Here is a 72,089-nt window from a genome sequence, read left to right as displayed (position 1 = left end):
GACACTAAATTACTCATATCCTAAATACTCAGAATATCAAACCAGACGAGCCCCAGGGGCTGCGATCTGGACCGGGTTTATACTGCGCTCTGGGCTGTGCGCTAAATGCGTTCTTCCTAGAACTGCGTGTGTGTGTGTGTGTTCTTTGGTGTGATAGTCTGAGTAATCTGGATGAACACGTGATTGCAGATTGAAGTACCAGATAAAGTTTCCATCAGCACAAAAGAAAATGAAAGAAGAAAAACAGCAACATTGCACACACGCACACACACACGCACACACACACACACCTGTGAGAGAGTGATACATATCTGAGCTGTGGAACAGTGGAATCGTGTTCTCTCAAATTAATTTGGAATGGTGTCTGTGATCAAAACTAATAACCATATAAGAAGTTCCAGGTCTTAACAATTTCTCTGTATGAAGTGAATGGGATTTAGGATGGAGAGTATATCAGTAAATGTGTGTGTGTGTGTATGTGTGTTTCAGGTCTGGCATGTCATTATGGAGAAGCATCAGCAGGATCAAAATAAGAATGATGCTTTGCCAGGGCACAACAAGCAGGTCAGAATCTCTCTCTCTCTAACACACATACACACACACACACACACACACACACACACACACCTCTTTGCACTCTATGTTGGGTCTGTGAGGGTGTAATATTTTAAGGTGCATCCCTACCCTTGCGGTGCCATTCATCACTATTAATGTTAAATTAACACTGTGTTAGATCTTAACTTTTAACACTCACCATGTTCAGCTAACACTAACAGTGTTAAATTAACACCAGCAATTTGATGTGTGGAGAGAACATTAAAGATTAATGAAGGAGGAACTACCTCCTGATAAACCTTATTTTATATATATATATATATACACACATTTTTTAAGTAATATTAACAGTTATTTATTGTATTACAGTTATTTAATATCCTGATATATACAGTTATAACAAGCATCGACACCTAATGAGAACCTGAGGCAGATGTTTTTCTGGTTTTCGTGGGCGTTCATTCTTTCTTGTTTTATATCAGTGTTACTGCAGCGCCATGTCCAACTTCCGCATTGAGAAGATCATCGGCCGCGGGCAGTTCAGCGAAGTTTACCGAGCTACGTACCTCCCGGAGAACCAGCAGGTGGCGCTGAAGAAAGTACAGCTAATCTCTATTACATATACAGACACACACAAACACTCACACACACTTTAATATGTGTGGTAGGCCACAAAACAGATTAAGGTTTGATTCCCAGCTTGGTCAGGAACACCCTGCTACAATAAGAGTCCCCTGTGTGAGGATCCTAACATTCCGTTAACCCCTGCAGGACTGTGCAAAAATCTAAAGCACCTAAGATTATTGTTATTATTATTATTATTGTTGTTGTTGTTATTATTTATAATAAATTATTGCCTCAATAAACATGAAGCTTGTATGAAAGTATAATTACAATAAAAAACAAAAACACAGAGTAAAGGTCCTTTTTTCTAAAAAGTAGTAGCCGTGTTGTGAGCAAGTGTAAAGAACAAAGTGTGTTTCCAGATGTTCTCCTGATCGTATGGGTTTGTTAAAACAGCACTTAATTTAACATAATGAAGTATTTATTAACACTTAAAACTAGGGCTTGGATGATAACCTTAAATAATACTGGACTGTCACGAGGAGAGACACTCTTACTGCTCAGACGAACCTCTTTTTTAAACCTCAGGTGCATGAACTTTGCACAGTGCTGTAAGATGTTTTAAACTGTACATCACTGTGGATAAAAAAAACAAAAAAAAATCTGTTAAATACTATTAATGTTGTGTTTCAGATTTTTAAAATGAGGGATGCTAAGTCACGTCAGGACTGCATTAAAGAGATCGACTTGCTGAAGGTTAGTGATGTGTGTAAACACCGATCTGTGACTGGAATGTGTGTGCTACTGTGAATGTGTGTGTAACATTGTCTTTTTTCGTTCTGCAGCAGCTAAACCATCCTAATGTGATCAAGTACCTGGACTCCTTTATCGAGGATAATGAGCTGAACATTGTGCTGGAGTTAGCTGACGCTGGAGTCCTGTCACATATGATAAAGGTGTGTGTGTGTGTGTGTGTGTGTGTGTAAATGTATGTGTAATTGAACAGTAATGTTCATGTCCCTCATGCATTATTAATCAAAGCTGCGTCACATATTATAATATTCATCAGTTTCATTCTTGGTGTGTCTCTACGACTGAATCCCTCTCATCGTCGCGTGTGTAAATCTGAGACTAACTGTTTGAACAGTTCTGGAGATTACAAGTTGACTGAACAACGTAATGAACAACTGAACACCCAGTCGGTAAACGTTAAGGGAGGTTTCCCAGACAGGGATTAAGCCTGGTCCTAGACTCTATTCTCCTTTCGGTGTAAACCAAATCACAATTCAAAACGCTGAGGTGTCCGGCACTAGGCTTAATCCCTGAAAGAGCGGCTATGCTTCAGTTATTGTAAAGGGGTGTCTGCAAACATTTGGACACACTGTGTCAAACAGTTGCATTTCATGGGGTCTGAACTGTGTGTGTGTGTGTGTGTGTGTGTGTGTGCAGCATTTTAAGAAAAAGCAGAGGCTAATTCCAGAGAGAACGATATGGAAGTATTTTGTGCAACTTTGCAGTGCAGTGGAGCACATGCATTCTCGCAATGTCATGCACAGAGGTACACACACACAGCAGTACTGAAACCAATACATGCCCTTCATGCATTTGAGTAATTAGTAATATGTGTGTGTGTGTGTTTTTTTTTTTTTGTTTTTTTTAGATATAAAGTCAGCTAATGTGTTCATTACTGCAACAGGAGTGGTCAAACTGGGAGATCTGGGTTTGACACGTTTCTATAGCTGTCTAGGTAACCACCCACACACCCACACACCACACACACACACAGAGTTAAGAACAGAGGGGAGCAGTCTTCCACAGTGATGTGACAGACTGAGCCCTAGGTGAAGGGCAAGTTTGGTTAAAGCCTGATATTTATTCATTTAAATCTATAAAAATATATATTTATAAACTGTATTTTAGATTTCCTCATGACCTTCTTTTATTAAATCACGCTTTGATTGTGTTTGCAGCCATTTTGTGAGTCAAATATCTAATCACACAGGAAATCAAGAAAAAGCCAATCATTTTACGTCACTTATGACTCGACACAAACACGCACCGCCGGAGCTCACTCATCACTGTAAATGTGTTACAGCAACACGCAGAAACTGTCTTTTTTTTGTTTTCATAAAACAACAATTTACCACAATCCCAGATATGACAATCCACTATGTTGTTCCAAAAACATGTAAACACAGCACACACCTTTAAAACGATGGTTCTGCAGTGTATGTGTTACCCGTGTGAAGATATTACTATGCCTAAGCTTAAGAAATGCTTGTCTGAGACTTTTGTGAAACTCTCTCGCTCTCTCTCTCTCGCAGAGGAAAACCCCTATTACATACCTCCTGAGAGAATCCATGAAAACGTCTACAACTTCAAATCAGACATCTGGTCTCTGGGCTGTCTGTTGTATGAGGTAAACACACACACACACACACAAACATTCAGGAGGTCTGGAACTGAAGTTGCATGATTAGTTCCAGATAAAAACACCACTCCAGCTCATCCCGAAGCTATTGGACGTCGTTCCATTTCTCCACAGGATGCATTCCCACTGCTGCTCAGCCCACAGTTGGGGTCTTTACACCTGTCTGGCAGACTCTTGGTATTGGGCTGCTCCAGAGCATCAACTTTTCATGTCGTTTTTCTTTAGAGATTCCGAATGGGTGAACACTCTGGGATGAATGCAGTCACTATACTATGTCTAAGCCCTTTGGGATAGAGAGTGTGTTAATGAATCCTCTAGGTAAATTTAAATATGGGCAGTTTATGCAAATGGTACTTCTACATAATATTTGAGCTGGTCACATATTACATCCACTACTCAGCAATTGTTTTATTTTTTTATATATATATATTTTTAATAGTGGTGTAAATTATTGCCCAAAACCTTGTCTAGTGCTTTGTTCGTCATCTAGACACATGTGCCTTTTTTACTGCTACATGCGTATGGAATATGTAAGGCACAGGATGGAGGAGTTTGGAAAAACAATGATTGCAAATGTCTGAATGGCAGTGTATTTTATGTGTGTGTGTGTGTGTGTATGTCAGATGGCAGCACTGCAGAGCCCTTTCTACAGTGATAATATGAACCTGCTGTCCCTCTGTAAGAAGATTGAACAGTGCGACTACCATCCTTTACCTCCAGAAAATTTCTCAGAGAAGGTACACACACAGAGTAAACACTACTACATACCCATTTGTTTGACCACCTCAGTGATTTGATTATGGCAAACATCTATTTCTCTCTCCTCATGAAGAGTTGTCTAAACATTTTACTGTGGTAAAATTGAATGTGGAAAGTACAAAGAGAAATGAGAATTCAAAATGACTTTAACTGAACGTGATTCGTGTGTGTGTGTGTGTGTTGCAGCTAAGGAATTTGGTCTGCATGTGCATCATCCCAGATCCAGGGGCGCGTCCAGACATTGTTTTTGTTCTTCAGTTCTCCAAAGAATGCAGCTGTGAAAACATGACCAGCACCTGAAAAACATATGTGTGATGGGAAAATGCAGATTAACATCAATGAGTAATGGTTAATGATAACTAATGATTTATATTAATGACACAATATATTCAGGGAAGTAATTGTATTGATTAATCTTGATTAAATCTTACTAGATTATGTAGGCCTTAGTGTGCAGCTTAGTGTGCTTGTGACCTGAAGGAACTTATTACATTGTGTTACTGTGACCCAGGAGATAGTGGAGACTGTGGGAAGAAGAAAATGTTGAAAAGAGCAATTCTGAGATTAGAAGGGAGACTAGATAGAGTGGAGAAGGGAGTCAACAAACTGAAGGACACCCCTCCCCTGCAACCATTTCTCCTGACTAGGTTCCACCAATAAGGGAATATTTGGGTTAATGAAACAAGACATGATGTAATAAGACACACATGATGGTGTACGTAACTGGGGTCATATATATACTGCATGATTTTGTTCAATAAAGGAGAGAGATTGGAGAGAATGCTTGACTCTGTGTCTTTGTTTCTCTGCTTTCTCCTCGGGCCTGAGAATCGGTCCTCCTTCCTGGTTGCACTTAGAATATTGCCATAACAATCTGGGGGCTCGTTGTCCGGGATATCTCGTGTGTCTGGTGTCTTCCAAGCAGGGAAAAAAGGCGGATTGAACGAGCAAGTCCAGCCATCCACCAGAAGCCTCCAGAGTGGGGAGGTGGCTCCGTTTCGGGTCCACCGGCACCGCTGATATTGAACTTGGCACGGGACACCAAGAGGGAACACCGATTGAACTGCGGTAAGGTGTTGATGATTCTATGTTTCCAGAGCTGACGAGTTTCTAGGGCAGGACATTCTATTGAGTAAGGTGCCTTTAGAAAGAGTCCGCTAGAGAAAAACACAGGTGACGTCAGGTTTGTTTCTATGGGAGAAACAAGAGCAGTTTCTATGAGAGAAACGGAGAGTAGTTTCTAAGGGAGAAACAAAAAAGAGTTTTATCAACCTGGGGTTGGTATGATAAAACAAAAAAAAAAGAAAAAGGTTTTTTTATCAACTTGGGATTTTTGTTTAAATACCAGTATGGGGTGTTGTTACAGCAAAACAGCACGGACGCAGATTCTTGAAAAGAATTAGGTTAAAAAGGGGTTAACAATTATGTTGAGTAATGAGTAAGAGAAAAAAATTATTACAGAATTCAGAAAAACTACCAGAGCCGTTTGTAGCAGACTGGCGAGCACTACAGGTGTGGAAGGGTGAGTCAGAAAAAGAATTCAGACACAGAACAAAAATTAGAAGAGAAAAAAAAAACAATGAATATAAAGGAAAAAAAAAACTGATGCATGTCTTATATTTGCTCTACTTCTCCATGTGCTCCTGCTTCTGCTCTAGCTCCGAACCGGCTTCCTCCGAATGCGCCTCCTGAGTATAGCCACCATCCGAAGATTGACTGGGACCTGGACGTGTGTCCTCAACTGATTTCACCTGCACCATCTCCACCACCACCTGCACCTCTTTCCATTGTAGCGCAGTTGACAGCACCACCAGTGCTACTGACGCAGCTGCAGCAGCCGACGCTGACCACACAGCCACAACAACAGTTAAGAACGAAGAGACAACACAGTTTCTTCGACCACATTTCCAAAGATGACTGCAACAGACTTAAAAAGGAAAGAAACCACACCGTTGAGCATGAAGCTCCGTTCCCGTGATGAAGTTCTACATTAACAAGTCTACATGGACTTTGGGGAGTGCTGGCAGTTTGAATGGGAGACTTGCGTGCTCATGTGGAAACGCATTGCTTATGTGGAGAACTTTGCTACATACGCAGAAAAGACTTTGAACAGCAAGAAGAAGGACGAGTGTAAACGGGCAGAGGCTCAGCTGGCTCTGTGGAAACAAGTACCTGGTAGAGACACACGAAGGGGTTTCGCCATGGTTGAGGACAAAGACTCAGGTTGTTTCTCCTGTGGACTGCATGACCACTTCATAAGTGACTGAACCTGACAACAATGGAGGCAGCAGACTGAGGGCCTGATGAAAATGTTTTGATAAAGGAATTTGATGGGTTTTAAGTAAAAAGCTAAAGCTTGTGTATCTCTATTGGGGAAAATTGTCACTCCGTGGCTCAGATCATTCTCTCACCCTCACAAAAGCAATTGTTTAAACCGTTTATTCAAAAGAGAAGTATATTTTTGCATTCTGAGCCTCATATATCACTGTCTAAATTCCTTGAGGATGGGCGGAGAGATCTGGGTCCATGGCAGTGCAAGTGCACCTCCATGAATGATTGGCGGGATCATGGAGGAGGTGTGAAAAAAAAGAAAAAAAAAAAAAAAAAGGTGAAAATTCTGAAGTGTTCCGCATCTAATACACAGCTGTGGTTTCTGTTTTCTCAATAGACATGAACACACGCACACAAACCAGAGCTGTGTATGGGTTTCGGTTCTTCCTGAGGATCTGGCTGCAGTCCCAGACTGCTTATATGCAAAGAGCAAATATAAAGTTGGGGATGATGATATGTGCCCAACCTGTAGTAGTTAATCTTAACAGGGACTATCAACTGAAATAGCCACTCAAGCGCGTCGCTATTGAGGACATCACATCAGTGTTCAATTCGCTCGTCGCTGCTGGTGTGCTTGTTCTCCGCCCTAAATCAGCGGTTCATACCCTAATTTATTTGGTGAAGAATAATAAATTTTAGTGCTTCAGGGGAATCTGGAGAGTGGAGATTTGTGTAAGACCTGCAGGCAGTAAATTCTGAGATTAATCCTGAGATTCATCCACCCAGATGTTCCAAATCATCTTATCCCAGGTACCTGTTAAATTTGTTAACAGCACTTTTTTTTTTCTTGTGATTAATTTAGTGAATGCGTTCTTCAGCATACCGGAGAACCCAGAAATCCAGTACTGGTTGGCATTTTTATTTAAGGGTAAATTGTGGACATGGACCTGATTGCCTCAGGGTTATATAGAATCACTGATCATTTTTAATGCAGCACTTAAAGCTGATTTGAGGATTTCTTTTTCCAGGAGACAGTGCACGTCTTCAGTACGTAGATTATTTGTTGGTGTTTTTGTCTGATGCTGAAGCATGTCATGAAGATAATGTTGCATTGTTGTGTTCTCATAGGGTTATAAGTGCACAGGTGCATCTTTCTCCAGCGAAACTGGCAATCCTAGCTGCTAGAGATGTCATGGTGTTAAAAAAATTTGATGTTGCTGGTTCAACATGAGGTGTTAATGATTTTTGTTAGAACAGGATACATGTCATTTGTCAGCCACATGCTGGTTTGGCTGTTGTGTCTCTGCATGAGTGTTTGTGTTGTGGCAGGTTGCCAGTGTCACTCTCAGCTCATGCAGCTGAATCGGTGACTCTAACAGAGGCCTGTAAACGGGCTGAGGGTAAGAGTGCAAATATTTGGCATATTCCTGTGTTCATGATTTTGGAATGATATGGTCATAAAGGAATGTTCTGACATCCACAGGGAAACACATTGCACATCACACATTAGTGGCAGCACTATTAAACGCAATCCTTTTGCCCAAAAGCTGTTGCTGTGATTAAATGCCAGGCTCACACAAAAGACACTTCAGAAGTGGCACGAGGGAATGCTTTTGCAGATGCAGCAGAAAAAAAAAAGCAGCTGGAAATGACCCAATGTTTTTTCTCTTTTTCACAAATCCTGTGTTCCGGAACCCCAACCTCTCACACACAGAACTAACATCGCAGGCCTCAGAGGCAGAGCGTTCTGCTTGGCGCAAAGCAGGCTGTGTATTCAAAGACGGAATGTGGCAAGCTTTAGATGGTAGGCCTTGCCTACCTACCCTCTGCTTATTTTCCCTATTTTGCAAAATTGTCCCATGGGAAAGATCATGCATCCAAAGGGGCTATGGTATCTGCAGTACAACAAATCTGGTACACAAAAGGGTTCACTATTTTTGCACAAATGTCTCATATGCGCCCAGCACAATGCAGCTCGAGGCATTAAAATAACACCAAGGGCACATCCTCCACCCATTGAGCCATTTGAACATTTGCAAATGGATTTCATTGAACTCAACCAGTGCAAGGGGAAAAGGTATCGTCTGGTGGTAGTGGACATGTTTTCCAAGTGGGTTGGAAACAAGACGCTCAGGCAGTGGCCAAAGACTTGATTCAGCACATTATTCCTCGTTGGGGTATTCCTCGATGCATTGGGAGTGACAATGGACCAGCTTTCATCAGCACAGCACTCACTCAGCTAGAGGAGAAATTGGGCATTGCTGTGAAATAACACTGTTCATATCATCCACAGAGTGCAGGAGCAGTTGAGAGAGAAAAAGCAAGCTTCAGAAATGTTGTGTGGAAACAGGGCTCAATTGGGTGCAGGCGTTACCACTAGTTTTGATGTATATACGTATGCAAAACAGAACCAGAACTGGTCTAACACCTTTTGAAATTTTGTTTGGCAGGCCACCAAAATGGGGTTTGGATCCACCAGGCCACGTGGACGACGTGGGACTCTTGGAAGACCACATGTTGTCCTATTGTAAGAAATTACTAACAATCTTAAGCTCTGTTCACTCACAGGTGGCAGCAGCTTCGCCTAAACAGTTGGAGGGGAAGTTACACTCCTTGAAACAGGAGACTGGGTGGTGAACAGCGGGGTTTGGGTCCATTCCAAGTACTGCTGACTACGGAAACTGCAGTGAAGGTCGAGGGACGCGCACCTTGGATCCACGTGACGTACCTCCATTCAAAACATCTTAAGCTCTGTTGACCACACAGGAGCACTTTGTAGTTCTACACGTATAGACTGCAGACTCTGTTGTTCTGCATGCATCGTTTTCTGCCTTTAACTTTTTCCACCAATTACTGCTGTGTCTGATCCCCTCGTACCAGTACAACACACACTAACACACCACCACCACATCAGTGTCATTGCAGCGCTGAGAATGAACCAACACCCTAAATCATACCTGCTCTGTGGGGGTCCTGTTCATTGGAGAACAGAGTGAAGTGGGGCAAAGAATTATACAGAGCAACAGATAGACTACAAACAAATATATCAGGGTAAAAACCAGCAAACAAACCTACAGGAACCTGCAGAAAGACAGTAACCAGATCCAACAGATGCACTGGGTCTGCAAGTGACTCAGAACAACCCCACGTGGGGTTAATAACTCTCTGTAAAATAGCTTGACTCTCTGACCCTGAAGGGCTCAACCCTGAACTGGAGCTTTTTCTTGCTGCTCAATTATGTCCCAACCTTAGTAAAAAAAGTCAGTAAAATTTTATTTATAGAGCACATTTAAAACAAAGGTGCTTCTAATCCACAGTTCCACAGCTGCCAAATGGTAGAAGGCCAGATGGTAAAAGTGTGTTTTAAGCTTGGATTTAAAAACAGTCACAGATGGCACGTTTCTTACATCACTTGGAAGACCATTCCAAAGTCTTGGTGCAGCAACAGTAAATGCACGGTCCCCTTTATGTTTCAGACGAGACCTAGGAACAGTCAGGTATGATTGGGCTGAAGACCTTAAAGCTCTTGAGGGCACATACAGGTAAAGCCTATCCACAATATATGCTGGTGCAAGTCCATTTAAGACTTTAAAAACCATCAATGCCATTTTATACTGGATTCTATAATGCACTGGGAGCCAATGTAGGGAAGCTAAGATTGGAGTGATGTGCTCTCTTTTTTTGGAACCAGTTAACAATCTGGCTGCACTATTTTGAACTAACTGTAAGCGCAAGAGATGCTTCACTAATTCCAAAATACAGTGCATTACAGTAATCCAGTCTAAAAGCATGAATGACTTTTTCAAGATCTGAAGTATTAAGAAATTAATTGTTCTTAACTGGAAAAAGCTGCTCTTCACTACTGCATTTACTTGCTTTTCAAATTTGAAATCAGAATAAAAAATGACCCCAAGGTTTTTAACCCGTGTTTTCAGGAAAGGTTTTAAGGGGCCTAGGCTTTCCTTTAGACTATTTGTTAATGAAGGGGACCCAAACAGAATAACCTCTGTTTTACTGTCATTTAATTGAAGAAAGCTTTGACTCATCCAATTTTTAATATCCATGAGGCACTCATTGAGTCTACCTAAAGCGTGATGATTCCCGGGATTCAAAGGTAAGTACAGTTGTAAATCATCTGCATAACAATGAAATGAAACACCATGCTTACAAATAATTTGACCAAGGGGAAGCATGTATAGTGAAAAAAGAACAGGGCCTAGAATTGATCCTTGTGGAAACCCAGATATCATAGTAGAGGAGGCCAAGAAATATTTGCCAATATTAACTGAAAAAGTTCCTTTGTTTAATTTATGACATAAACTAGTTAAGAGCCACGCTCTCGATTCCAACACAGTATTTCAGGCGCTCGATGAGTAAATCATGGTCGGCAGTATCAAATGCGGCACTCAAATCCAGCAAAACCAGGACTGAACAATCCCCAGAATCAGCATTATGTAAAAAGTCATTAGTAACGTTTAAAAGAGCAGACTCAGTGCTATGAAATGCCCTAAAGCCAGACTGAAAAATCTCATAGATATTATGGCTGTCGATGAAAGACTTTTGTTGAGTTAAAACAACTTTTTCCAAAACTTTAGCCAGAAATGATCATTTTGATATGGGCCGGTAATTACTCCAAACCCCTGTATCCATATTATGCTTCTTTAAAAGAGGCTGAACAACAGCATGTTTAAAACAAGCAGAGACTGTGCCAGTGGCTAAACTTGCATTTATAATTAATAAAACATCAGGGCCAATTGTATCAAAGATTTCCCTAAAAAAACAAGATGGAAGAACATCAACAGCAGAGCTAGAGCACTTCATGTGAGAAACAATGTCAGCCAGCTGAGACAAGGAAATTGGGTCAGATTTCTCCAATGTTGGAATACCCAGCTTATGGGCAACAGGTCTGAGCACAGAGGTTGAAATATTAGGTCTAATGTTTTCAACCTTGGCCAGAAAGAAATCTAGAAACGCCTCAGTTTTTTGAAGATGCTTCAGGACCAATACACGGAACAGGATTAAGTACTGAATTTATTGTATTAAAAAGAATTTTAGGCCTATGTTGGTTTTTTTAAATAACTTCTGAAAAATATTTTGCTTTAGCAGATCTCATAAGTTCTTGAAATCTGAACAAAGTTGATTTAAGAATCTCAAATGATACTAGAAGCCTATCCTTCTTCCATTTGCGCTCAGCTTTCCTGCATTCTTTCCTAGCTGTCCTAACAGAATCATTCAACCAGGGTCTAGTTTTAAAACCTGGATGAGTCACTCTAAAAGGGGCAACCAAATCCAGCACTGCTGTACAGGAAGATTGAAAAGAAGCAGTTGGATGCTCAATGTCCAACTGAGAAGCAGTGGAAGAGAAAGAGTTTTTATACATAACTGCGAACTGAGTAGCTGTAGTATGGTCAAACTTTCTGATAACATGTTCTGGGGCTTTGTTAGACAGAGATTGTAAAGCAAGCAGTGATTTGAACATAACAGGCATATGACCAGACATCATCATTACTGCTGATAAAAGTTCTGAAAAATTTTTAATAAAGTCTTTATTAGCTCTAGGTGGTCTGTAAATTAAAATGATAAGCAGTGAGATCGTATCTTCAACTTTAAAAATAAGCAACTCAAAACTAGAAAAGGCTTCAGTAGCGAGTGCAGTGCATTTAAACCCATTTTTAAACACGACTGCAAGCCCTCCCCCTCATCCGGTCATCCGCAGAGAGTTTAGGAAGCTACAGACTGGAGGGCACAGATCTGAGAACAAACTCAGTTCATCAGCTCGCAGCCATGTCTCAACTAAAAAAGAAAGTCCAGTTTTTGAGACGTAAAAACGTCATTTAAAACGAAGGACTTATTTGAGATTGATCTTACGTTAATCAAGGCCATATTCAGTGTTGAAGCACATTTAACTGCCCCAGGTGTGTATCGAAGAATGAGTAGGCTCTCTCAGGATCACAGGGTGATTGGGGGGCTCAGATTTTAAAACCGGGTAAATAGGCACCAGGTAAGCATGGTTTCGTGTGCGAAGGAAATGGCGCATCTTTACTCTCACTCCGGCTCGCTTTCCGCGCTTTCTCTGGCGCTTCATTCTCTGCACATTGCAGCAGGACAAGCGACGGATGCATGGTAAAATCACATTGGAAAACCGCGGATGAAAAAACCGGTCTTATGAACAAATTTGACCATAGCAGATCGAATGGTGGGTTTCACGATCATATTGAAACTGATTCGCTGGTACAGTAGGAAGTTGGTGGAAAAGGAGGCACACAAACAAAATCTTGGAATGAGCTTGACCTTGGGATATCTCTCGACAGATGATATGTTTTGTTGATTTTCGCAGTAAAAATAAGTTAAAAAAAAAACATTATTTACAGGGAAGAAAACTGCAAATTTCCTACAAATTTAGGTTCAAATACAGAATATGGATTATATTAATTATGTTTAGTAAGCCTTATTAGATAAGCATTGGGAATGTAGTCTGACAAGGTGTAGAAAGGTTTCGGTTGGTGCAGTGTGCCTGATGTAACTTAATATTTGGTGGGTGCAGTGTGACAAATCTTATTGTAAAAAGAATGTAGAAGAAATGTCATACATTTTTTTACTGTATCTGTGTTGTGTCTACAATCAAATTCACCCCAGGAAACAAGCAGCTTCAGGGTAATAAGATTTTCATCTACATCAAGGTGTGTGTGGATCACTGACCATCATTATATCGTCCAGCAGAATTAAATCTGGCAAAACAGCTTCTTGTGACAGCGCCGTCTGTAAAAGTTATATTAATATTGTGGCGAGCACCAGAAGAAGAGACTTCTTTAACTTTTCTGCTGGTTTCCTGTGCCCACCTGGTGGTGTACCACAGAAACTGCACCTTTATTAACACAAGCCAGAGCCTCAAGTATGTCTCGCTGCAGCCTGTAGGAATGCGGAGTTGGATGTCCAACTCCGCCAACATCCAGCCACGCCTTCTAATACTGAGTAGCACAGTAGTGTGGCACTTAAACGCAGACATATTTAGCGACACTGAGTAGCACATTAAATACGCATATAACGTCTTTTATTCATTATTATACTGTTCAGGTCCTTTTTTGTTTTTCCGCTGAGGGTATCTGTTAAAAAGATTACTTGATTTATACCTGATTTGATTCAACTTTTGTCATTGTTGTCAATGCTTGGCAGACTATTATTATGAATGGTAGGGTGAACGGAGGATAACGTTCAGGATTCATTAAAATATTGTTCTCCATTCAGTTAATATCTTGTCCCAAAAATCGTTAATCTTGTTATTCATAATGGTTATCCTCAGCCACAACGAGTGGTAATGTTATGCCAACTATGACATGATGGATTGTTATGTAGTGTATGTAGTGCACAGCTGACTGCTAAACAATAATAAAATCCAGTGCTATTAAGTGTACAGTGCCTTGAAAAAATAAGCGTCCCTGCGTGGTCATGAACATCTTCTTATTTTAAGAACACACAGATTTCCATAGGTGATGCTATTTGTCTGCATAAAATTTATTAGAAGCTTATACAATTTTCATATGTATTTAAACGTCTGTGTTTTGAGGTTCAGACAAATAAGTATTCACAAATATTAGAGGTACCACTTCTTTCATAATGACTAATAAGACTAAAGAGATAATGATGCTAATGACAATATTCCAAATGTCCAAGTGAAGAAAATGCTGCAATAAAATATATAATACATGTTCAGATGTCCAGTTGTGCAGGATTAGTTTCAATAAGAAGAAAGAGAAGCACATTACACAACTTAGCACTCCATTCACAACTCCCTATATTCGCGGTTGCTTGAAATATAGTCAAATAGAATATCCTTATTGGCATGTAGAACTCTAAAATGTGGTTAAGTCACGGGTGTGCAGTCTGTATTAAAGACAAGGAAAAACCGGCACAGTAGTTTTATTTTTTTTTTATTTTCAAGCCTTTACAACATTCTATATATATATATATACACACACACACACACACACACACTCACCCCACACAAACATTGGCTCACTCACACACCCAAATCTTCATAAACTTGTTGGCAGAATGGGCTGCAGAACCCAGGATGCATGCTCTCGCTCTAATACCCCACAAGTTCCCTACGTCTCCCATGCCCAAAGTAGCCTGTGGACAACAAATAATAAACAGAAGCATACTTTTAATATGTTCTCTTATTTTACTTCCTTATCTTGTCTGTCTTTTGATGTTCTTTGTACTCTGTATCGTAATGCATGCATAATGCTTTGAGTCGTTGAAAAATGCAGTATAATTAAAATATTTATTATATTATTATTATCATTATTATTATTATCAAAGCCAGCAACATTGCTTTTGACTGCAAAATTCCAACTAAATCTTCTGATCATAAAACATTTATTTGTCAACTTTTTTGCAACCACTGGCAAAAGAAACAATTCTCAAAATTCATATGCAGTACACAAACCTGGTAAGCAGTCTTTATATGTCTCTCTACAGTACAGGGAGCACTCCAGTCGATACATTGTGCAAAACTGTTGTTTGTATTCTGTGCTGTAGAGTTTCCAAGTCACAACAGCTGTATGTGTCAAATTTGAGAATTAATAGAGATTACAACCTCTTCTTATAAGGAAAACAAACATCTTAAAATAAAGTGTACTGGAACACAATAATGCACTTTATTCTTACTGTCAAGCCACTGAAAATGTGCTTGGGCCTGGAATATCTTCCAACAGTGTCCCGGAAGAGGCGACACCCCAGTGAGAGCTTTAAAAAAGCTTGGTCACCCACTTCCAGGACAACCTCTAATAGAATCTACTCCTGGACCATAAGGGGCATCTGTTAAAGACATTATAGAAGAATGCAGATATGGTTTTACAGATTATTAAAATTTAGTGAAACAAAAAAGCTAAATATAAATTAACCACATGACCTACATTGCAATTAATTTTTTTAAAACAAACCACAGTTTTCTCATTTGTGAAGGTTATTGCACATTAAGCAAAATGAAAGTAGAAATGCCCAGTTCAGCTTCAAAAACAGACACATAAATACCTGGTCAATGGAGATGTTAAACATTCTTTACTGTTAACAGAAAGTAGTTGAAATCCAGACTGAAATTAGTATAAATACTATTTAACAATGGACCATGTCATCTAATTTGAGCTTATCAGATGCTATAAATAACTGCTTTTAAGTCACACTAGTTACACACTGACATGTGCCCTTATAAATTAAAATAAGCCATCAGACCTTGCTTGAACGCTCCTCAGTCTTTCCCTTCTTGTGCTTACTGGCCTTTCCTTTTACATTAGAGCTCACCATTCTAAAATACAGTTGGAATTTAAATTATGTAAGATTATTGAAAATTAGGTTTATCAGCTACATTTACAAACATGAAGTTGTTTGCAATATACCAATCAAACAAAAACAATTTAAATAACTCAATACAACGACTTTAACAAGTGCTCTCTCCAAAATGCAAAACATCACAGTACAATGTACAATGTGTCTGAAGAGAAAGCTGCATGTATGTGTAAATATTTTTGTTTGAGTAACAGATGTATATACCCTGCAGGTGACATGCTCCCTAAAAGTAACCGGCACCACCACCTACGGAGCTGTGGGATGTCACTCTAACAGACAAATGACAAAGTTTAGAATGCAGTTTAAAGCCTTACTGGAAATGTATCCTCAAAAAGTCATAATCTGAAGTAATCACCTGACTGAAGTCAAAAGGCCAACCAAGGGCCATGTAGTGTGCATACTGAAACATACCATAGATACAGCTGAGAACATTGAACATTGAAGGGTCAAAAGTGGCCTGAACGTGGGCTGGATGCTGAAAAAAATAAAACAATAAAACATAAAAGGAGATTACAATTTATCTGTGATATGAATGTTCATAGTAACTACATTTGTAAGCTTTTCTTTAAGTCAAAAGTCTTGTTACTTACACGGAGGCAATGTTATCAGCAAGTTTTTTCTGTGTGTAATTAAGTAACTGTGTGTTACTTATTTGGCTAGACAGACGGCTGGCTAAATCAACGACATACAACACGCGGGCCGCAGTTGAATATTCGTGTATTTATCTACGAACCTACTAGTATATACTGAAATAACGTGTTCGTGTGTCTAGCAAAAACACTGACAACAACGTGCTTTGTAATTATACTTACAAACTAAATGTTTTTTACTCACCGACATAACGTGCGTTCTTTTTACGTTAAAAAATTCTGTTTGAGAGTTTTTAGTTCGAATTCACGAGGGTAGGGAACGATTTCGGACACTACCTTAAGATAGTGTACTATATAATGACTAGAGCACGATTTGGGACACAAAAGTCACTGGGCACGGGCGTGGTTTCTGACGTGGGGAGAGGGCGGGGTTGACGTCCAACTTCGCCTTCCTACAGGATGCAGCGAGAGGCTTCTCCAGCACACAACATAGGAAAATAACCCAAAGTCATTAATTGCCATACCCATCTCGGTCATGGTGGCCACCCAAAATAACAATGCATAGCTGACATCACAACCCAGAAACAACTATAACAGCAAAACAACATCACTGATTAAATGAAACCATTAATAACTAGAACATCTAAGAATGAACAAAAACAGTCCCATGAGTCTCTGCACCAGTGGCACCTCCCATTGGCTGCCACAATATGTTTACTACTGTTTTTAAAAACCTGTCTGTCCATACCTTTAAGTCACATTAATTATGTCTCAATGGTGTGTAAACCAAGAAAAAGAGGGCTATAGTCCTCATGATCACGGTGCTGATGATGTTCCTGGTGTGTTTCACTCCCAGTAACATCATGCTTATTGTGCATTACTCTCTCTTGGCTGCTAACATTCCCAACCATGGCTATGGCTTCTACATCATCACTCTGTGCCTGTCCAGTCTCAACAGCTGCCTGGATCCGTTTGTGTATTATTTTATCTAGGAGGAGTTCAGACAGAATGTAAAAAATACACTGATGTGTCAGAGTGAACGCACAGCCAAAAGGATGAAGGTTTCCTTCAGTGCTTTGAAATTCTCCAAGACTAGCAGCACATACATTTCTGACTCCGCCCACTCTCAGAGCACCACCTACACTTCTGACTCATCCCACACACAGAGCAACACCTGTTAAGAGTTCAAAGAAAAATGTGCACCTGAATGTCTGTTTGACTGGGGTAAAATTATAGGGTAACACATGAAAACTCTTAAGCCATTTTTACTTATTCAGAGTGCTTTAGGCAGGGGGCGGTGCCTGTTCAGTGTGTGCAGGAGATACAGCGTAGTACTCTGGAACATTAGCGGCTTCATTCACATGGTGGCTCACTCTGACTATACCCAGGGTGTGTATTAGAAGAGCAGCAGGATAAAGTCCTGGTAATATCCAAGACAAATGTTACGGACATTTTTGTTCACTCTTACAGCCCCTTTAAATTATACAAAATCTAGATCTAGGTTACTGTTCAAGCATGAAAGCTGCTTAAATTATCCATTACTTTGAGAAAAACTATATAAAGTGTACAACAATGATGGGGGATACATTTTGGTGAGCTGCACAAACAGGAACTTTGCAGAAACATCTGAAAATCCAGAGGTATTTAACAGAGCTCTTTTGTCTTTGAACTACAAAAATTGCAAAGTTAAATGGAACTTGGAATGGAAAATTAATCTATGCTGATCTGAGCCAGACATTTCCAAGGATCACAGAGAGGCAACTGATGTCAATGACCAACAGATTCAAACACTTATAAATTTACAAATTTTAGGCAGTGTATTTTATATGGAGTTTCATTTTCTCTTTGATTTTTTTTATTTTCTAATAAAGCTACCTTTGTACTGATTGTGGATGCTTTGGTGTCGAGAGTTAAATGTTTACCGTGTCATCTGGGGTGCACTTATTCGTTTTCCTAAACTTAAATAAACACTGGCCCTGAGTTTCAGTTCTGGTTTTAACTCATCCCTGACATGGTCTTAAGGGTCATTCCACTTCCACATTAAGTGAAGTGTGTTAAATACACTGTGTGGGACGTGAGCGAATGAGTCCACACTGATGTCCACCTCAGAAGCTGAACTAATCCAAAATGCATTGTGACGTGATGCAATTTCCATAACAACAGCAAAAACAAATGACAGACAGAGCAGTTTATAAACATAAAGCAAAACCATCCATCCATCCATCCATCCATTATCCACCTCTTATCCGGGTCTGGGTCGCGGGGGAAGCTGTCGGAGCAAAGAAACCCAGACCTCCCTCTCCCCAGCCACCGACTCTAGCTCCTCCGGGGGTATACCGAGGCGTTCCCTGGCCAGTCGAGACATATAGTCTCTCCAGCGTGTTCTTGGTCTGCCCCGGGGCCTCCGCCCCGTTGGACATGCCCGGAACACCTCTCCAGGAAGGCGTCCAGGAGGCATCCGAACCAGATGCCCGAACCACCTCAGCTGGCTCCTCTCGACGTGGAGGAGCAGCGGCTCCACTCCGAGTCTCTCCCGGATGTCCGAGCTCCTAACCCTGTCTCTAAGGGAGAGTCCAGACATCCTGCGGAGAAAACTCATTTCAGCCGCTTGTACCCGCGATCTCATTCTTTCGGTCACTACCCAAAGCTCGTGACCATAGGTGAGGGTTGGGATGTAGATTGAACGGTAAATCGAGAGCTTTGCTTTTTTGCTCAGCTCTCTCTTCACCACAACAGACCGGTACAGAGCCCGCATTACTGCTGACGCTGCACCGATCCGCCTGTCAATCTCACGCTCCATCTTTCCCTCACTCGTGAACAAGACCCCGAGATATTTAAACTCCTCCACTTGAGGCAGGATCTCACTTCCAACCTGGAGAGAGCACTCCACCCTTTTCCGGCTGAGTACCATGGACTCGGACTTGGAGGTGCTGATCCTCATCCCTACCGCTTCACACTCGGCTGCAAACTGGTCCAGCAAGAGCTGGAGGTCCCGGCTCGATGAAGCCAACAAGACCACATCATCTGCAAAAAGCAGACATGGAATACTGAGACCACCAAACCGGACACCCTCCGCCACTTGGCTACGCCGAGAAATTCTGTCCATAAAAATTGTGAACAGAACCGGTGACAACGGGCAGCACTGACGGAGTCCAACTCCGACTGGAAACCAGTCGGACTTACTGCCAGCCATACGAACCAGACTCCTGCTCTGTTTGTACAGGGACTGGATAGTTCGTAACAAAGAGCCCAGTACCCCATACTCCCTGAGCACCCCCCACAGAACACCCCGAGGGACACGGTCGAATGCCTTCTCCAGATCCACAAAACACATGTAGACTGGTTGAGCAAACTCCCATGCACCCTCCAGGATCCTAGCGAGGGTAAAGAGCTGGTCCTGTGTTCCACGACCGGGGCGGAATCCGCATTGTTCCTCCTGGATCCGAGGTTCAACTATCAGTCGGACTCTCTTCTCCAGTACCCCCGCATAGACCTTACCGGGGAGGCTGAGGAGTGTGATCCCCCTATAGTTGGAACACACCCTCCGATCCCCCTTTTTAAAAAGGGGAACCACCATCCCAGTCTGCCAGTCCAGAGGCACTGCCTCCGATGTCCACGCGATGTTGCAAAGACGTGTCAACCAGGACAGCCCCACAACATCCAGAGCCTTGAGGAACCCGGGGTGAACCTCATCCACCCCTGGGGCCCTACCGCCAAGGAGTTTCCCTACCACCTTGGCCACTTCAGCCCCAGTGATAGACGAGCCCCCCCCCCCCCCCCCGGGGTCCCCAAGCTCTGCTTCCTCTGCGGAAGACGTGCTGGTGGGATTGAGAAGATCCTCGAAGTATTCCTTCCACCGTCTGGTGACGTCCCCAGTCGAGGTCAACAGTTCCCCACCCCCACCATATACAGTGTTGGTGGAAAACTGCTTTCCCCTCCTGAGTCGCCTGACGGTTTGCCAGAAACTTCTCGGAGCTGACCGAAAGTCGTTTTCCATGTTCTCACCGAGCTCCTCCCACACCCGAGTTTTTGCCTCAGCGACTGCCGAGGCCGCAAGCCGCTTGGCTCCTCGGTACCTGTCGGCTGCCTCCGGAGTCCCCTGAGCCAACCAGGCTCGATAGGACTCTTTCTTCAGCTTGACAGCCCCCCTCACCCGGGGTGTCCACCACCGAGTGCGGGGATTGCCACCCCGACAGGCACCGACAACCTTGCAGCCACAGCTCCGTTCAGCTGCCTCAACAATGGAGGTCCGGAACATGGCTCACTCGGACTCAATGTCACCAGCCTCCCCCGGGATGCAGTCGAAGCTCTGCCGGATGTGGGAGTTGAAGATCTTTCTGACAGGTTCCTCTGCCAAACATTCCCAGCAAACCCTCAGCACACGTTTGGGCCTGCCAGGTCTGTCCGGCATCCTCCCCCGCCATCTGATCCAACTCACCACAAGGTGGTGAACAGTTGACAGCTCAGCGCCTCTCTTCACCCGAGTGTCCAGAACATATGGCCGCAGGTCAGATGATACGACTATAAAGTCTATCATCGAAATGCAGCCTAGGGTGTCCTGATGCCAGGTGTACTTGTGGACACCCTTATGTTCGAACATGGTGTTCGTAATGGACAAACTGTGACGAGCACAGAAATCCAATAACTGAACACCACTCGGGTTCAGATTAGCGGGGCCGTTCCTCCCAATCACGCCCCTCAAGGTCTCACTGTCATTACCCACGTGAGCGTTGAAGTCCCCCAGCAGAACAATGGAGTCCCCAGAATGAGTGTTCTCCAGCACTCCCTCTAGGGTCCCCAAGAAGGCATGGTACTCTGAACTGCTGTTCGGTGCATAAGCACAAACAACAGTCAGAGCCCTTTCCCCAACCCGAAGGCGCAGGGAAATTACCCTCTTGTCCACTGGGGTAAACCCCAACGTACAGGCGCTAAGCAGGGGGGCTATGAGTAAGCCCACACCTGCCTTACGCCTCTCACCCTAGGCAACTCCAGAGTGAAAGAGCATCCAGCCCCTCTCAAGGAGATTGGTTCCAGAGCCCATACTGTGTGTCGAGGTGAGCCCAACTATATCTAGCCGGTACCTCTCAACCTCGCGCACCAGCTCAGGCTCTTTTCCCACCAGAGAGGTTACGTTCCATGTTCCAAAAGCCAGTTTCAGTAACCGAGGATCAGAACGCCAGGGCCCCCGACCCCGACCGCCACCCGATCCACAATGCACCAGACCCGGATTACTACCTCTCCCACAGGTGGTGGGCCCATGGGAGAATAAAGCAAAACCAAACAAACCTTAACAATGCTTTTAATGTCAAAGAACATGTCATGTATTGTTACAAACTATGTAATATAACAAACATGTAATATAATGTTACAAACATATTCAATGTTCAGTTCTTGTGATCATCTATGATGTCTCTGCCTTTAATATCACAGTATAGACAGCCCATTTCCTACCCACCTCCAAATTTACATAGTTCAGTTTCTGCAGTTCAGAGCCCAGAGTAGCAATGGCAGAGGACCTATTCTACCTGTTACAGCTCAATGGAGCAACACACATATTTTTAAGATGTGAATTTAATGTAAAAATGTGACATTCCTTTAATGTTTAACAGAACAAAGGAGAATTATGACAATGATAACAGGAACCACTGTTAAAGCTGCTTTATTGGGTCCAAGGTCCAGGCTTGGTTTGAGCTTGGAAAAGGGCAAACAACAGTTTTATCTGAGGGAATTTTCCAGAAAAAAAAAAAGATATGGTTGATTTTTATATGTAACTGTCTAATATGGTCTGGTAAAAAAAGAAAGTGTAATGCATACTTTAGAATAAAACTTTTTTTTCTGTATTAAAATCCTGCTATGGTTGTAGATTAAATCCATACTGGAACGTACAGCCAAAATGGATGCTATGTTTAACACATCCTGGTCCCATAACTGCCCATGGATGAAATCCAATATTTAAACTGTAGACTAAACATGTTGAGCAGCACGTTTGTGTCCCTCATTGGTGTGTTGAACTGTGATGGGCAGGGTTTCGAAATGTAAACCCATAAGCAGTTAGAAGGGGATGGAGGAGTGGGAGGGGGAGGGGGATACATGAATGTTCAAATGGTTTATGAGAAAAAGAAACTGAAAGAGTGAAAGCAGGGTTAACGGTCCCTGAGCGGCACAGAGAGGCAGCTAAGCGGAGCGAGAAGCTTAGAGGCGTCTGCTTGTTTTGTACGAACTCAAATGGACATCTCTCTAGACGCGATGTGACGCAGAACCACGAGAAAAAAAGGTAAGAACAGCGACAACGAGGCTACAATTACTGACTAAGACGTCCCAGTACGCTCCCACTGATACTGTGTTGAAGTCTGAACTGAAAATTGCAGGTGGAGTCGTGTTTTCATGCTAATTAGCAGTTGAGCATAAATCAGATTAGCTTTTGCTGGACTTCTAAGGTTTGACAAAATAATGAAACGTAAAATGTGCGTTGTGCAAAGGTTATACTACAAAGCATGGTTTTGTGGTTACTTTTCGTTGTTAACGTTTTTGTTTCCAATTTTTAAAACTAGAATTTTTCTTTATTTATAATGGACCTCTACTTTTTAACAAAAACAAGGTACTGAAAATTTTAAACAAAAAAATGTGGAGTTAGAAATGACAGAAAGTAAAAAAAAAAAACACTAACGGAATTAAAATGGCAAAAGACACATTTAAACAAATCAGTGAGAAAACAAAAACAACAAAAAAGACACTGTTCCTGTTTCTTAGCCATGCTTTAGTTTCACATAAGTGTTTTTTTTTAATTGAAGTCTGTCACATTTTCTGGTAATCCCCTAATTTTGGTAATCCGTCTTTTTTCCTGTCGTAATCTGGGGTTTTTAAACTGCATTTCCTTACCTTTAGTTCAGCACGAGAAGTAAAAAATGCAGCGTCAACTACATTCATAAATGCATTTATTTTCTCCTAAAAATATCTGAATCTTGTGAAGAAGAGTAATCATTTCCTCTTCAAGAACTTGGTAACACATTTCCCAGAGATTACTACAAGTATATTATGTCCAAAAGTATCCAGACATCCCTCTCAATGGTGTTTTAAACACTAATGCTCAGTCACACAAAGCTTGTATTATTTCCATAAAAATCAATATAGCATGAGCATAATAATGCATATGAGTCTAAGGTCCAATGCCAAGCATGGGCTACAGGGCCATAAAACACCCTGGCACTGTGTACTCTAGAGTGAAGGGAGCTACATCCAGGACATTTTTAAGAAACAACTTAGCCTTGTCAGATCAAGTTTTTTAATAAGAGAAATTAAAAAATACTTCAGAGTAGCAATAGTAATCAAAACTATCTTTCCCCCCAGATGAAGCTGAAAGTTAGTACCAGTGGACCTGGTGCTGATGTGTTGTACTTGCATACACTCTTCTCTCTAAAATAATGTCCGGGGAGTCTGGGAAGATTAAACACTCTGATATGAGTCTCCAAGAGGAGCACTGTCCTCAAGGTCAAAGGTAAGTATGGTGAATGCTAAAAAATTCTGTCCTCTTTTTTATATATTTGGGTTTAATGTTGGTTATAATATATCTCTTCAGCAGTCAGTCAGAATAAAATCTTTGCTATAACAGATCTAACACACTATTGCACACAGAAATACTAGACATTTTCTTGAGGCAACTAATTAAAGTTAAAACTCATCCCTCTACGTGCCTGTATTCTTGTACGACACATTTTTTGATAAATGTGCTTTTTTCCTGATATTAGTGGAAATGAGAAAAGGTCCACTTATCCTGTATCCAGCCACCTCAAAGTGAGAGGTTCTGCCATTGACTGGTCACTCTTTAAAGATACACACCTGGATACAGGTGAATTTGACCTTTTCTCAGTTCCACTAAAATAAGATAGGATTGTTTATTAGGAATTATATCCAAACATAGCATTTATTAACATCACAAGCTATTTTCCAACATAGTTATCATCTAAAATTGTGTGACAAAATATCAGTTTACTTAAAAAAAAAAAGCTAATTGTTTACTAATTAAATGTTCACAGTTGATTGGTCTGCCATAAATACCATTGCCAATTTACTTTCAGATCCAAATACATTCATTCATTATCTGTAACTGCTTATCCAATTCAGGGTCGCGGTGGGTCCAGAGCCTACCTGGAATCATTGGGCACAAGGCGTGAATACACCCTGGAGGGGGCGCCAGTCCTTCACAGGGCAACACAGACACGTTCACTCACACCTATGGACACTTTTGAGTCACCAATCCACCTACCAACATGTGTTTTTGGACTGTGGGAGGAAACCGGAGCACCCGGAGGAAACCCACGCAGACACAGGGAGAACACACCACACTCCTCACAGACAGTCACCCGGAGGAAACCCACACATACACGGGGAGAACACACCAACTCCTCACAGACAGTCACCCGGAGCGGGAATCGAACCCACAACCTCCAGGTCCCTGGAGCTGTGTGACTGCGACACCTACCTGCTGCGCCACCGTGCCGCCCTAGATCCAAATACATATATACATAAATACATAAATATATATTGAATACCTTTCCCTCAGGAAAGGTATTCAGGAAAGGTATTCAATTATTTTTTACTTGCTTGTCCTTCTATCATCCAATCTTGTCTTGTCTGATCTTTCTTGAATGTTGCTAGAACAGAACAGAGAGAGTAACATATCATCTGTCAAAACAGTTCTGCCCTAAAAATACACCAGTGTGAAACAATTTGTTTTTTACTTGCAACTAACTGGTTAAGATTTTTTTTCTTTTTGGATTATAATAATTACACAATGTAATGGGTTCATAAAAATAACCTGCAATGGGATTAATTGCTTTTATTGAATAATAGGCCTAACACATGTCTGTCTGATTTTAGTGGAACTAAGAAAAGGTCAAACTCCCCTGTGTCAAGCTGTGTGTCTTTAAAAAGTAACCAGTCAATGGCAGAACCTCTCACATTGACGGGGGGATCAGTCCCGCAGGAAAGGTATACCTATATGTTTTTCGTCCCATTTCCATCCAAAAATGCATATTAAAAATTCCTTAGTCTTGACTCTTTTTCCTTCTTTATGAGATATTGCTAGAAAGTCTGTGAATCTTGTCATTCAGCCTGGTCTGTGTCAATCATATAATAACAAGAACTGGCAAAACTTTGCTACACTAAAGAAAAAAAACAGGTTAACACATTTATATGCATGCCTACAAATACACAATGGTCTATTTATTTGCTACTAATCTTTTCAGATTATTTTTCAAACTTATAAATAAAAACTAAAACTTAAAAATTGAATGCCATGAATGTCACAGCCCTTTTTAGTCTGGTGAAATTAATTTGCAGATTAATTAATGTACTGTTAGGTATAGAAGGCATCTGTAGGTGGAAAATTCTTTGCTTTTCGTGTCAAAATCACTAGTTTCAATCTCTGTAGATCAGTATTAAAAGTTTTTCAGCCTTTTTATAGTTATTGCAGCTGACAATTTTCTGTTTCTAATGTATCGTGCAATGGGAGTACGTTCAGACTTTTTGGACACAAAACCTAACATACTTCTCTGTCTGATTTTAGTGGACCGGAGAAAAGAACAGGCTCCCCTGTTCACAGCACTCTTTCACAGCAGTCTTTGAAGAGTAACCAGTCAATGGCAGAACCTCTCACCCTGAAGGTGAAACCAACCCCTCAGGAAAGGTATACATTTTTTCTCCTTGCTCATCCTAGAACATATTATGTATTAGCAAAAATGATTATTTTTAAATGTTCTACTTGCAGAAGGTCTCAGAAATGTTGTAACGGGACATATCATGGATATTGTGTTCCCTCAGCCAAAGTCTAATAGGAAAGCCAGCGTCTGTCATGTATCAGCATGTATTAGAGGCATGGATATCTTGAGAAAGGCAGCATTAATGCTAATGTGTACATCAAATATTTGAATACATAATAAGCTGTTACAGACAATGAATGAATGAGTTAATACATCAGGGAATTCCCTTGTTTCAGTAAAACAACACTAAGCCACAGTCTTCACATTTCAAGAGTGTGGCTTAAGGTTGTACAGGTGGGACGTTGGCTTCCTGCTGTCTAGATCCTACTCCTCTTGAAAATGTGTAGTGCAATATATGCTGGGTCATCTGGAACCTCAGACTGATGAAAAGCAGAAGAGTTAAATCAAGTAAGAACAGGAAAGAATTCCATGTTCACAACAGTTTGTGTCCTAAGTTGTAAGTCATTGGAAAACCTGCTCTTGTCCAGGGCCATCACTAGAGATGAATGATTAAGGGGCTAAGATTTAACCAGTGGAGTCTGGGGTAATTGCCTCATAGCAGCTCATTTCTTTGACAAGGTACACATTAAGCAAGGCCACAAGGAGCTAAAATAACATTAGTTCTATCTAAAGCAGAGCCATAGTTCCCAGTGTTTCAGCTCTCAGCGCCGCAGCAAAACAAATCGCTGTAGCAGGGACTGTGTCTCCATTGGCTGCACACTGAATGATGACTCGCTGCTGATTGGCTAAATAAAGGTGACGACAAATAAAAAGCGTGTTCTCTGTTTAGGAGCCTGGGAGAATCTGCCCCTCGCTCTGGCTGAGAAAAAGCTGCATGTTTCTGTCTCAAATATAAAAGTGTGACCTCAAAAATACGTAACAAAACATGTCCCGTATCAGTTCAAAACAGAACGCATTTTTAGTGTCCAAATACGGGGAAATTTCGACAATTGGCAACACTATATGTGTAAATAATACCATAAGATTTTATTTCGACTGCATTTTGTTATTTATTGTTCTTTTATTTTGACATCGTTAAATCGAAAGTAGTTCGTCAGGCGCGCAGTGGTTCCGAGCGCGGAGATTCGGTTTGGAGAGACACGAATAAAAGAGAGAGAGAAGAGAGAACAGTAAGAGAAAGAAACATTGCCATTCTACAACTGGTCAAGGGCGTACACGGTAAAACAATGCTGCTTTATTCTGTACTAAACTTTCTTTGATGATACGCATATTGATTTGCGGTGTGAAATGTTAATTTGCATAACAATCGTATGTTGTAGTATGAGCTAGCCTGCACTGGGCTGTGGGCACATTAGCACACAATTCCCATATAATGCTGGTTGTTACTCTTTGGGAAATTCTGTTCTGTGATTATTCAATAAGAGTTTAACTTCCACATGGTTGGCTTGTTAAGCTAACAGTGTTTTTGTCTAAAACCTGAATCCTTATGCATGGCTATTGTATAGAACAGTATATTTGAATGTGTGGAAATTATCTGCCTGTTACGAAAGTATTTATTGAAAAATTAATTTCATTTCAGTTTTCACGGTGTTCTATGAAGACGAGTTTGTAATGAAGAATAAAATCACTTCATTAACATCAGTATGAAGCGTGGACTAAATGATTGACCAGGAAGTAGTTACAGTGAAAACGTGGCCTACTGTCCATCCTCCTGAGGTGCAACGATGTCTGCTACTTCAGGCTTCAACACTGTTTTCATCGCCTGCAGTCTGTGGTCCTCAAGATTCAGTGAGCAGCACTTCTTCATGGAATGCAGTGAACTTCAGCTCCAAAGAGAAGCCTTACTGCTTTAAGGTCTGATTTTACCATTGGAACATTGCATTCTCAGACAATTGATGGATAGCCCCACAATTCTTTAAAAAGACTCTATTTAAAGTGGTTTCAGATAGACAAAAAAAAAAAAAAAGGAATATTGCTATATTGTTTTCCTTTATGCCTTTAATGTCTGTTTACATTGTTGCATTGTTATTTCTTTCTAACATAATGGTTAACTAGAATGAAAAATGTCATTGCGTAGTGAATTACAAATTCAGAATGAGCTAATTACACAGTCCGAACATGAAAGGGTAGAGCCTGCAAAGATGTCGGACGCTGGGCTTGTGTCTAATGTGCAAGGTGCAGCCGCACCAAACGTGGAGATAAGGAAATCCTCACGTGAGAGACGTTTGACACCAAAGATGCTAGAGTTGACAGAGCAGCAATCCGCTCAAAGAGAAAGGAAGTTCTTCTCAGCATACGAGAATTGGAAGGCCCATGTTAGAAATATCCGTGCGAGTCTAAAACATGAATGCTCTGACCATGACCTGTGTGAGATGATGGAATCCCTGGAAAGTCTTGAGGCTATAGCCAAAGTGGAATATAACAATTTACGAGAAAAATCAACTCCTTCTCAGGAAGTGAAACGAAAGATTGATGCCTGCTCTGCAGTGACAGGAGACTTAACACAACTGATGAGAGTACGTTTGTCTGAAGAAGGAGAAGACTTTGATGCTGAAGCCGAAGAGCCAAGGCTGCGTTTGTTACTGGACAAAGACTATGCCAAATCCATATATGGATCCACAGCCTTCTCACCATCGTTGGTTAGCAGCTATAAACCTGCCTCAGAGACGTCAAGCATAGCAGCCAAGAGAGCAGAGATGGCTGCTCAGTTAGCTGCAAAAAAGGTTGAATTTGAAAAGGAGAATATTATCAGCGCACAGCGCCAGGAATTGAAACGACTCGAACAACAAAGGGATCTTGAGGTTATGGAAGATAAGCTTAAAGTATACACAGAAGAGGAGTCAAAGGAAAATGGTCAAAGATGCAGCACTGTACACAGCAGTTTGATAGATTCTCATCACTCAGGTTCTTACAGTGGGGATCAAGCAGCTCCAAAAAATGAGACATTATTACTGCAAGCACTGAGTGATTCAGCTGTACTCACCAGACTCCCAATTCCAGAACCTGGTATTTTCTCTGGTGACCCGTTGAAGTTCATACAGTGGAGTGCTAGCTTTAAATCTCTAATAGATCGACGCTGCCCCAATCCTGCCGACAAGCTCTTCTACTTGCAAAAATATGTTGCTGGGGAAGCCAGGTCAGTCCTGGAGGGTATTTTCTACAGAACTGATAAAGAGGCCTATCAGCAAGCATGGGAGAAGTTGACTGTCAGATATGGCCACTCCTTTGTAGTACAACGGGCATACAGAGAGAAGCTCAATGGGTGGCCTAAGATCAGAGCAAGGGAGTATATAAAGCTGAGAGAATTCAGTGATTTTCTACAGGCATGTGACAGCGCTATGCCTCATGTAAAAGGTCTGCAGGTGCTTAATGACTGTGAGGAAAATCAGAAGATGTTGCTCAAGCTCCCAGAGTGGGTAACTTCAAGGTGGAACCGCTATGTCACTGAGCAGCTTGACCAGGCCAAAGACTATCCCAATTTTAAAGACTTTGCTTCCTTCATTGCAAGGGAGGCACGTATAGCATGCAACCCAGTCTCTTCACTGTATGCGCTGAGGCCCACTGAAGAAAAGCTGACAAGGGAAATAAAGCGTACAAAGGCAAACACGTTTGCAACCAAAGTGCAGGCCTCAGACACCACCACAACCAAACCAAACAATAGTGATGAAGCCAAGCCAAAGGACTTCAACAAACCCATGAAAGAGAACTCAGCAGCACAGAACTCAGAACCAGTGAAATGTGTGTACTGTGAAGAAAGTCATTCTATACATAAATGCCAAAAGCTAATGGCAATTTTGGTGGAGGAAAAGCAAAGGTTTGTAAGAGACAATAATCTGTGCTTTTCATGCCTGAGGAAAGGGCATAACTCAAAGGACTGTCAATAGAAAGTCACATGTGGCAAGTGTAAAAGGAACCATCCCACTCCATTACACGAAGATCGTCCACGTGTGGAGAAGCCAAATATGCAAAGAATTCAGAGTAGAGAAGGAAATACTTCTGCACTGTCATGCAGTGTGAATGGAGGTGAGAATGGCAGCACATCAATGATAGTCCCAGTATGGATCTCATCATCACGTACCACTAGTCCCGAGACCTTAGCTTATGCCTTACTGGATACTCAGAGTAGTAAAACATTCGTAGATCAAAGTGTGTGTGAAAATCTGCAAGCAGCAGGAGAGCCTGTGAAACTCAAGATCTCTACCATGATGGGAAAGGCCTCAGTCATAGAAAGCCTGAGAGTTAGTGGGCTTAAAGTAAGAGGATATTCATCAGAGACCACCATCAGCTTACCTCCGGCCTATTCTCGAGATTTTATTCCACTTGAACGAGGACACATTCCCACCTGTGAAACTGCTAACAAGTGGAATCACCTTGCAGCCATAGCCCATGAAATGCCCCCACTGATGGATTGTGGGGTAGGATTGTTGATCGGCTACGACTGCTCCAGAGCACTAGCACCACGTCATGTCATCACAGGGGGTGACAATGAACCTTATGCCATTAAGACAGATCTAGGCTGGAGCATCATTGGGAGTGTGGCTCAGAGTGTAAATTCCAAGGATGTAACAGGGCTGTGCAATTGCATATCTGTGAAAGAGTTGCCTCCTGTGACACCAGCGGCTGTGATTCGAGCACTTGAGTCTGATTTTGCAGACACCAACCCGGCAGAAAAAAGTATATCGCAGGAAGACATCCAGTTTCTCCGGATCCTAGAAGGAAGAATCCAACAGAATGAATGTAATCATCTAGAGATGCCTTTGCCTTTCAAAATATGTCCTTGTCTCCCAGAAAACAAGAAGCTTGCCTTTGTCAAACTTCCGTTTCAAGTGCTTTATTCTGACTGAGATCTCAAGTTCAAGAGTGACTATGTGAACTTTGTGGAAGGTGTTATAAAGGATGGTGAAGCAGAGGAGGCCCTCAATGAACCAGAGCCAGGCAATGTGTGGTATATCCCACATCAGGGGGTCTACCACCCCAGAAAGCCAGAAAAGATCAGAGTCGTTTTTGATTGCTCTGCAAAGTATGAGGGCACTGCCTTGAATGACCATCTTCTCACCGGACCCGATCTTACTAACAGACTGAATGGAGTGCTATGTCGATTTCGCAAACACCCAATCGCTGTGATGTGCGATGTAGAGAAGATGTTTCACAGATTCCACGTAAGTGAAGAGGATCGAGACTATCTGCGTTTCTTGTGGTGGAAAGGTGGAGCTACAGAATCCGAACCCAAGGCATACCGCATGAAGGTCCACCTCTTCGGAGCGGCCTCATCTCCAGGGTGCGCCAATTATGGCATGAAGTATCTAGCTACCCAAAATGAGAAAGAATACCCTTTAGCAGCAGACTTCATAAGAAAAAATTTTTATGTAGACGATGGCATTGTAAGTCTAGACTCGGTGGACACTGCTATTAAGCTGGTGAAAGAAGCTCAAGCTGTGTGTAGTAAAGGGCAACTACGTCTCCACAAATTCATTTCCAATAATCGAACAGTTCTGGAATCAATCTGTGAGACTGAACGAGCCAAAGGAGTGGAAGACGTAGCTCTCAGCCACAATGATCTTCCTGTCCAAACAGTACTGGGAGTGCGATGGAATGTAACGAGAGATACGTTCTCCTTCAAGGTCTCTCTGGAAGAGAAATCAACAACACGGCGTGGGATTCTCTCCACCATAGCCTCTGTGTATGACCCTTAGGGGTTCTTGGCTCCATTCCTCTTGTCAGGAAAGCAAGTGCTCCAGGAGATGTGTCAGAAAGGTGTAGGATGGGATGATCCACTTCCTGATGAGTTGAGGCCAAGGTGGGAGAACTGGGTCAGTGATCTTAGGAACCTTGAAAAAATTAAAATCCCAAGATGTTACTCTCCTGAGAACTTTGGAAAGATCCTGAGAACTGAACTGCATCACTTCTCAGATGCCAGCAGTCAAGGCTACGGTCAATGTACATACATTAGACTTGTGAGTGAAGACTACATTGTGTGTACATTGCACTCTGATAATGGGCAAAGCAAGGGTCGCACCCACAAAAGTAGTTACGATACCAAGGCTGGAGTTAACTGCTACAGTAATCTCTGCTGCTGTTAGCAGCATGCTGAAAGAGGAGTTAGAGCTCAGGATTGATGAGGAGCACTTTTGGACAGACTCGCGAGTAGTCCTAGGTTATGTCAGCAATGAAGCTCGGCGATTCCACGTCTTTGTAGCCAACAGAGTCCAGAGAATCTGTGAAACAACTGACCCACAACAATGGCATTATGTTGACACAAGTGAGAACCCTGCCGATCATGCCTCAAGAGGCCTCAGAGTATCAGAGATGATTAACTCAAATTGGTTTCAGGGACCTAAATTCCTATGGGAAAGAGAGCTTAATATTGAGCAAGGAATGCCAGACCTAGTGGTAGGAGATCCTGAGGTCAAGACAGTACAGGTGCTGAACACACTAGTCGAAACGCAGGACAATTTTTTAGGGCGACTGGCGCGATTCTCAAAATGGACCACTGTAGTGAATGTTGTGGCATGTATTCACCGGCTGGCTGTAAAATCTAAGAACATAAAACCTATAAATGTGGAAGAGAGAAGGAGAGCTTCACTTACCATCATCAAGCTTGTGCAGCAAGAAGCCTTCAAAGAGGAGCTGCTCATTCTGAACCAAAGATCTGGAAAGCTCTCTCGAAATCACCCACTGTATCCACTTGACCCAGAGATTCATGACGGCATACTAAGAGTAGGAGGACGATTAAGGAGAGCATCCTCACCCTTTGATGTGAGACATCCAATAATTCTGCCGACAAATGGTGACGTAACATGTCTCATTCTCAGACACTGTCATGAGAAAACCCAGCATCAAGGAAGAGGGCAAACCCTCAACGAAATCAGAGCTAGTGGATACTGGGTCATTGCAGGTAGTAAAGCAGTTGCCAGTTATATAAGGCATTGTGTCACCTGCAGAAGAGCTCGAAGACCCACAGAACAGCAAAGGATGGCAGATCTTCCTACAGATCGTACCGAACCTACACCGCCATTCTCGTTCTGTGGTATGGATTGTTTTGGTCCCTTTCACACCAAGCAGGGACGCAAGGAACAAAAGCGGTATGGTCTGCTCTTCACGTGTCTCTGCTCTAGAGTGGTACACATTGAATTATTGGAAGACATGACTACTGACACATTCATCAATGCCTTAAGATGTTTCATAGCTATCCGAGGACCAGTGAGACAATTAAGATCAGATCATGGATCCAACTTTGTTGGTGCAAAGAATGAGCTGCATAGAGCTCTGAAAGAATTAGATGAAGAGAGAGTGGCAAGATTTCTGGCGGAACGACAGTGCGACTTTTGCATGAATGTTCCCGACGCAAGTCACGTAGGGGGAGTCTGGGAGCGACAGATACGCACAGCAAGGAGTGTGTTGAGTTCAGTCCTAGCGCAGAGCGCTGGGAGACTAGATGACACCTCTCTCAGGACATTCTTTTATGAGGCCATGTCCATTATAAACAGCTGCCCTCTCACTGTGGATAGTATCAATGATCCTACAAGCCCAGAACCACTGACACCAAACCATCTCCTCACAATGAAATCCTCTGTCCCTCTACCGCCACCAGGCAGATTTGTCAAAGAGGACTTATACGCGAGGAAAAGATGGAGGCGGGTGCAGTATTTATCTGAGCAATTTTGGTGCAGATGGAGAAAGAAATATCTAGCAGGGATTAGCATCAGGCAGAAATGGCATGCCCCAAGACGAAATGTGCAAGTCGATGATATTGTTATCATCCAAGATGATGCTCCTCGCAACGAGTGGAAGCTGGCCAGGGTTTTGGACGTATACAAAGACGATGATGGTCTTGTCCGCAGAGCCACCATACAGATAGGCGAGCAAAGGCTAAGGGACGGAGGTGAACGCCTCAGCAAGCCATCTGTTGTTGAGCGGCCCATTCAAAAGTTAGTTGTTTTAGTAGAGAGCAATAAATTCCCTGTGTCTCAAGATAAATGTTTATAATTTGTCATGAGGGTGAAATTACCTTTGATTTATTGTCTAAGAGTGTGGCATGCCCAATATTGTATGTTTAAGCCATAAACCAAACGGTAATTTGGTGGGAGTGTAAATAATACCATAAGATTTTATTTCGACTGCATTTTGTTATTTATTGTTCTTTTATTTTGACATTGTTAAATCGAAAGTAGTTCGTCAGGCGCGCAGTGGTTCCGAGCGCGGAGATTCGGTTTGGAGAGACACGAATAAAAGAGAGAGAAGAGAGAACAGTAAGAGAGAGAAACATTGCCATTCTACAACTGGTCAAGGGCGTACACGGTAAAACAATGCTGCTTTATTCTGTACTAAACTTTCTTTGATGATACGCATATTGATTTGCGGTGTGAAATGTTAATTTGCATAACAATCGTATGTTGTAGTATGAGCTAGCCTGCACTGGGCTGTGGGCACATTAGCACACAATTCCCATATAATGCTGGTTGTTACTCTTTGGGAAATTCTGTTCTGTGATTATTCAATAAGAGTTTAACTTCCACATGGTTGGCTTGTTAAGCTAACAGTGTTTTTGTCTAAAACCTGAATCCTTATGCATGGCTATTGTATAGAACAGTATATATGAATGTGTGGAAATTATCTGCCTGTTACGAAAGTATTTATTGAAATATTAATTTCATTTCAGTTTTCACGGTGTTCTATGAAGACGAGTTTGTAATGAAGAATAAAATCACTTCATTAACATCAGTATGAAGCGTGGACTCAATGATGCGTATTTTGTCAAGAAGGCAATGCAGACCCATAGCCAATGGCTATCTGGAGACTGAGAGAGCTGTTGTTGAAAAATAAAAAAATGAGGGGGCTGAAGAACATTTAAAACGGGTGTAACGACGCCATTGCCTGTCATAACTTTTTTTTTTTTTTTGCATTTTACAGGTATCAATTTGAAAATTTATGTATGTATAAAAAATATTATTTTTCAATATATTATTATTTTACTGTTTTCAATTGAGGAGGGGTAAAAGGATCATTGCTCTATGGGATAATTTTTTTCTATTAGTGTGTCTGCTTTTTTTGGAATTGTGATAAGCGGCAAATTTTATGTTTGGTGTTATTTCTTGCCGATAAGTGAAAAAGTAGAAATTATGCACAATGCCACATTCATTAAAATTTTCAGACACTGTTATGTGTGATTTACAGTCGAATATTTAAATTTGACCATTGGTGATTTGCATTAGTGACATTAATTATCCTTTTTTAATTCTTAATTAAAAAAAAAAAATTGAGTTATTTTTTGAGTCTGACTATAAAAATTTAATTGTACGTTATTCTTAATGTCTCATATGGTCAAGCGTGATGTGAACACTATTATTGTACACCACCAGAGGGCAGTATACCATACAAAACATACCACAGTGGCAGAACCTCTCATCTTCATCTAGTTTACTAAATCTGGACCAAATTCATTACTGTAATGGAGTGTAGTGTAAGTTATGTATGAGAGGCCGTCTAGGGCAAAATACAATGAAACACTTGTACACTACACACTGAAAAATCTTTACGTGTACACTACATTGAAACACTTGCCTGTATATCTCAGTGTAACAGGAAGATAGTTTCTGAAGAACTGAGCATGCTCAGTAGCACAGAGGGAAATAATGTTTGATAAATTCCTGAGCTTTGAGTTTTTTAAGAAATGAACAAACATTTCCCCCTCTCAGTTTTTACCAGTCTGTGCAGGTGACAGAGCAGGTGCTGAAACACTGATCTAAAGTGAATTAGAGACTAAAGCTATGAATACACGAGACCCAGTAAACTCACAGCAGTGCACGACTGTAAACTGCGACCAAGTGAGCACTGTGGCCGCAGACTGCTGTGAGTTTACTGCGGTACCCTGTAAAACAGAGGAGTGAATGTTTGTTCATTTCTTAAAAAACAAATCTCAAAACCCAGGTGTTTAAAGTCTAGTTATTAAAAAATATAATTTCTCTCTGTGCTACTGAGCATGCATGAGTCAGCATACACTTTTCAGTGTGTTATGTGCAATTGTTTCAGTGTAGTGTGCGCAAATGTTTCAGTGTGTTGTGTGCAAGCGTTTCAGTGTGTTGTGCGCAAGTGTTTCAGTGTAGTGCGCAAGTGTTTCAATGTAGTGTGCACATAAAGATTTTTCTGTGTGTAGTGTGCAAGTGTTTCATTGTATTTTGACGGCCTCTCATAGTTATGGGCACATAAGGTTCATATGTTATTTCATTTTGTAACACACGTTTCTGTATGATTTTAGGGGAACTGAGCAATCTGGATGTGTGCCAGAACCTCTAACCGACAAAGAATCAGCTCCTCAGGAAAGGTATAACCAAAACCATGTAATAGGTTCAGAAGGTACATTATCTTGCTATCCATCCATCCATCCATTATCTGTAACCGCTTATCCAATTTAGGGTCGCGGGGGGTCCAGAGCCTACCCGGAATCATTGGGCGCAAGGCGGGAATACACCCTGGAGGGGACGCCAGTCCTTCACAGGGCAACACAGACACGCACACATTCACTCACACCTACGGACACTTTCGAGTCGCCAATCCACCTGCAACGTGTGTTTTTGGACTGTGGGAGGAAACCGGAGCACCCGGAGGAAACCCACGCGGACACGGGGAGAACACACCAACTCCTCACAGACAGTCACCCGGAGCGGGAATCGAACCCACAACCTCCAGGCCCCTGGAGCTGTGTGACTGCGACACTACCTGCTGCGCCACCGTGCCGCCCCATTATCTTGCTATGGGGACTCCATTTTATGCATGAACATTTTTTGTGCAACACCTTTTCTGTCACTTTTTCTGTAATAGAACTGATGGAATTTCACCCCCACCTGTGTCCAGATGTTTGTCCTCGAGGAGTGACCAGTCAAAACAAGAACCTCGCACCATCAAACAAGGACCAGCACCTCAGAAAGGGTATTATTTTATTTTCTGATTACAGTCTTAACCTAAATGCATGTTAACGACTTTTGTTCAGAGAAGATCTGTATAAACAGATATTGTGTGTTAGCACAAATGTAAAAGTTCCATTTTGTGCTGAATGAAACTATAATTATTATATGTATGTAATAAGTGTATGTTGCCCTTGATTTTCATGTTAGAATTCATATTATTTTAAGACTGATTTAAAACAGCAATTTTGGTTCAGTTATTATGTTTGTAATTTAGTTTGTAAATAGATGATGTTAAATAAGAGTTCAGAAAATACAGCTACTTTTAATGCTTTCATTGAGTCCTTTTTGTTACATACACTTTCAAACACTTTTTTTTACACTTTCCCTGGTAGAATTGAGAAAATTTTACCCTCCCTTGCATCCAGCACTTGGTCCTTGAAAACTGACCAGTCAAAGACAGACTCCATCAGAAGAGGATCATTATGTCAGACAAGGTATTGCTTTCATTTCATTGCTCTTACTTATCTCTTCTTCAGATACAGTCTTAGAAATGGATTGAGAATATTTGAATGAGAATATTTACACTCTAAAGTAGGGTGACCAGATCTGAGATGGTGAAAAAGAGGTTTTAATATCTTAGATGACAATGCCGTGTTTTTACTAAAATCGTCAAATGTGCAAATTATATTAGGCTAATTCAAAACACAAGGAACAACCACGCAGCTCCACAAACTGTTTCTTTATACAATCACTATATATGCTTAAAATATGTCTTAAATTTAAATTGAATATATTAACCTTGCTCAAAATATCACAAACAGCTTCATTAACAATAAGCTTAGTTAATCAATTCTAGTCATTGGAAATTCTGTCCAATATTTTGGCTTTATCTCTAAATTTTGACCTGCAACTTTTTGGAGTAATTGTGTGGTGGCAGAATCTGCCTTAATAAAAGAAAAGGCTGGTGTAATGATGTCACAGTACTAATGGAGCTCATTATTCCTCTGTCCAAATATGAACTTAACATTTCTATTTTATTTGCCATAAGAATTACCATCCATCATTCTATTAAGAACGATTAGTTCTGTGTGTGATGCTGGCTCTTTCCAGAACAAAAAATTAGCATGAGTATATGGACATTTTTGGTATATTAGTTACTTTAACTCCCATAGTTATTTTAAATTCCATAGAGAGTAATATACTCTCCCATAAACTGCCCAAATACAGACATAATATGGCTATTCCCATGAGGAAGAGTAATCACCTAGACCACAACTAAACACAAGTAGCACTGAGTTTGCTGATAAAGGTCTTGTTGATCTTATTCTGAGGTAGAGCCAATAATCTGCTCTTGTTGTTATTGTGAACAAATTGAATGAGGTATTGAATAAGTTAATACTTAGGAAAAAAACACCCACCTAAAGAAAAGCAGTGAAGAGTTTTCTTAATGATCTCTTGAATTTATTTGAAACATTTTATCGACAGATCAACCCCCATAGTATAACAAATTTGAGCATATTTTGAACAAATATAATTGTTTTGTGATTGCAGAGACCATAAAGATTCAAACTCTCCAGTGACTGGTGACAAGCTGCAAAAGAAGCGTACAGACTATCTGTTCAATATCTTTGATGTAAGTATTTTTGATTTTAAATATAAATAAAAAGATATGTGTCATTAATATATGTATGCCCTGCAATATTTTTAAAATATATTACTAGATATTATTCTTCCAGCACAAGATAGCTATATATATATATATATATAACCGGATTCCAAAAAAGTTGGGACACTAAACAAATTGTGAATAAAAACGGAATGCAATGATGTGGAGGTGCCAACATCTAATATTTTATTCAGAATAGAAAACAAATCACAGATCAAAAGTTTAAACTGAGAGAATGTATCATTTTAAGGGAAAAATATGTTGTTTCAAAATTTCATGGTGTCAACAAATCCCAAAAATGTTGGGACAAGGCCATGAATCTTTTGATGATGTTATGCGCGGTTGATGATGATAACTTTAAAGTCTTTGCTATTTTACACTGAGTAACACCATTCTGGTATTGCTGCACTATCTTTCTGGTAGAATTGGTGATCCTCTTACCATCTTAGCTTCAGAGAGACACTGACACTCTGAGAAGCTCTTTTTATACACAATCATGTTGTCAATTGACCTAATTAGTGTTAATTGCTCTTCCAGCTGTTCATTATATGCTCAATTTCTTTTTTCAGCCATTTATTGCTACTTGTCCCCACTTTTTTGGGATTTGTTGACACTGTGAAATTTTGAATCAACATATTTTTCCTTTAAAATGTTACATTTACTCAGATTAAACATTTGATCTGTCATCTATGTTCTATTACGAATAAAATATTGACATTTGCCATCTCCACATCATTGCATTCAGTTTTTATTCACAATTTGTTTAGCGTCCCAACTTTTTTGGAATCCGGTTTGTATATATATATTGTATTATATATATATATATATATATATATATATATATACACATATATATACACACATATATATATATATATATATATATATATATATATATATATATATATATATATATAATACAATATGTGTTTTTACCTAATTATCATTTTTTAAGGATCTTCGGAAAAAAATCTTTGTGTTTGTACAACATGAATTGGAAATGTACAAGAAACTTCTGAGAAAAGAAAACACTAATTATTACGAGGATATGAAGGAAGAGATGTGGGACCTGTGAGAGGGTGTTCTTAATATGGGGCTCTTCTTCCTGAAGATGATGAACCATGAGGACCTTGCAGAAGCCCTGCAAGGTGAGAGGGCCACAGATGTCAATACATTCACAGAATGTTCAGATTGAATAAGGACTGAAGCCACTCCTTATAATGATGAATTTACCATCTTTTAACTAGACCGAAACAGTGGAACTGTTAACTGGAGTGAAGGTGCAATGTACCTTCACTGAAGTATCTGTGGGATCAAGATCTATCCAGTTCTAGATCTAATCATCACATCAAAAATCAGCTTCAGTAGTATTCTCATCATAGATAGTTCCAAAATATAGAACATATTAAGTTATAATTATTGTTACTGAAGCAAAAATGGAACAAATTCTATATTAGCACTCTTGATTTAAGGAAGAATGTTAAATGACATGTTTTCCGCTAATATATGGCCCTATAGTGTGTTTCCTAACTGCAAAATGGATTTTAATAGTTTTAAATGTGATGTAAGATTATTATACATGGTCTCTATTCTGTTTCACACTAGTTAATTTAATTTTAAAATTATTTTGTAGATGCCCTGATTGGATTTCAACAACGTAAACTCAAAAGGAAACTAACTAAAAAGTGCCAACGTGTGCATGAAGGAATTGCAAAACAAGGAGAGTCCAACATACTAAACAACATCTACACAGATCTGTACATCACTGAAGGACAGGGAAACAAAGAACATGAAATGAGAAATGTTGAAAAAAATGCAAATCAAATTGATGAAGACACACCAATCAAAATCAGCAACATGTTTGAACCTCGACCTGACCAAGACAAACCCATCAGAACTGTGATGACCCAAGGGATTGCAGGGATTGGAAAATCGATTTGTTTGCAGAAATTTATTTTGGACTGGGCTGAAGGTAAAACTTATGAAGAAATCAAGTTCATATTCCCACTACCTTTCCGAGAACTGAATCTGAAGAAGGGAAATCATAGTTTGATGGATATCATCTACTTTTTCTTCCCAGAGACCAAAGGCATGAGATTCACAGATAGGTTTAAAGTCATGTTTATCTTTGATGGTTTGGATGAATGTCAGCTTCCTCTGAATTTCCATGAAAATGAGACGTTGAGTAATGTCTCAACCTCAGCCTCACTGGACGTTCTGATGACAAACCTCATCAAGGGAAATCTGCTTCCGTCTGCTCTTTTATGGATAACCACTAGACCAGCAGCAGCCAGTAAGATCCCTGCTGAGTTTATTGACCAGGTGACAGAGTTGCGTGGCTTCGATGATGAGCAGAAAGAGGAATACTTCAGAAAAAGAATCAGTGATCAGACAGTGGCCAACAAAGTAGTTGACCACATTAAAGAATCAAGAAGCCTCCACATCATGTGCCATATCCCTGTCTTCTCAGCCACAGTACTTCAGAAAATTTTAGAAGCACCAGAGGGTGGAGAAACACCAAACACACTAACGGAAATGTACATGTACTTTCTGATCTTTCAGACCATACAGGGGAACCTGAAGTACTCTGGAAAGAATACCTTGGATGTACCCTGGGATAAAAAGGGCATTCTTTCTCTGGGAAAGTTGGCTTTTCAGCACTTGAAAAACAACAGCCTGATTTTCTACACAGAAGATCTAGAAGAATGTGAAATTGACCTCAGTAAGATATCGGTGTACTCAGGATTGTGCACTCAGGAGACAGTCCAGTTTCTTGGCACCGTTTTCAGCTTTGTGCATCTGAGTATTCAAGAGTTTCTTGCTGCCTTATTTACATACACATGCCTCAGAAATGATGACAAAAATGTTTTTGAATCTGAGTCCACATCACAAGAAAATGAAAATCCGAAAGTCATTGATTTGCTCAAGGCTGCAGTGGACAAGGCTTTGGAGAGTGAACATGGACACCTGGACCTTTTCCTTCGCTTTCTTCTGGGTCTCTCGCTGGAGTCTAATGAGACAATCATCCAAGGTCTGTTGAAACACACAAGAGATAAGACTGACTCACAGAAAGGCATAGTCGAGTACATCAAATCTTCATTTAAAAACAATCTTTGTCCAGAGAGATCAATCAATCTGTTCTACTGCCTGAATGAGCTAAATGATGATTCTCTAGTTAAAGAGGTCCAGAATCTTATGGGCTCAGGAAGTCTCTCTGAAGCTGAACTCTCACCTGCGCAGTGGTCAGCTCTGGTCTTTGTGCTGCGGACATCGAAAGAAAAGCTGGAAATATTTGATTTACAGAAGTTCATCAAATCAGACAAGTGTCTTCACAGACTAATGCCAGTGGTCAAAGATGCCACAACTGCTTTGTAAGTGAGACTTATTACTCCAAACTAATTATTAATGCATTTTTTTAATAGCAATTAAAAATCGGAACTATTTTTCATCAGGTGTTCCCGTATTTTAAATCATAGTTCAAACAGGATCAGTTAATTAAGATTTTAATATAAAAATAGCAGATGATTATAAAAAATATATATTTTTTAATTAAAGGTTAATTAATTCAGGTTTTAAAATAGTAATAAATGGAATTGTGCAGCTGTCAAAATGTGTGCCAAATACAGCTTTACACTTTCTCAATCTGTCCCTAAAATTGATTAGGCACTATAATCCTTTTGCTAAAATTGATCTGAAATAAATCATAGTATGGTACTAACTTGAATGAAAAATACATTTGTAGGTACTTTCCTTGGCCATGTTGAGCAACACCAATCATATGTAGTACTATGTAAAGTTCAGAGAACACACTGTAAGACATGGATGTGTTAACACAAGAAAAGACGGACCTTTGAAACAGCACTCCCTCCAGAATAAAAGTCCTCCTTTTGCACTGCAGTTTAAGTAAATACACAGTATTAACTAATTATATAACTAAACATATATGAACATTATCAAACTCCCTTACTTCTTAAAAAAACGATTACTGTTAACATTAGAAGATACTGAACATTACTTGGTATGTCTCAACAGCACTTTGATGTTATTTTAATCCAGATTCCATTGTACTACATTCAGTGCTTCAAGTAACTTGTAAGATGATGCCCCCTTTTTTGTAAGTCTGCAAGTTGTTCTTTTGTGCTGTACATAGTGCCCGCTCAACCTTCCTTGTTTGCAAAAGTTCTTTAATGCTGCTTATTTCCAGACAGAGTTTCTTCTTAGAGACTGATTTTGTGGACTTCAGCAAATCAGCAAGTGAATGATTATCCCTGACGCAAATTACTGGTAGGGCATGTTCAGCATCACCCTTAGTTAGTTCTGAGTATAGTGTTGCCAGAAAAATAGCATTATCAATTCCTTCCGACATTGCCTATGTTTCTCCAGCAAGGGTGCTCTGTACAATCCTCTTAACTCTTTTGACTGCCAGGAAAGGGGTGAGAACTTTCCACATTCTCCCATTAGAACAATCAAGTGCCCTCCTTGAGTGCCACCATCTGAAAGATTTCCAAAGAAGGCATCGCTGAACATAAAGTTTTTGAAAGTGTTGAAAGTTCAGAACTACGTTCTTGGACTTAGGTTTGCATACTATTCCGTTTGCTTCATTGAGTGTTTGGACAGTTGCTGTTTTGAAGCTTGATACAAGGCTGCTGGCATCAAACATAACAGCTGGTCTGCTCTGTCTTGCAATCCAGAGAATCTGGCCTATCATCAATCTAAGCAGATCTTTTTCCTCCCCATAGAGTGGTGAATCATGTTGCACAGCTCATGAGGGGTTTATATGTATGGGTTGCATGTGCTGAATGTAGTTTTCCTGGTGTACTTGTACCTTTTCGTCAACAGTTATAAGGTCTATACCCACATAACAGAAGTTATCATGGGCTTCACATCCAACTTGAAAAATAGATCTGACATGTGGAATTACAGTTATAGCGAAACTTTGTGTTGTAGCGGAGTGACCATATTCGAGCTTGATAGTAATTATAACTTATAATAATAATAATAATTATTATTATTATTGACTTAAATTACAAAAATATTAACAGTTAATTAGAGAGGGAATACTGTCACCGCTACGTGAGTTCTTCAGGATTTTCAGACTCTTAATGAACAAACTCCAAACACTTATTTCAAACAATGAAAATACTTTATTAAGAGGAAAGATAATGGTTGATAAACACAGCACAATCATCAAAATCTCACGGAATCAATGCAGGGGAAACCGGTTCGAATTTAGAGATAGGCTAGGCGATATGGCTTGGGAGTGAGGCTTGTTATGATATGATTTTATCAAGAGATTTAATTCAATTTCAGCTCTGAAAATGAGGAATTTAGCTTACTTTTCTGCCGATTTCGGGTTTTATGATCACAGCCGCTGATGTCCCGCAGATCTTTGCTCTGTTGTTTCTCTGGGGCTTGACTTGTCATGGCTGAAGTTAGTCTGATCAGTGGGGAGATTCCCTCCCGGGTGAGTCAGCCACTTTTCGACGTCCTTCGGACAGTGTGATGTCAGTCGGGGATTCCCTTCACAGAGAGCTGCTGGCTTGGCTGGACTTTCCACTTCCCGATAGGTAAAAGCTTGCTGTTTTCCTCCGATTCTCAGAACTAATTCTAGAATAAAATCCCAGAATAAAAGTGTCTTTTATTCTGGCCACAAATAAGTTTCACCTGCTTTGATCAGTCGTAAAATTAAATACTTGGATTGGGCTACAAACACAAACACAAATAAACAAAGAAAAGATTACTGACAATTACTCGACGTTACTCTGTAGTTTCTGTATCGCACTGCTAACTGACACAAGGCGTCCCTTGGGAGTTGCGTGAAGTCCTTTTCTTAGAGAGTTCTTTTGAAGAGTCTTGTCGGCGTAGAGAGCAGACAAAGGAGCGAAAAGAAGAGAGTGTCGCAAGGAAGCGTAGCAAGAAAAGAGAGATAGTCAAGGGCTGGGTGACCCCTTTTCAGATGTGGTGCGGTCACGCCCATTTGGGAGGTCTCCTTTCTCTGATTGGATCCTGGGTCTGAGGCTCACGTGACTTCCTTCACATTTCAGAGAGAGGGAGAGAATTCATATTTTTGGCTCTTACAAAATACGGGATAAAATAAAATACTTATACATACTTGGGCATAGCATAATGAGTGTACTGGATTATTTTTTATCAAATATATATGTATGTATATATTTTGAGTACATTACCAACTATTCTAGATGTTAGAAACTAATTCGTTTTCCTAAACAGGAAAGAGTTGAGAGTTGACGCGACTGGTCGAGTGTCTCCTGTCTGCTTCTCGGGTTAGAGTACGCTGGCGTCGTATGTTTTGTTTTGTTTGATCCCCGTTCGTGCTGACTTTGTGGATTCCCGGTTGTAATCTTCGCAGTTATTTGACTGTCTTCCCCAACCCTGCGGATTCAGGCCGGTTCGCACCGAGGCTGTCCTGCCCTAGCTCTGTGGATTCCGGCCGGTTAGCTTTGCTGCTGTCCTGCTCAAATCTGCGGTTCCCGGCTGCTGTTCCAGTTGGCTTCGCCGCTGTCCTGCTCCAACTTTGCGGATCTCGCCGCTGTCCTGCTCCAACTTCGCGGATCTCGGCTTCTGTTCCAGCTGCCCTCGCCGCTGTCCTGCCCCAAATCTGTGGTTCCCGCATACAGTGTCTGCTAGCACTGCGGCTCTGCAATTACTTTGTTCCAACCCACTGACAATGCACCTGCTATCTGCTATGACTCTATTGCTGGCTATTCCACTTTTTCCCGTCCTTGATTGCCCCCACATGAACCCCGACCCCCTGTTCAACTCACTGTTTGTTAGTTATACGGCTGATGAACTATGTAAATATAGGTATTCTCACTTTCTTTCCAAACATTCTGCTGTTGCTGCCTGCAGAGCTGGTATACTCAACCGGCGAAGCTATCTTCACCGTGGCTCAAGGCTAAATCATAATAAATCTGTACACTATTCCAATGGTAGTAACATTTGCTCTTTCTGGACACTGTCTCGCTCACCTTCTCATTCTACAAAACGTTTTTCTAATCTGTCTAATTTACGCCCTCTTACCCCTGTTCCCCCTAGTTCCTTGTTTGCCCTCCTTAATGTCCGCTCACTCACTAACAAATCTTATCTGTTGCAAGAATTAATATTGGACAATTCACTTGATCTCCTTTTCCTAACAGAAACATGGCAACAACCAGGTGATTACTATTCTCTCAACCAAGCAACCCCACCCAACTTTAATTATGTGCAAAAACCACGTTCCTCAGGCCGTGGGGGCAGTCTGGCAGTGATCTTTAAAAACAATCTCAGAATTACTTAACTTGTTTTCTCATCACCATCATCTTTTGAGTATCTTGCAGTCAAAACACCTGGCTCTATTACTGTACTCCTCATCTATGCCCCCCCCCCAAATCTAATTCATCCTTTTTCTCTGAACTATCTGAGCTACTCACTCTCGCTAACTCTTCTTCTTCTCCACTGTTGCCACTAGGTGACTTCAATATACAGGTTAACACTCCTGACAACAAGTTTGTGACTGATTTTTTAGCTCTCCTTGACTGCTTTTCCTTCACTTAACATGTAGATTTTCCTACTCATGACAAAGGTCACACACTTGACCTAGTCTGTTCTTCTTCTGTCCTTGTTCACAACCTTCATCCTCTCCTGTTCCCACTCTCTGGCCATAAGCTCCTTCTATTCTCTGTCCCTATGAATGTAGCTCACCAATCTGTTAAAAGACTTATCTCTTTCCGTTATATTAAATCTATTGGTCCCTGTTCCTTCGCTCAGTCCATCAATATGAGCTTTCCTGTTGTCACTCCATCCTCTCCTGAGGTACATGCCACAATGCTTAACTCTGCTCTTTCCGCGTCCCTCAATGCATCTGCTCCTGTGAAAACCAAACTGGTCTCTTTCACCACTTCTGCTCCCTGGTTCACCACTGAGCTGCGCACTATGAAGCAAGCCGGACGTCAGCTTGAAAGGCTGTACAAAAAAAACAAATTAACGGTGCATGCTGATGCTTATCTGCAACACATGCGCAAATACAGAGATTCCTTACACACCACCAAGTCTAGGTATCTCTCAGGTCTTATTAATAGGCCTAATGCTAACCCCCGTAATCTCTTTACAACAATCTCTAAACTTTTCAAAGCCCCTGGCAGCAACATGACACCCTCCTCTGAACTCTGTAACTCCTTCTTACACTTCTTTGAAGATAAAATTTCCAATATTAATAATCCTCTTACGATCATCTCATCTAAATCCACCTTTCCTTCCTCACTGTCTCCACAGCCCTCAGTCTGTTCTATATCCACGCCCTGTTTTTCTGATTTCAGCCCTGTTACTCCTTCTCTTATCAGTGATATCATTACCCATTCTAAAAGTACCACCTGCTCTCTTGATCCCCTCCCTACCTAACTAACGAAAGCCTGCATGACTGCTTTGGTCCCTCATCTAACCTCTATTATTAACCAGTCACTGTTTTCTGGCTATGTCCCCTCAGTTTACAAATTAGCTGCAGTTACACCTATCCTTAAAAAACCTGGTCTTGACCCAGCAAATCTTAATAATTTCCGTCCGATTTCAAATCTTCCATTTTTTTCTAAAATCCTCGAGCGTGTCGTAGCCACCCAGCTGACAACATACCTAGAATCCAATAACCTACTCGACTCATTTCAGTCTGGTTTTCGCCCTCACCATAGTACTGAAACTGCCTTGGTCAAAGTTATCAATGATCTGCTGGTGGCTGCAGATACGGGAGCCCTAAGTATTCTTGTCCTCCTTGATTTAAGTTCTGCCTTTGACACAGTAAATCTTGCCATCCTCCTTTCAAGACTGCGTGAGCTGGGTTTCACTGGTTCTGCCCTTGACTGGTTTATATCTTACCTAACAGATCGAAAACAATTTGTCACACTTTCTGGACATAGTTCAACAGTTTCATCCATCTCACAAGGGGTCCCACAAGGCTCTGTCCTTGGCCCATTACTGTTTATTGTCTATGTACTTCCCCTCGGCCATATTATTCGTCATTTCAATCTTGATTTTCACTGTTACGCTGATGACACACAGATTTACCTCCGGACCAATTATTTCAACAACCCACCACTCTCCAAATTTGAACTATGTCTCTCAAAAATCAGGCACTGGATGACATAAAATTCACTGATCCTTAATAGTAATAAAACTGACCTAATCCTCATTGGCTCCAAATCTACCCTCAATAAAACTGGCTCCCTCACACTCTCAATTGATGATGTCACCCTGTCCCCCTCCACTGTGGTCCGAAATCTTGGTGTCACCCTTGACTCTTCACTCATGTTTCATTCCCATGTTAGCTCCATCATAAAAACCTCATTCTTCCACCTTCGCAACATTGCTAAAATCCGTCCTTCTCTTTCCCAATCTGCTTCTGAACGCCTCATCCATGCATTCATCTCCAGCCGTCTTGACTATTGTAACTCTCTTCTTTCTGGCATTAGCTCCTCACTACTACATAAACTCCAAATGGTCCAGAACTCTGCTGCCCGTCTCCTCACCCACACCCGGCCCCACCACCACATCACCCCAGTTCTTCACAACCTCCACTGGCTTCCTGTTAAATATCGTATTCAGTTCAAAATCCTCCTTCTCACCTACAAAGCTCTCAATAACCAAGCTCCCTCTTACTTATCGGACCTTCTTCAACCATACACACCTAATCGAATTCTCAGATCTTCCACAGCTGGTTTACTCACCATTCCCCCTTCTAAGCTGCGTAGTCTTGGAGATCGAGCCTTCTCAAGACATGCTCCCCGCCTCTGGAACTCCCTTCCTCCAGAAATTCAACAGTCAACATCTCTATCACTATTTAAATCCAAACTTAAAACACACCTGTTTGCGGCTGCATTTAATCTCTCTGTTTCTTGATTAGCCCCTGTTTGTTTTTACCCTTGTTCCTGTTTTGTATCATTGTATGTTATGTATTGTTATGGATGTGATTGTCTTTGTGTTCATCTGATTGTAACAGCGTCTTTGGGTTACTGAAAAGCGCCTGAAAATTTCCATTTATTATTATTATTAATTTATTATTATTATTATTATTATTATTATTATTATTATTATTATTATTATTACTAAATTTAGATAACAACAACATTAAAATTTATCTAAGATTGAAATACGTTCAACGCTAGCTGTGAATTTTCAGGAATTTCCGACTCTTAGAAATAGACTCCACACACTGTATTATTTCAAATAATAGAAATACTTTATTAAGAGGAATGATAATAAGTTGATAAACATAGCATAATCATCAAAATCTCAATGGAATCAATGCAGGTGAGACCATTCCGAATTTAATAATTGGCTAGGCTATATGACTTGTGAATAATATGTGTTGCTAAATGAGATTTAATTAGTATGTAAATTTATCAAGAAACTTCATTAGACATCAGCTTCAAACTCAACCAATCGATGGGTACAGCAGCGCGTTGAGGTGATTGTAGAGAGGCCAGCCTGGATTCTGCAGTTCTTTTAGTGGGAGCGTTGAGGCTGGGTTAGCTTAGAAGTTGTCACTTACGAGGCAGGCCACTTCAGGCACCCTCAGAGCATTGTGACGTCAGTTGAAGGGCTCCTCTGGCTCGCTGTACTGATTGGGATTCACTTCCACAAACATAGAGATACGTCTTGTTCTTTGGAAAGTGACGATATAGTGAAAGACCCAACCAACATAATGAATAACATAAAATTAAACTTCGATTGGGCTACAAAACGATGAACACAAAATAAAAGATATGTTGAAAATTACTGACAGAGCTAATCGACCTTTTCACTGTTTTAACTTCTGTATTGCATTGCTAACTGACACAAGGTGTCCCCTGTTAGTTCACATGAAGATCTGTCTTTTAGTAGTCTTTTGGGAGAGTCAGCTCTGTCAGCTTCAGAAAGGAAAGAGCGTAGAAGCGTCGAAAAAAGCTGAGAAGCAAAAAGCAGAGAGTGAAACAAAAAGCAGCATTGAGAAACAAGAAGCAGAGAGAGAAAAAAAAAAGCAGAGAGTGTAGAACTGAGCGACTCCTTTTTCATAGGTGGCCTCCCAAGGTCATGCCCACTTGGGAGGTCACTGTTCTCTGATTGGTTCATGGGTTTGGGGAGCCCACGTGACTGTCTCAAGTTCCAGAGAAATAAAAATCACTTATGGTTTGGCAAAAATAGAACATCCTAGAATTAATACTTTGTATATACTTGAATATAGCATAATGAGTATACTGATGCAATTACATCAACTATTCTAGTTACTAGAGATTAATTAACATTCTTTTAACTTCATAGGAATCTTTCTTTGTGATTAAAACATTAATTTACATCCCTCGATTAGTGAGTAGACAGTCACCTGAGAATAAAAGAGGATAACATTAATAACACATTGCATAATACATGCTTAGATTCAGCAGAAACATATGCGTCCAAGATAATTCCCTTTTGAGAAAGAGAGAAATGATTAGGGTGGCATATGATTTCGCAAATATCCACTTGGGGGCACTGTTGGTTCATGCTGTTTGTCTGGTTTGAACTTGGGTTGAGAAGTCACCATTAGCGCAGTCCTGGGGCCATCTGCCGATCTTGCGATAAGATAAGAGTCCGACAGTTTGACGCGGAGGGTGATAAAATGCTCGGGGCTTCTGGGGTCTTCCATCTGGTTGAGTTTTATAATCCAGTTCCCAAGACTCTGGTGAGTGATTTTTTGGTTTATTGGTCATCCAGTCATCATAAAGTTTGAAGAGGACCACTCAGTGTTATCCTGGGGGTCACTGAAAAGTGTTCTGCTTAGCCTTCTGGCTATCAGATATATGTGTGTGCGTGTGTGTGTGTGTGTGGGGGGGGGGTACGTAGTCTTTCAGCACGCACACTCTGTGGAATACAATGTTCCGTTTTCTCCTTTTATATAAAAGAAAATGGAGAGTCAGAGTCTTAATTTTTCATTTCATGATCTAGATCCATCCTCCACTACACACTCCATATTTGCTTTCTTTAGTTTGATGTGATGTACCCTAATACATGTACCTCCATGTCTAACAAACACCACTGCACCATCCTGACCAATGACAACTCCTGGTCCTTTCCACTCTGGAAAATACACTCGTTTGTAGTACACTTTATCATCTATTTCATACTTCTAATCTGTTTGACATAGTTGTTTCTGCAGTGCTCTCCTTATTCTTTCTGAACATTCCGTTTCTGTAAAAGCCTTTTGTGATGCATGTAAAACATAAATGTGTTTTGCCACCCATTCACGTTTTGTAGTGCCTTCTAAAGCTGGGGGCTTGTCTGTTAGTAGAGAGGGCAGGTTTGGATTTTATATAATTAACTAATTAATCATTCAGACATCCATCAAATCATAGGTTCTCAGAACCTATTTAAATTATGTTATACAAGCACATTATAATAATAACATACTAATATTGTTGTTGGTAAAATGGAAAAGAGAACCGAAATGCAAATCATTGTTTGAAATCTCTGAGTATTTAAATGATTATTTATTTTAAATGAGAGTATTTAATTTAAATGAGAATTTGAAGCCTGTAAAATATAATTATGTATTGAAAACGTCTTATCCCACAGTTGGAAAACTAAAGCAGGTGTTCTACTTTTCCTTTTAGCATGTTTTTTAGGATTGATATTTTGTTTGTTGAACATTCCTGTCTTACATTTTTTTTACTTTCAGGCTCTGTGACTGTAACTTGACAGAGAGAAGCTGCTCAAATCTGTGTAAAACTCTCAGCTCAGACTCCTGCATGCTGACTCTGCTGGATATAAGTGGTAATACTTTACATGACAAGGGAGTGCAGCTGCTGTCTGCATGACTTCAGAGTCCAAAATGCAAACTGGAGACACTGAGGTGAGTTCATCAAGTTTATGAATATTTAAAAATACAGTGTATATATATTTAATTAAGTAACTTACATTTGGCCATCAAAGGTAAGTTAAAATTTCAGAAATATCTAAAAGAGTGTCTAAATATTTTCACTGTCAAGAGAAAAATATAGTAACTTTTTAATATTCAGTGGAAATCAATGTAAAATGATTTTCCAAATATTTTTCCAAATAATTTTGGAGTATTTCTATTGGTCCATTCATCATGACATTTTCACAAAGTCTGATGGACAGCTGCTGTGTTCAAATGATCCAAATTATCCAAATGATGTACACCACAAACATAGAGATACGTCTTGTTCTTTGGAAAGTGACGATATAGTGAAAGACCCAACCAACATAATGAATAACATGAAAAATAAAGCAGAATTAAACAGAACACACTAACGTAAGGCACATTTATTATCATTAAATTATTATTTTATGCCACACAAACCCAGAAGCATAACAGACCCAGACCTATGTGTAGTATTTTTCAAATTCAGATCTTGTTTTTCTCCAAACATACCTTAAGTGGTTGTGGCCTAAAAGTTAAATTTTTAATTCCGTAGTCCACTGCAACTCTGCAGAACAGTGCTCCACCTCTACTATGTCAACAAAGCCTCCAAATGACAGTAAAGAATGTGCAGGAAGGTTTAGCTGAGACAGAAGTGAGGGATGGTACATCTTTGTAAAGTGCTGCACCGATCTCAAAAGCCAGAGGCTCATGAAAATGGGAGATCTGACTCACAATCTAATCATAAGAGCCATCATCTGGAGTATTCAAGTCTGTGATCATAATCATCAGTACTGTGCAAAGTCTTAGGAGCCTGAGAAAATGAGATTTAAAAAGCTATTTATCTGAAACCTTTTTCCTTAAGAATAAAAAACTGTAATATTATTAAAGTAAATGTGATATTATGTGTGTGGATGTATTGGTTTAACCCTTTCCATATCTCTCTTTACACACATAGAATTGGGTAGGGTTTCCTGTTCCTGACAGGATTTTTCACCTTTAGCCACAGGTGAACACACACACACACACACACACACAGTCTTACCTCCATGGTTTGTAATTACAGAAGAAGAGAGATGTATCTGTTTTCACTTAAACATGAAGCGCTCTGATGTTAATATTCTCACTGGATTTTCAGTGACGAAATGATTAAAGTGAGAGTAAACATACAGTGGTTGTGTGTGTACAGAAAATCCAACATGCACCATGGAGCAAATATAGACTTTTGTATAAACATGACTTCCTGTCCTTCACATGGTTTCCTCGACTTTCTCCACACAGTTTCCTGTTGAAGGGAAGGGAAGATACATTATTCTGTCTTATGCCTACTATTATAATAGTTTTCCCCTTTATTTTTTGAGCAGTGTATATACAGCCCAGTGGCAGATGACTGTCTGTGAGGAGTTTGGTGTGTTCTCCCTGTGTCCTCATGGGTTTCCTCCAGTTTCCTCCCACAGTCCAAAAACACACGTTGGTAAGTTGATTGGCTACTCAAGAGTGTCCATAGGTGTGAGTGTGTGTCACACTGTGAAGGACTAGCGCCCCCTCCAGGGTGTGTTCCTGTCTTGTGCCCATTGATTCCAGACCCACCGTGACCCTGAACTACATAAGCTATTACAGACAATGAATGAATTAATGAAAACATCTGTATTTACAGTACATATACATTTAGTTGTTAACCTCAACTTTAAAATCAAGTTCCACACTTCCAACATTGTTTATGAACAGTTTAAACGGTGTAAACAGAGATTTAGTCTCAGTATGAAAAAATTCCCTGATTGTCAGGTGGTGTGGAGCAAGGAAGCAAGAAATCAGATGTACATGCATCTATGCAATATTTATTATACATAAAGAATAAACAGAGAAAAAAACTGACAGGCAATTAACCACTTATGCCCCTTTTCACACATGCACAGTGATCTAGAAATGTTCTGGAGTTTACCCAGAGGAACTGTATGTGTGTACATGCAACATTCGTCCCACACATTATTCTGAATTTCTCTTGGTAGGGCCCTAGTAAGACTCGGGATGAAGTCAGAGTCAGCACATGTGAGAACGGTGAGAGAAATGTTCTGTAGTTTCTACTGCTCATGCCGCACAGGTGCTGTGCCACACCTAAACCATGTGTTTCATTTCCTGCTGCAAGAGCACGCCTGATCCAGAAAATCTCATGCTGTGCACTGCATCTGTGAATGACCACTCCGGGACATCTCCGGACCAGATACTCCAGACTTCATGTGTGAAAGAGGCAATAAAGAGAGAGCAAAATAACAGGAAATAAAACTATAACAAAATAATGTAAAGTAAATCTAAAGCCAATCACACAGAACTGTGGATAGAGAAACTACAAAATCATTCATCATACAAAGGACTAGAACTAACACCAGAAAACTACAGAATTCACTAAAAATGGACCAAAGGGAATGCAGACTATAATATGAACCGAATAACAAAGTGATTACAGAAAGGGAGAGACAAGAACTAGGTATGATAATCAAGCACCAAACAGAAAGGAATGTATATATATGAAAGAGGAACACTGGGGAGTAAATGCGTGACAGCACACGTGACAGGAGAAATTTAGGACAAAATCAATACAGAGAAAAACCTGAGAAATATTGAAATAGATAAACAAAGGGAGCAGAACAAGAGAATCAAGAAAACCAGCACAAAAACACAAGAGAAACAGAAGAGGAAAACCCAAGAATAGAAACAAACAGAAAAACAAGGCTGAAAGCAGGAGAAGGAGGGGCCAAATGTGACACTGGTTTTTATTTAATCTTTTCCTATACCCTTGTAAATTAGTCTTCATCTTTTCCTTTTTACTGGATGTCTCTGTCTTGTCGGTCCTGCCTGATGTTCCTCCAGTCCGACCCACTGCACCCTGCTTTGTTTTGTGGTAACTCAAATTCATTTGCTTATGTCCACCTGTAGCCAGGAACGATTTTCTACTCTGTTCCTCTTCACCATGAGATTATTTCCAGTCACCTGGCTTTTCTGTTCTCTGTCCCTTTTCACTCTGGAAATGTTCTTTTTGCTCTGCATTTCCACTCTTCTGAGTTGTATCTGACTTTCCCATGAGCCATGAGGGCAAATCTGATTTAAACTGGTTTAGTTGAGAAGCGTCCCATCTGCAAGTAAATAATAAAGAAAAAAAAGACTTATGATGTTTGCAGCTTATTTAAGAATGTCAGAGGCTGTGCCTCACACCCAACACTTGATCTGTGTTAACAATGTATTAGTGCTATGATTTCCAGATTAAGACCTACTTAAAATAATTAAATAATAACCTTTGGTTGAAGGTTGGAGGAGATTTAAAACCTCAGTGCAGTGTTTGTGTTAAATTACATTATACACATCTGTGTTAACAGTAACCCAAAAGTTGATGTCCTTTATTGTGAGCACCATACAACATATTGTTTAGCACATCTTTTAGGAGTGTATACAGCAGTACTTACATCAGTCTGCATCCTGATATGTTCAGCAGGTCTGAGAGTGCTTTCACTGACTCTCCTAGTTCATTCTCATGGAGATCCAGCTCTCTCAAGTGTGAAAGGTTTAAAATTAGAGCTGAGGTCAGAGCACTACAGCCAGCCTCTGTTATATTGCATTTCTTCAGCCTGCAAACAGACATTCCTTAAATCCAGAATAATTTATAAATTATTCATAATCTTATAAATCATTCATAAACTTAACTTCAAGCCTTCAATATCTAACAGTCACACAAATATGTTTATCTAACAGTCACACAAATTTAACATTCGTGCTTTACAGAAAAGTATAAAAGTTGATAAAAAGCTCTGCTGAGTAGGTTCCTTCACTGATACTAATACTACAGCTACTTACAGCAGTTTCTGGAGTTTACACTCAGGATTCTTAATGAAAGTACAGAGCTCTTTCAGTCCTGAATCTCCTAGTGTATTCTCACTCAGGTCCAGTTCTCTTAGGTTTGAGGGATTTGAACACAGAGCTGAGGCCACATAAGCACAGGAATCCTACATTAAACTGTTAACTAGCCTGCAGAGAGTGAAGAACAAGGCAGAGGAATAAGAAACTAAATATGGTGTATGAGAAAAAGAATGTATTTTTCTTATTCAAATCACATATTATGAAACATAATGCTAAAACTTAGTCAGCTGGACTGTTTCTGTAGTTTACAGCACTGATTGTGCAAAAGACCACCAAGAATTACTTTCTCACTCAGATCCAGCTCTATCAAATGTGTAGGATTTGAACAAATGTCTAAAGCCAGAGCACCACAATCTTTCTCTGTAACAGAGCTGTTAACCAACCTGCAACCATAACATATTGAGAAAAAATGTTTCCTTTCAAATTAATGGAGTTTAACATTATTTTTAAAAACTACAGTAGTCCCTGGCTTTCTTAATAATTTGTATTTTTCTCAAAATAATCTATCAAAATGCCAACATATTAAAAGCAATTACAGTAGTTCAAGAAATTATATTTTACTCACTAAATACTCACAAAATTGCAAATACGATTGCATTGTGCTAAGTAAAACCTAAATGCAAACACACAAAACTACACACCTAAGTGTATTTGGTCTGCAGTGTAAATCCCCAAGCAGAGCAGAGATTTCATTCAATCCAGAGCCTCCTTTTATTTTCCCACTCAGATCCAGCTCTTTCAGCAGCAATGGGTTTGTTCCCAAAGCTTTAGTCAGAACATCAAAGGCTTTCTCTGCACCATCACTTTTCAAGAGTCTGTCAAAGAGAAAAAAACACATGCAGATTATGGACAAATAAATTAGATAATTTTTAAGAATTAGTTTCTTTCAGTTGTTTACAGCATTGCATTTCAATCCCAGTCTGTTTAAACTTCCAAATGACTAATACTTAATAATACATCCAATACACTAGAACAAGCAGTATTTACATTTTTAACAACAATGCTCCAAAACTAAAACATTAACAACAGCATTCTGACAATAAATTAGTAAGCAATGAATTACGAAGTACAATAGCTTGGTTATCATAATTGAATATGATATGATGATAAAACATATGAATATGTTTTAGCCAAATGTGTACCTTAGTATCACCAGTCTGTATTTTTGATCCATTTGGAGATCAGTGAGAAGCTTCACTCCTGTTTCTCCAGGATCATTTCCTCTGAGATCCAATTCTACTAGGTTTGATGAGGGGTTTGATTTCAGAGCTGAAGCAAGAGCAGCATATCCTTCCTCTGATACACCACAGAATGAAAGCCTAAAGAAAAGAGGAACAAACAATGAAAATACTAGGGGAGTAACTGGAATGTGACCCACTTACCCTCGTCTTGGGTCTCCTTAATACACAGGCGCGTAACTAGAATTACAATTTTAGTGAGGTTCACACTGCGGGAATTCAAGCCCACATTACTTCACAATGCCAAATTTTTACAACTTCAAATGCTGACTTCTAATTAATGTTACACATCCATTCTCCCATAAACTACTTAGACTATGTATTTTGTTTTACATTTACCTTTCTCTCTCCCTCCCTCTCTCTCTCTCTCTCTCTCTGTGTGCTCATACTCCTCTGACTTCTCCTTACTGATTACTACTGATTACTAAAATCATACATAAAATACTATTAATAATCCCCAATGCATTCATTTTGGAAATATATTGGAAATAAATCTTTAGTCACACATTATAATAAACAAACAGTAGTAGGATTGGGACATATAACATTAACTGTTTTAATTATTAGCATTAATACAGTTGTATTAATTAACCATGCAGTATATTAGTAATAATATTTATAATACACTGCATGATCAATCAAAATAACTGTATTGATGCTGTAATTAAAACAGTTCATGTTCTTATAAAGTACCAATATACTGCATAGATTATGTCATATGTTACTTTGAATAATAACTGTTTAAATTGGGAAGCAGGTTATTCCGATACAGAAATGTGCAACTAATATAAATAACTGATGCTGGAATGGTGTTTAGATTACAGTTAAATTATAAAATATACTACTTATAGTTTCATGTGTAGTGTCTTTTTTTTAACTAAAGTGATATTCCATAAGTCAGGTAACCTAACAGCAGTAAATCTGCTCAGCTAATTTTGCTGCAGCTAGAGAACAGGTTTTGAATAGCTTGTTACACACACATTTCTGACTAAACTTTCAATTTGCCCTAACCAAGTCCTCACATTAAGGTCATAGCAGCAGTGTCATATGCTAGTCGGTAATATATCCACAATGTACCTCTCAACAAGCATTTAAAGATGGTTAGTATTGACGGAGAGCAGGGTTGCCAGGTCCAGCAAAAATATCCAGATCGAAGTCTACCTAAAACCGTGTCCTACAAATATGGGAGAAGGGGAAAAAGTAAAGAAAACAACCGACGTCCATTCCTCGGTGTCCTCATAGCTAATTATGGCCATGCTAATACATATATTGTAGATGTAAATAAGAGGAAATTATATTACGTTAAAATTTTGTGCTAGGAAGAATAAACTCATTCCCTATGAATTGGATTATAGACTGGATTCCCTCAGTTTCGGGATGACACAAATTGATTTTGGAACATTTTCTGACCTCCCTGACACATGAGAGAACAGATGTGTTCTATAAAACATGACATCCTTTTCTGGACTGAAACTAAGTTTTACTGAACAGTCTGATTGTAATTCCAAATGAATCTAGATAAAATTTTTTCAATCTTGTGAACTGTATGTTTCTTTTCTTTGCCTTTTTTTGTCTATTTTCTCTTCTGTTAGTGTCTTTTATATGTGTAAAATGACTAATGCTACTAATGTTTTGTTTGTCTACATATAAATCAAATTTAAAAATAAAAATAAAATGGTTATGTTTATAAATCTTCACATTCTGCTTTGCTGAAAATAAAACATGCACTATTTCAAAACCCTGTGATGGCTATTTGGAGATATAATTTTTAAATAATATTGCACACTTTCTACTAAAGGGTTTCTAAGAATTTGTATTCCACAAAAGGGAAAAAAGAAGCACAAAACATTATTTTTGTTAGAGCATTTATCATTTCCAGTGTTTCTTTGAAAACACTGTAAATAATCCATATGCAGCCTTGTTAAATTAGTTGTCCTCCAGTCCTGAAGCTGTGCTAGTGTCCAACACTATTTCAAAGCTAATTAAATAGATTCACTGTATTTTAAAAAAATATATAAACTTGATGAACTCACCTCAGTGTCTCCAGTTTACATTGTGGACTCTGCAGTGCAGCAGAGAGCAGCTGCACTCCTTTGTTGTGTAAAGTATTATGACTCAAATCCAGCACAGTCTGAGCTGAGAGTTTTACACAGATCTGAGCAGCTTCTCTCTGTCAGGTTACAGTCACAGAGCCTGAAAGTACAATATGTGAGAGAGGAGAGTTTCATAACGAAAATATCAATCCTAAAAACATGCTAAAAAAGAAAAGTAGAACATTAGGCCTTGTCTTAATTCCATTTACAGGCTTCAAATAATGATTTAGTTCTCATTTCCACTTTATAATCAATAATATTAGTATGTAACAATAGAATGGTATTATGGCACCATTTATTTAGGTTCTTAAATATCAAGATTTGATGGGTTTTGAATGATAGTGATAGACATATGCTGATATTTTGTAGAGCCTTCTGCTGTTGATTATATATCAGTAATCCATGTCTAAAAGTGTGTTCTCTGAAAATCGCATAGTATATGGTTGGTGTTGCTGATCAGTATAAAGCTGCATTTGACACTCATTTTGATAGCTGCACAATTACATTTACTCCTTCATTATACTAAAATTTGAAAAATAATTAAAATTAAGAAATATTTTTTTAGATTCATGCTAAGATTTTGCCATCTTAATTAACTGAATCTGTTTCAAATATAGGCGGCACGGTGGCACAGCAGTTAGTGTCGCAGTCACACAGCTCCAGGGACCTGGAGGTTGTGGGTTCAATTCCCACTCTGGGTGACTGTGAGGAGTTGGTGTGTTCTCCCCGTGTCCATGTGGGTTTCCTCCGGGTGCTCCGATTTCCTCCCACAGTCCAAAAACACACGTTGGTAGGTGGATTGGCGACTCAAAAGTGTCCGTAGGTGTGATTGTGTGAGTGAATGTGTCTGTGTTGCCCTGTGAAGGACTGGCGCCCCCACCAGGGTGTATTCCCGCCTTGCGCCCAATGATTCCAGGTAGGCTCTGGACCCACCGCGACCCTGAACTGGATAAGCGGTTACAGATAATGAATGAATGAATGAATGTTTGAAATAGTCACTCGAAATGTATTAATATGATTACATTTACAGGAACATCTGAAAAACAGTTCAGATTTTTAATTTTGGTAAATAACATAAGCTAATACAAATGCTAATAAATATGCATTAATAATCTGTGTGGAGTAATAAGTCTCACTTACAAAGCAGTTGTGGCATCTTTGACCACTGGCATCAGTCTGTGAAGACACTCATCTGATCTGATGAACTTCTGTAAATCAAACACTTCCAGCTTTTCTTTTGATGTCTGCAGCATAAAGACCAGAGCTGACCACTGCGCAGTTGAGAGTTCAGCTTCAGAGAGACTTCCTGAGCTCATGAGATTCTGGACCTCTTTCACTAGAGAATCATCATTTAGCTCATTCAGGCAGTAGAACAGATTGATCAATCTCTCTGGAGACAGACTGTTTTTAAATGAAGACTTGATGTACTCGACTATACCTTTCTGGGAGTCAGTCTTATCTCTTGTGTGTTTCAACAGACCTCGGATGAGTGTCTCATTAGACTCCAGCGAGAGACCCAGAAGAAAGCAAAGGAAAAGGTCCAGGTGTCCATGTTCACTCTCCAAATCCTTGTCCACTGCAGCCTTGAGCAAATCAATGACTTTTGGTTTTTCATTTTCTTGTGATGTGGACCCAGTGTCAAAAACATTTCTGTCATCATTTCTGAGGCATTTGTATGTAAATAAGGCAGCAAGAAACTCTTGAATGCTCAGATGCACAAAGCTGAAAATTGTGCCAAGAAACCGGACTGTCTCCTGAGTCCACAATCCTGAGTACACCGATATCTTACTGAGGTCAATTCCACATTCTTCTAGATCTTCTGTGTAGAAAATCAGTTTTTTTTCAAGTGCTGAAAAGCCAACCTTCCCAGAGAGAGAATGCCCTCTTTATCCCAGGGGACATCCAAGGTATTCTTTCCAGAGAACTTCAGGTTCCCCTGTGTGGTCTGAACGATCAGAAAGTACATGTACATTTCCGTCAGTGTCTTTGGTGTTTCTCCACCCTCTGGTGCTTCTAAAATTTTCTGAAGTACAGTGGCTGAGATGCAGCAGAAGACAGGGATATGGCACATGATGTGGAGGCTTCTTGATTCTTTAATGTGGTCAACTATTTTTTTGGCCAGTGTCTGATCACTGATTCTCTTTCTGAAGTATTCCTCTTTCTGCTCATCGTTAAAGCCACGTAAATCTGTCACCTGGTCAATAAACTCAGCAGGGATCTTACTGGCTGCTGCTGGTCTAGTGGTTATCCATAAAAGAGCAGTCGGAAGCAGATTTCCCTTGATGAGGTTTGTCAGCACAACGTCCAATGGGGCTGAAGTTGAGACATCATACAGCATCTCATTTTCATGGAAATTCAGAGGAAGCTGACATTCACCCAAATCATCAAAGATAAACATGATTTTAATCTGATCTGTGAATCTCATGCCTTTGGTCTCTGGGAAGAAAAAGTAGATGATGTCCATCAAACTCTGATTTCCCTTCTTTAGATTCAGTTCTCAGAAAGGTAGTGGGAATATGAACTTGATGTCTTCATATGCTTCACCTTCAGCCCAGTCCAAAATAAACTTCTGCAGACAGACTGATTTTCCAATTCCTGCAATCCCTTGGGTCATCACTGTTCTGATGGGTTTGTCTTTTTCAATTCGAGGTTCAAACATGTTGCTGATTTTGATTGGTGTGTCTTCATCAATTGGATTTGTATTTTTTTCAACATTCCTCATTTCATGTTCTTTGTTTCCCTGTGCCTTAGTAATGTACAGATCTGTGTAGATGTTGTTTAGTTTGTTGGACTCTCCTTGTTTTGCAATTCCTTCATGCACACGATGACACTTTTCACGTAGTTTCAGTTTTAGGTTACGTTGTTGAAATACTATTAAGGCGTCTACATGAAGAATTTTAAAACAGAACAGAGATGATCAGAAATAAAATGTTTTTCAATACTGTGAAATAGAATAGAGACTACGTACAAGAATCTAAACTTAAAGTTAAAGTTTAAAATTTAAAACCATTAAAATCCATTTTGCATTTACAAATCTATTAATCTTATAATATACAGTTAGTAAATACACTGTGTGGTCATATATTTTTGGACACCTGTTCATTTAATATTTTTCCTGAAATCAAGAGTGCTAATATAGAATTAGTTACTTTTTTGCTTCAGTAAGTTTAACAGTGACTTCTGCTCTTCTGGAAATAATCTTTGATGACAGCATTACTGTGGTAGATCTTTGATGATTAGATCTAGATGGGATCTTGATTCCACAGATACTTCAGTGAAGGTACATTGCTCCTTCACTCCAGTTAACAGTTCCACTGTGTCATGTGTAGCTTAAATAAGCTAAATTCATCAGTATAAGGAGTGGTTTCTGGCCTTAATCAGTCTGAACATTCTGTTCATATATTGACATCTGTTGCCTTCTCACTTTGCAGAGTTTCAGCGAGGTCCTCATGGTTCATCATCTTCAGAAAGAACAGCGTCATATTAAGAACGCCCTCTCGCAGGTTCCACATCTCTTCCTTCGTGTCCTTGTAATAATTTGTCTTTTCTTTTCTCAGACTTTTCTTGTACATTTCCAACTCGTGTTGTACAAACACAAAGATTTTTTTCCGAACATCCTTAAATAATAGATGTAAAAAGAATAAAATATCATAAACATCACTTTTAAATGATACATATTGTTAAATATTAAAATTATTATTAAAAATTAAATGTATTATTAAATTTTAAAAAAATTATATATATAGCAGTGTTTAGCTAGAGCTGCTGGAAGAATAATATCTAGTAATTTATTTTAAAACAGGGCATAAAGAGATGAATGACATATATATATATATATATTCACAATAATGACCAGAGCAGATTATTGGCTCTACCTTAGAATAAACTCAACAAGGCCTTTATCAGCAGACTCAGTGCTACATGTGTTTAGTTGTGATTTAGGTGATTACTCTTCCTCATGGGAATAGCAATATATTGTCTGTCTTTGACTGGTCAGTCTTCAAGGAACAAGTGCTGGACGCACTTTTCTCAGTTCTACCAGAAATGTATGTAACAAAAAGTATTCCAAGAACACATTAAAAGTTGCTGTATCTTATGAACTCATTAAATGTTTATTTAATGTCATCTGTTTACAAGCTAAATTAAAAAAATAATAAATAAACCAAATTTGCTCTTTCAAAACAGCTTTAAAATAATTTGAATTCTAACAGGAAAGTCAATATACCTATTACATAACTATAATAATTAGTTTCATTCAGCACAAAATGGAACTTTTACATTTCTGCTAACACACAATATATGTGTTCCTCTCTGAACAATAGTTGTTAAAGTTCATTTGTGTTAGGACTTTTCTAAGAAGAAAATAAAAGGATACCCTTTCTGAGGAGCTCGTCCTTGTGAGGTGTGAGGTTCTTTTTTTAACTGATCACTCCTCAAGGATGAACATCTGGACACAGGTGACGGAGAAATTTCATCAGTTCTACTATAAAATAGGTGATAGAAAAGGTGTTACACAAAACATGTCTAAGAATAAATGCAGTCCCCATTGCAAATTATGTCCCTTCTGAAACCATTACATGGTTTATACCTTTCCTGAAGAGCTGATCCTCCTTGGATGGTGGAAGGTTCTGGCACACATCCAAATACAGAAGAAGTTGAACTTTCCTCAGGTCCCCTAAAATCACACAAACATGTGTGTTACAAAATGCAGATATTCTTATGAAACTTTATGGTTCATAATTTTCATAAGGTCCTTGTGGTTTAATAAATTTTGACCTTAATGACTGCTGTTCAGTTTCTCACATCAAACATTATTTACAGTATACTGTAATTCAGCCAATAACATCTTTCCAAGCCATTGCAATTCAACTGAGTGCAAACTGAAAATATTAATGAACATGGACCTAATTCATGACTGTAAACATGCTGAAGGTGAGAGCTCCTGTCACTGTGGTATGAGTGCTATACATGGTGTACCGCCCTCTGGTGGTGTACAGTATGGAGTTTAGACATCGCACATGATAATTTGTGCCATTAATCCGTATGTAGTATTCCCATTTTTAACTTTCATGATTCAAAATTAAAGAACTCTAAATCTTCATTTGTGATTTTATGTTAAAAGTGATCTGTAATGTCGCTGATGCAAATCATTATCATCTGCTTAATCCATTTCAGGGATGCAGTTGTGGTGGATAAAGCGCTGTTGTAACACTAACTCTGTCTGAAACACTGTGTAGTGCACTATTTTGGGGTCCACCATTTTTTAGTAGTAGTGTCTAAAAACATATTGGACAATTTCCAGTGCACTCAAACAATCCCACAATGCACCGCAAAAATTTGTGTACAACACATATACACTAATTGAAACTAGTGGACAGAGGATACCCATAATGCTCTGTGCTGTTTGGTAAATATCCACATGAAGTTGTATCCGAAATCGTTCACTACCCTCCTGAACTCAATTCCCTATAATAGTGCAGTGTTTTTCAATACGTTCCTCACCAGGAAACAAAACATATACAAATCAAATTCCAAAAAAGGGGGAAATAGACTTTTACACGGAATTCAATTGAAAACAGTAAATAATAGTGAACTATTTAACTTTTTTGGCATACAAACATATTTTTTTAATCCTCATTACTCTCTAATGAAACACATGCATCTCCCTTTGGTCAATTTTTAATTTAGTTTCTTAGTTTCATCATGAATGGACCAAAATTACATGGAATAAAATATCTTTACATTGACTTTCACTGAAATTAGAGGGTTTTAAGGTTGCTATTTTGGAGATAAATATTTTTCATTTGATAGTGACAATACAGTATGGGGAAAAATATTCCCTAAATGAAAAAATGTTTTGCCTGTTCTTGGCTGGATTACACAGCAAAACTCAGATTTATATATAAAATAAAAACATACAAAATGAAAAAAAAAACTGGAATTTTAAACATGTATCCTTGAGGTTTAAATGTTTAATTTGTGCTTTGTCACTTTGCAGCAGTACAATGAAATCTGACCTCTTCATGTACAGGAGCAGTCCAACACTAAGTCCAAACAGTAAGTGTTTAAAATGCCTGCTGCAGTGCAAATTCAAAACACTGGAGAGAGTTATCTGACCCTTTGTCCTCCCCAGATTAAACTCATCAGGGCTGCCAAGTTGAAGACACTGAAATATGTGCTGAATAAATGCAAGAAAACGTAAGATATTTGACCTTCTTAGCTAAAATGAATATGTTAATTTGAATTACATGTTCCACATATTCCTCATTTTCTTATTTAAAACACACAAACTGGCATTTACATCTTGTATTCATACACAGGCCTCTGTAACTTTATAGTTTTTCTGAGATGTTTGTTTACCTGTTCAAGAGAAAATTAGCTCTTTCCGAATTCTTCTTGTAGTCTGCTGGCTAAGCTGACTTCATCTTTAAAATGCATCACCAATATTTACTCTCGTTTAAGTTTATCTCTGGTCATGAAGGATGCCAAGACTTCTTAAGTGCAGTAGAATCTCACAATATCTCTGTTCCCTTGCTTTATTCCATGGCTGCAGCATGCTACGTATTCCGGCTGCTATTGTGTGTCCTACCTGGCAACCTGGGGCATGTAAATGGTACTGAGGAATGGACTGAGGGAGGGATCACAGGCAGAAAAACTGCTCCAGAACCACCAGTGATTCAGCTTAGCATATTTCCTTAATCTCTGATGACACACCATGGTCATTTTGTGATTGAGTACAGTAAATATATAACAGTTTGCTCCTTTAACTCATTCGTGGCTGAGAACACACACATACACACACACACACACACACACACACACACACACACACACACCTGGAGAAACATGCAACCACCTCAGCACCTGAGGAGTTTTTTGGGGTTAGGTGCATTGCTCAAGGGCACCTCAGCTGTGGATGTTGAGCTGCCCCCAGAGGATTGGAGCAGAAAGGGCAAAGAATACATAAAGAATACCTTTCCTGGGAGGCTGGTTCCCCCGAAAGCTGAGGGGTTCAGACATTGACTGGTCGCTCTTCAAAGACGCACAGCTGGATGGAGGAGAGTGTGACCTTCTCTTTGTTCCACTAAAACCAGACAGAGAAGTGTGTTAGGCATCATATCAAATAAAAAGCCTTTATTCCCATCATAGGATACTTGTGTGAATCACATAACACTGTGTAATAACAGGTTCAGTATTTCCTGAAAAATAGTAGAATGTTAAGAACACCTAATTGTGTGTTTGCAGACAGGCATTTCACTTTGTTTGACGTGGGAGTATATGATGTAGCACTGTTGTAACACAGTAGAGATGAGGATGTATTGACCATGGGCCAGGACTTGATTTAAACCATTAAAGAATGTAGTAGATTGTAGATTGTAAAAGATATAACCACTGTGTTCTGTGAGCTCTGTGTTCAAAGATATTTTATTTAAAAAATGTAAAATCATTTTGGATGTTTGTAAAAAAAAATTAAATCACATTGTTACTCTGCAAAACCTCATCAATTTATTGAAGGTGTTTCATCGTTATAAAGCAGGAAAAAAATTTGCTTCTGAAAACTTCACCATCACTTGATTGAAGCTATTTGATCATTATACTACAGAAATAATTAGTAAAATTATTTTTTGTTTTCCTCCAAAAACCTGTTTGATTATAAAATTCTGAGAGAATGTGTAAAATAAGTTTTTCTCTGGCAGCTGTTGCCACCAATCCTTTGACATTTTTTATGATTCTTTATTTTTTAAAGTGCAGTAAAAAATAGAGGTAGAACACAAAATCATTAATCCATCTGTACCAGTAAAATTTCGATCTGATGATGTTTTAGCTAAGAGTCCCAAAAATTCTTATGGTTAATATACAAGACTACTACTCTTTACAAGTCGGATAATAGTGTAAGATAGTGGCACATTTTAAATTTTCTTTATGGTTTGATACAAGTTTTGGTCACCTGTACACTTTCCACTTTAAACACAAAAGATACATCTACACAATTTTCTCTGTAAAAATGTACAAATGAATCAAATATCCATATTTACCTTTCATGAGGTGCTGATTCCCCTTTAATGTTGTCTACTTCTGGCACTGACAGGTCATTTTTGGAGCTACTAAAGGTTTAGTACTTCTATGTGTAATAATATGTTAAATGTTTTATAGCTAATATCTTATTCTGATTGATCGCTGTAGAAATACATTGCCCCAAACATAAAAACTAAAGATAAAAAAACGAGGACAAAAGTCTTTAGCATTCACCATATGCACCTTTGACTCTGACAGTGATCCTTCTGTTGACTCATTTCAGAGGCTTCAATTTTCCCATACTCCCCCGACAGTATTTTAACAGAAAAAAAAGTGTATATAAAAACACCTCTGGCTTGGTACTAACAGTCACATCTGGAGGGAAAATAAAAGGAACATGTCATAAACTTGATCATAAAACTACCCTACCTACAATTAGTAGTAGGGGATCCAGGGCGAGGTTGGCCATCAGGATGGACGCTGGATGCTTTTTCTTCATCCTGAAGAGAAAGACCCAGATGGCCATGGCGTTGGTGGGTAAACCCACAATGAAGATGATGAGGCACTTTTCACACTCACACCCTGTTTATTCTCTGCCAGCACATGGAATCCATACAAGCTCCAGGATTCTTGATTGTCTGAGAGTGACAGAAGGATAAATGAGGTCTTACACAGGGATGTATATGTAGAGTTACTGCTACTCACATTGAAACATGGTGAACATAAAAAATAAAAGAGTTAAGAATAATGGCAAGGTAAGTTAATTCATTCATTGCCTGTAGCTGCTTATCCAGTTCAGGATTGCGGTGGGTCCAGAGTAGGGTGACCAGACGTCCTCTTTTCGTCACCTAAAAAATGCGTCCAGCAGGGATTCCAAAACTGTCCGGGATTTTGCCGTCCAAAGTCTTCCCCCTGTTCCAATTCTTACAAAAAGCCCTTATCCCTTTCTTGAAATGTGCACGTCGATGACGTATGACGACGTTATTTTAGGTGAGCCAAAAGGGCGCGCCTGGATCAAGTGTTCAAGGGGTCGGAGCTCAGAGCGGAAATGGGACACACTTCGCCGCGCGCAGCTTCTTGTGCTTACATTAATTTCAGCCGAGCTCCACAAGTGTGTTGAAAGTTGTTAAGGTAATTTTTCATAGTCTCTTCGTATTTGGAAACGTTTCTGTATCACACGAGCCTTTCACTTTCAGCTCTACATTAAAAAAAACTGAAAGTCCTGACTTCTGTCCCTATATGAACAAATGGAGTTCAAAAGGATTGGCTTTCAGGACCAGCAGGTGGAGCTCATTATCTTATTTTAAAACGCCGCCGGTTTGGCTTTGGAACGGCGTAAAATGAAACGTCAGGTTTAACATTCAAATCCTTTGTTATTTCTAATCTCATCCTAATGAGATTTGAGATATCATAAGCAAAATGAACATGTAGTGGCTGATCAGTGCTGATTCCACACGTACCAAGACAACACACTTGTTATTTAACTTGAACAACTAATCTTATTAACTAATCTTAACTATGTTTACACAATGATTCTGCTATCGTTTTACTATAGCTTATGATCTTTGTAGAACTTATGGTAACTATACAAAGATTCAGTCATGTTTTTACTGTAGTTTATATTATGTAAAGTTGAAATTGGCCGTGTCTGAAACAGTGCCCTATTCACTATATATATTGCTCTATTTTTGGTCCTGCCATTTTGTAGTACTGTCTGAAAGCATACACAGATTTAAGATATTGTACAAATGGTGTAACCTAGCAGATAGTGGATGTAAGTATCCTATACGTCATATTCATTTTGTTCAAATATAGTCTTATAGTACCTTTCACAGTGGATGTTTTGCAAATCATTATATATATATATATATATATATATATATATATATATATATATATATATAAATAAACATACATATACTATGGCAAGCCAAACAGGAAATGAACTTTGATATATATAGAATGAACGCTGATATATATAGAATGAACTTTGATATATATAGAATGAACGCTGATATATATAGAATGAACTTTGATATATATAGAATGAACTTTGATATATATAGAATGAAAGTTGATATATATAGAATGAACTTTGATATATATAGAATGAACACTGATATATATAGAATGAACTTTTATATATATAGAATGAACGCTGATATATATAGAATGAACTTTGATATATATAGAATGAACGCTGATATATATAGAATGAAAGTTGATATATATAGAATGAACTTTGATATATATAGAATGAACACTGATATATATAGAATGAACTTTGATATATATAGAATGAAAGTTGATATATATAGAATGAACTTTGATATATATAGAATGAACACTGATATATATAGAATGAACTTTTATATATATAGAATGAACGCTGATATATATAGAATGAACGCTGATATATATAGAATGAACTTTGATATATATAGAATGAACACTGATATATATAGAATGAACTTTGATATATATAGAATGAACGCTGATATATATATAGAATGAAAGTTGATATATATAGAATGAACGCTGATATATATAGAATGAACTTTGATATATATAGAATGAATGCTGATATATATAGAATGAACTTTGATATATATAGAATGAACGCTGATATATATAGAATGAATGCTGATATATATAGAATGAACTTTGATATATATAGAATGAACGCTGATATATATAGAATGAACTTTTATATATATAGAATGAATGCTGATATATATAGAATGAACTTTGATATATATAGAATGAACGCTGATATATATAGAATGAACTTTGATATATATAGAATGAACTTTGATATATATAGAATGAAAGTTGATATATATAGAATGAACTTTGATATATATATAGAATGAAAGTTGATATATATATAGAATGAACTTTGATATATATAGAATGAACACTGATATATATAGAATGAACTTTTATATATATATAGAATGAACGCTGATATATATAGAATGAAAGTTGATATATATAGAATGAACGCTGATATATATAGAATGAACTTTGATATATATAGAATGAACGCTGATATATATAGAATGAACTTTGATATATATAGAATGAACGCTGATATATATAGAATGAATGCTGATATATATAGAATGAACTTTGATATATATAGAATGAACGCTGATATATATAGAATGAACTTTTATATATATAGAATGAACGCTGATATATATAGAATGAACTTTGATATATATAGAATGAACGCTGATATATATAGAATGAACTTTGATATATATAGAATGAACTTTGATATATATAGAATGAAAGTTGATATATATAGAATGAACGCTGATATATATAGAATGAACTTTGATATATATAGAATGAAAGTTGATATATATATAATGAACGCTGATATATATAGAATGAAAGTTGATATATATAGAATGAACGCTGATATATATAGAATGAACTTTGATATATATAGAATGAAAGTTGATATATATATAATGAACGCTGATATATATAGAATGAAAGTTGATATATATAGAATGAACGCTGATATATATAGAATGAAAGTTGATATATATAGAATGAACTTTTATATATATAGAATGAACGCTGATATATATAGAATGAACGCTGATATATATAGAATGAACGCTGATATATATAGAATGAACTTTGATATATATAGAATGAACACTGATATATATAGAATGAATGCTGATATATATAGAATGAATGCTGATATATATAGAATGAACGCTGATATATATAGAATGAACGCTGATATATGTAGAATGAACGCTGACATACAGGGGTTGGACAATGAAACTAAAACACCTGGTTTTAGACAACAATAATGTATTAGTGTGGTGTAGGGCCTCCTTTTGCGGCCAATACAGTGTCAATTCATCTTGGGCATGACATAGTCCTGCACAGTGGTCAGAGGGATTTTAAGCCATTCTTCTTGCAGGATAGTGGCCAGGTCACTACGTGATGCTGGTGGAGGAAAACGTTTCCTGATTCGCTCCTCCAAAACACCCCAAAGTGGCTCAATAATATTTATATCTGGTGACTGTGCAGGCCATGGGAGATGTTCAACTTCACTTTTGTGTTCAACAAACCAATCTTTCACCAGTCTTGCTGTGTGTATTCGTGCATTGTCATCCTGATACACGGCACCGCCTTCAGGACACAATGTTTGAACCATTGAATGCACATGGTCCTCCAGAATGGTTCGGAAGTCCTTGGCCATGATAATTCTATATATATCAGCGTTCATTCTATATCCCCCATACTCAAATAGCGGCCTCCTGCCCTTTTTAGGCCCATTGGGCATCTATTTCTGGCACGAGAGCTGTTTTGAAAAGTTTTTTTTTTTTATTATGATTTTTTTTTTCAATCGCGCTGTCCGCACTTATTTTGAAATCGCGCACCGCGAGGCTGATGATTGCCTCCATGGCAACAATAAACAGATAGCAGTAAAGCCTTCGGAAACGAGACAGTCAATGTTCATTCTATATATATCAAAGTTCATTCTATATATATCAGCGTTCATTTTGTATATATATATAAAAGTTCATTCTATATATATCAATGTTCATTCTATATATATCAGCGTTCATTCTATATATATCAGTGTTCATTCTATATATATCAATGTTCATTCTATATATATCAGCGTTCATTCTATATATATCAAAGTTCATTCTATATATATCAGTGTTCATTCTATATATATATCAGTGTTCATTCTATATATATCAAAGTTCATTCTATATATATCAGTGTTCATTCTATATATATATCAGTGTTCATTCTATATATATCAAAGTTCATTCTATATATATCAGTGTTCATTCTATATATATCAGCGTTCATTCTATATATATAAAAGTTCATTCTATATATATCAATGTTCATTCTATATATATCAGCGTTCATTCTATATATATCAGTGTTCATTCTATATATATCAATGTTCATTCTATATATATCAGCGTTCATTCTATATATATCAAAGTTCATTCTATATATATCAGTGTTCATTCTATATATATATCAGTGTTCATTCTATATATATCAAAGTTCATTCTATATATATCAGTGTTCATTCTATATATATATCAGTGTTCATTCTATATATATCAAAGTTCATTCTATA

The 72,089-nt window shown here is 39.1% G+C and overlaps 3 protein-coding genes and 1 pseudogene across 6 annotated transcripts in view; 3 read left to right on the top strand and 1 right to left on the bottom strand.

Annotated features, from left to right (window-relative positions):
* LOC136668331 (serine/threonine-protein kinase Nek6-like) overlaps window positions 1-6,165 on the top strand; it is an 11,336-nt gene extending 5,171 nt beyond the window's left edge. Inside the window, exons 2-11 of one of the 2 annotated variants that reach the window (XM_066645797.1) lie at window positions 490-564; window positions 1,038-1,139; window positions 1,813-1,875; window positions 1,965-2,075; window positions 2,569-2,677; window positions 2,780-2,866; window positions 3,444-3,538; window positions 4,174-4,287; window positions 4,496-5,377; window positions 5,968-6,165. In XM_066645797.1, coding sequence (XP_066501894.1) covers window positions 505-564; window positions 1,038-1,139; window positions 1,813-1,875; window positions 1,965-2,075; window positions 2,569-2,677; window positions 2,780-2,866; window positions 3,444-3,538; window positions 4,174-4,287; window positions 4,496-4,609 — 855 coding nt within the window. In that variant the 5' untranslated portion in view covers window positions 490-504 and the 3' untranslated portion in view covers window positions 4,610-5,377; window positions 5,968-6,165. Of the gene's footprint in view, window positions 1-489; window positions 565-1,037; window positions 1,155-1,812; window positions 1,876-1,964; window positions 2,076-2,568; window positions 2,678-2,779; window positions 2,867-3,443; window positions 3,539-4,173; window positions 4,288-4,495; window positions 5,378-5,967 lie in introns of both variants that reach the window. The other variant, XM_066645796.1, reaches the window with a different exon arrangement.
* A 16,513-nt stretch (window positions 6,166-22,678) lies between these two features.
* Window positions 22,679-39,882, top strand: LOC136668074 (uncharacterized). Its single transcript, XM_066645319.1, has 7 exons — window positions 22,679-22,792; window positions 23,866-24,013; window positions 25,396-25,506; window positions 26,084-26,203; window positions 37,534-37,635; window positions 38,693-38,774; window positions 39,763-39,882. Exons 2-7 carry the CDS (start codon window positions 23,940-23,942, stop codon window positions 39,880-39,882), a joined length of 609 nt encoding a protein of 202 aa, XP_066501416.1. The 5' UTR covers window positions 22,679-22,792; window positions 23,866-23,939.
* Window positions 39,831-66,326, top strand: LOC136668512 (NLR family CARD domain-containing protein 3-like). 3 transcript variants are annotated; one of them, XR_010795507.1, is made up of 6 exons: window positions 39,831-39,955; window positions 40,441-42,178; window positions 51,487-51,660; window positions 64,932-64,987; window positions 65,064-65,128; window positions 65,484-66,326. XR_010795507.1 is itself a non-coding variant. In XM_066646065.1 (4 exons), exons 1-3 carry the CDS (start codon window positions 39,898-39,900, stop codon window positions 51,623-51,625), a joined length of 1,935 nt encoding a protein of 644 aa, XP_066502162.1. In that variant the 5' UTR covers window positions 39,831-39,897; the 3' UTR covers window positions 51,626-51,660; window positions 52,649-52,805. The 3 variants fall into 3 exon arrangements, 1 of the variants encoding a protein (XP_066502162.1); XR_010795506.1 differs by having other exon boundaries at window positions 64,929-64,987; XM_066646065.1 differs by lacking the exons at window positions 64,932-64,987; window positions 65,064-65,128; window positions 65,484-66,326 and adding an exon at window positions 52,649-52,805.
* On the bottom strand, window positions 52,941-67,472 carry LOC136668073 (NLR family CARD domain-containing protein 3-like; annotated as a pseudogene).
* Between the last annotated feature and the right edge of the window lie 4,617 nt (window positions 67,473-72,089).

The sequence above is a fragment of the Hoplias malabaricus genome, chromosome 15 (assembly GCF_029633855.1).
Source record: "Hoplias malabaricus isolate fHopMal1 chromosome 15, fHopMal1.hap1, whole genome shotgun sequence".
Classification (NCBI taxonomy): domain Eukaryota; kingdom Metazoa; phylum Chordata; class Actinopteri; order Characiformes; family Erythrinidae; genus Hoplias; species Hoplias malabaricus.
This window is presented reverse-complemented; position numbering and strand designations above follow the sequence as displayed.

Bases quoted from the DNA above. Each gene is read 5' to 3' on its own strand.
- LOC136668074 (XM_066645319.1), top strand. From the start codon at position 23,940: ATGTCCGGGGAGTCTGGGAAGATTAAACACTCTGATATGAGTCTCCAA. The intron at 24,014-25,395 runs GTAAGTATGGTG...GTCTGATTTTAG, and splicing joins CACTGTCCTCAAGGTCAAAG to TGGAACTAAGAAAAGGTCAA. The intron at 25,507-26,083 runs GTATACCTATAT...GTCTGATTTTAG, and splicing joins GGATCAGTCCCGCAGGAAAG to TGGACCGGAGAAAAGAACAG.
- LOC136668512 (XM_066646065.1), top strand. From the start codon at position 39,898: ATGGGGCTCTTCTTCCTGAAGATGATGAACCATGAGGACCTTGCAGAA. The intron at 39,956-40,440 runs GTGAGAGGGCCA...ATTATTTTGTAG, and splicing joins CCTTGCAGAAGCCCTGCAAG to ATGCCCTGATTGGATTTCAA. The intron at 42,179-51,486 runs GTAAGTGAGACT...TTTTACTTTCAG, and splicing joins AAAGATGCCACAACTGCTTT to GCTCTGTGACTGTAACTTGA.